Below are 72,089 nucleotides of genomic sequence, written 5' to 3'. Positions count from 1 at the left end.
CGCAGCACATGATTCAGGGGCTGAGCTCTCAGAAATGTTGACGGCTTTGTCCCAACTCCCCACCTCAGACCCCGAGGATCACCGCGTCTTCGTGCCCAAAAGGGCCACAGCAGTCTCTTGCTTCCAGTCCCCTAACGCACACAGGTTAGTTACCTTCTACGGTACCATTACCAGGTGACTCTCCCTACCTGCCAATGTCTGAAGCTGAACCCATTTTGCTCACAGCACACTCCATGGCCAGCCCTTTATAACTGTTACAAAAGCCTTCCACAAACAACACACACCTCAGCCTGCCTTCCGATTCCTACTGCTCATTGTTCAAAGGTCTAGACCTATATGAAAAAAGCCCAGTATTTCTCTCTGTATAAAATACAAGAGGGACGCCTGAGTGGCTCAGTTGGTTAAGCGTCCAACTCTCGACTTTGGTTCGCGTCATGATCTCATGGGTCGTGGGATCGAGCCCCGCGTCAGGCTTTGCGCTGACAGCACGGAGCCTGCTTGGGATTCTCGCCCTCCCTCCCTCCCCCTCTCCTCCTCCCACTCTCTCTCTCAAAATAAACTTAAAAAAAAATAAACCACTAAAATACAAGAGAGAGTTGAAGGCATCTATCACCACCCAAGTCCTCACTTCTCTAGGAAAAATACCGTCAATTCCCTCAAACATCGTGAAAGAACCAAAGACTACCAATGTCAACCTTGCCACTTCATCCACACAACCACAGCTGCTGCCACTGACCCTTCAAGCACAAAGAAAAAACAATACTCAAATATGTGAAATTTTTTACCAGGTCTAAGAACAGCACCCAATCAAAAGATTCAGAGTAACTATCTCATTACAAAAGACTGCTATAAGAAAAAACGGAAGCTCCAAAGGCTCGAGTAGATATTCACCGAAGAAGATCTAGGAATATCAAATGCACATTAACTCATTAATCATTTGGGCAATGTGAATTAAAATCAAAATGAGATACCACTGACCATCTATTAGAACGGCTAAAAAGACTGACAATGTCAAGTGCCCACAAGGGTATAGGGCAACCGGGACTCTCACACATTGCTGGTGGGAATGGTTTCTAAACACCGTTCTTTATTAAAAAGAGCCCGGAGTTCTTGGAGAAGCAGCTACTTCCAGGGCTGGAGCAAGAAAAACATAAGATGATCCAGAAGCATCCTACACTACCAGAAAGTAAGACAGGGTGTTGAAGGACGAGTAGGGACACATCTAAAGGACACAGGAGCCAATCTGAGAAAGTTTCCCAACAGCCAAACCTGGAATGATTTGAACAAAGTAAATAGCAGTAACACTGGATTCTAATCAACAGAATTAAAGGAAGATCCACAAACTCAAAATAAATGGTGGGGAAGGGAGAGCTACTCCTTATAGGAGAATTCCAAGTAGCAGATGCAAAGGAAATGAAGAAAATGGCCAAAAACCAACAGAAATACGTGTAGACAGGGTACACCAATGGGGGTTAAAATTCCATGGCCAAAGTTTGAGGAGAAACAGGGTATCTGAACATAGTCCAAAAGTATCTCCCTCAAGATATAGGACAACAGAGAAAGAATAAAATAGAAGACACAGTAATTGCACTTTGGAGAAAGCTAGCAGATCTCAACCAAGTGATCAAAGTCAAATCCAACAATATCCAAGAACATCAACATCCAAGAACAAGGCACATCCACATCACGGATCTTCTGCACTAGGCAAGAACGTGTCACTTCAGTGGGTATCCTTGCCAAAAACCAATAACCTCCGTCAAATTATAAGAAAACATCAAACTCAAATGGAGGGACACTCTACAAAACCACTAATCGGTACTACTCGCAAGTGTGAGGGCCCTGAAAAACAAAGAAAGACAGGAGAACGGGACAGATTGGAGGTAGCCAAGGAGAAATGAAAACCGAATGCAATGTGGAGCCCAGGATTAGAAAACGTTAGTTGAAAAAACACGGAATCTCGCTAAAGCCTGTAGTTTACATAACAATATCGTACCAAGTTCTTAGCTCTGAGAACCATACCCAGCTCAGAGAAGATGTTACATGACCTTAGAGGAAGCCAAGGGGCTTTGTACTAATTTTGCAACACTCCTGTGAATGCAGAAATATTTCCAAATACCAAGTTTTAAAAAACTGCGATCAGACTCTTTAGAAAGTAATGATAATATGGGGCCCTGGGCAACTCTGTCGGTTGAGCATCAAACTCCCAGTTTCGGCTCGGGTCATGATCTCACGGTTCCTGAGTTCAAGCCCACACAGAGCTCCCTGCTGACAGCACCGAGTCTGCTTGGGATTCTCTCCACCCCGTCCCCACTCATACTTTCTCTCTCAAAATAAATAAATGAACTTAAAAAAATTTTTTTAAAGTAACAACAATATCTGATTCATGCCCTACAGCCAAAGCTGAAGTCAAAGAGAAATCCCTACCCTTACATGCCTTTTATTAGTAAAAACAATGGACGTAAAAGAACTAAAACACATGCCTCCAAGAGATTAAAAAATATAAACGTGTACATGTACACCTACAAAAGGAGAAAGGAATAATAAATGTTAAGTGTCTATAAACCGGAAGAAAGAAAAAGAAAGTTAAAAGGATCACAAAGAAAAAAATACAAGTACACAATTTAAAGGCTAAGAAAGACATATTACCATTTATAGCCATGTACAGGCATGGAGAGAGAATTTTTTTAAACTGCAACAAACACTGTATATTAACTTTCTATTTTAGGAAATGGCAATAATCTAGAAAAACATAAATTATGAAAATTGACACAGAATACACAGGAAAGTCAAAAAGCTTAATAATGATAGAAGTAGAAAAAAAAAATTATTAAAGACCTACATATCAATGAGGCCTGAACTCATTTTACAAATAAATCCTTTCAAAGTTTCAAGAAATAGTTAACTCTTGGGACACCTGGGTGGCTCAGTCGGTTAAGCATCCAACTCTTCATTTTGGCTCAGGTCATAGAGCTCAGTATTCACGGGATCGAGCCCCGCATCGGGCTCTGTGCCGACAGTGCAAAGCCCACTTGGGATTCTCTCTCACTCCCTCTCTCTCTCCTCCCCTTTCCACCTATCCCCTGTGCATGCTCTCTCAAAATAAACAAACATAAAAAAAAAAAAGTTAATTTTTATGTCAATTCAGCTGTTTAGGAACATAGGAAAAGAACACTTAACGCGTTTTCCACAACGAGAACAATCCTAATCACAAAAACACGGTGTAAGTATAAAAATTAAAATGCTCCTGTTGTACAATTACTATGGCAGAGAGTCGCAATTCCTACCCTTGGGATTTTGTTCACATGTAGAGATGGAGAAATACGCCAAAGAGAACAGAGGCAAATTTTAAAAATGTCCGAGTCATTCTGTTTTCTCTGCATCTCTCTCAACTGTCAGACCACTTGCCCAGGGAGAGGCAGGCACACCCCTCGGGACGTTCGGGACACATTTCAGAAAGCCCGTGATCTTGGCGTTCCTGCCAAGGCTCGGTGCTACGCTCCCATTCGTACCAACCTGTCTTTTCTGTTCTATCGTGCCTGTCCTTACATCTCGCGTACGTGTTCTTTTAAAATGGGATTAATCAGAAAGTCTAGCCGCATCGATTTTTATAGACGTCTTCTCCTTTTCCTCATCAAAAAATCATTTGTAATTATATTGCCAGAATTTAATTTTTGAGAGTATTTCATCCTTTGTGGGCCCTCATCCTTTATAATGATTTCAGGCTTGGAATAATGGCTCCTTTTTCTGTAAAGCTTTGGAAATTGAAGACCACGGGGCTCAGACATGTCTGACTGATGCTTCCCTTTGGTGTCTGTAAGATGCCAAGCTTGCTTTCTCCAAAGCCTTCTTTCGATTCTGCGTAACCAATGATTCCATCCAAGTTGACCAAAAATTCGCAGTTTCGCTACAGTTACTTTCTGTGACTTTTCAAGAGGGGACATTCCCCAAATCTCAACTTTTTTTTTCTTAAAGAAATTTTCATGTTTCTTATTTTCACGCACAAAGAAGGCCCAAGCTGGTATCCATTTTTCGAACAGTGCTACAGCACTAAACAACTCTAATAGATTATTTGGAGTCTCACTAGGCCTCAGGAAGATGTCTTACAAAACCAACTCAGCTCAAATGCCTGTTTTCACCCTACCAGTTTCAGAGTGCCCTGCAGAGACTTCTGAGGGTAGGAGAGCCTCCCCTCCTACGGGACCCTGGAAAACATCAAGGTACTCACGGAGGAAGGGGCTTTCCAGTGAGGATTCTTAAACATGGAGGCAACTGACCAAGCTCAAAGCACTGGCAAAGTCCACCTGTGAGGTCACAGAGAGCCCAGGAGGTCAAAGGCCTTCCCTGTGAAGCCACATCCTGTCCTTGCTGGAGACCAGCTACTGTAAAACAGCAGGAAGATGCCAGAGATATGGGAACAGGTCGTCAGGAGCCCCCCCCCACCTCCCTGCCCATGGCCCCTGAGCGTCCAGAGGGAGGGTGTGGAGGGGTGACCTCCCCACCGTGTTCAGCCACTGAGCTCCACTGAATCCCGGAAGGAAATGGCAAGATTGTGCCAAGATCGTTCACTTGGATTTCTACTTTTTTTTTCTTTGCCTTCTTCCTTCTCACTGCCTGCATTCCAAAGAAGCTGCTAAGCCTTTACTGTTTTTTTTTAAAAGTGTATTTAAAGTATAAGAGGGCCGCCTGCGTGGCCCAGTCGGTTGAATGTGCGACGCAATGTCAGCTCAGGTCATAATCTTGCAGTTTGTGAGTTCGGGTCCCACGTCGAGCTCTGTGCTGACAGCTCAGAGCCTAGAGCCTGCTTGGGATTCTGTGTCTCCCTCTCTCTGCTCCCCCTCCCCCTCCCCCCCCCCCCCCCCCCCCCCCCCCCCCCGCTCTCTCTCTCAAAAATAAACGCTAAAAAAAATGTAAAAAGAAAGCATCCACAGACATTACAAAAACAAGTGAATGCCGCTGGTTTCCGGGAAAACCGCCAATTGCTGTCCTACAGCAGAACCATCTTTGACATCCCACGATATGGTGGTGCCCATTCAGCCTTCTCCAGCAGCCCTGTGTCTGTCTGTGCTGCCTCCACCATTTCTTGCCATGGAGACTTCTGCGGAGCTGAGAACAGAAGTTGTTTCAGGTCGCCAGATCCTCGTGGTTTTTAGGAGCCTCAATTCACTGAAAGGATCGAGTGTTTGGGGTTCAGAGAGAGAAGAGGTGTGGGTATATGTAAGAGACAGACAGAGACAGAGAAGTAGAGCGACACAGGGATAGAGACAGAGAGAGAGGGAGGCTGGCTTTGGAGGCCGCCAAGAAAAGGGGAGAGGTGTCCCCCAGACTGTGGTAGGTTGATTGCTTGAGCAGTGGGAACCCTTTCAGCCCTTAGGGGCACAGAAGAATGGCTGGGTAATGAACCTCGGGAGACTACAATAAGCTTCCGAGCCTCAAGGAAGCACAATACCAGCACAGTGACCAAACTTCAGATGTAAAGGATGAACATCCCAGCCTCAACGAGAGAGGAGAGAAAAGAAAGGGACCTCTTTGGTCATCTGGGCAGCTGACCACTCAGGATTATTATGTGACATGGAGGAGGACAGAGAAAAAGGAATCCCTGTTAAGAAAGAGCTTGGAAAATTATTCTAAAGGTAAAGGGAAAAAACCTACTTGCACACCTGGGCTTCACCCACTGCAAGAGAATTTAACTAGGAATCCTCTCGCAGGTTTATTCAAATGCAAATGCTTATTCAAATGAAAATCCCTCAAGGCTACGTTTCCTTCCTCACCTGCTCCAGAAAACCATCTCTAAGGACAATAGCCACAGCTCTATCTTCTACTGAACATAAACTGGGACGCAGAATGATGGAATGAATGATTAAGAAGGTAAACTCTGAGTTACCTAGATCTGCATGGTAACTCTTTTTCCATGTACTCTTTTTTTAATGCTGTTGGTATTTTGACGGGGTTGCATTAAATATATACATTGGTTTGAGTAGTAGGGACATTTTAACAATATGGGTTTTTCCAATCCATGAGCATGGGATACCTTTTCACTGGTTTATGTCATCTTCAATTTCTTTCAATGTTTTATACTTTTTAGAGAACAGATTGATCTTTTGCCTATTTGGTTAAGTTTATTCCTAGGTTTTTTATTCTTTTTGGTACAATTGCAAATGGAATGGTTTCTCTTAATTTCTCTTTCTGCTACGTAAATCTAGGAGACAGAAAGGAGCTCCGAGTGCTTGTACAAAATGAAAGACTTTACAGGCATGAGAGAGTGGGAACAAGGAAGTTATGTTAGTCACTTCCCTTTAGGCAGTGGCGGGGGTCTATCAGGCAGATGACATAACTAATGCGGATCAAACAATTCGTGACGGACTGGTTTAAGATTCCATTTCTGGAAGAGCTGAGACTGCAATGAAGTTAGCCTTGGTTTGGTGATGTGGGACTTAGCATATACGACTCCATTTGGGACCTGTTGTCTTGTTTCTAGCAATGTCCTCTGGAACAGGGGCAATTTACTCAACCTCTCTGAGCCTCAGTTTTGTCATCTTTGAGAATGAGAAGAGTATCAGAACCCTACCTCACAGGGTTGTTTTAAGAATTAAGTGAGATAGGTCAAATATTTACAGCATAGCTATTTTCCCCCCAAATAACTGTGTCTATTATTATCCAGTATTGCACTTATGATCCGTAGCACCTATTTCAATATCTCATTGCATGCTGTCATGAGAGCAGTTATCACTGTATATCATGTGTGTGTTTATTTCTTCTTTCCCACTACACTGTGAACAACTCCACGGCAAAATTTTGTTTTGTCTTTTCATCTCTAGTGCGAAATACAGCGTATTATGAATAATACTGAGTAAGTGACCTCTTACAAAAGTTGACTAATGTTGCTTTGTGTTATCAGCCCACGTACCAATCAACAAAAGGGTAAAACAGAGATTTTTCATAATTCTAAAAAATTCACAGCAAGTTTACATCCAATGAACCTATTCTTAGGAAACTATTTGCAAGAGAAGAGAATAAACCAAGACACTGAAAGATATGGAATCTACAATGAATATGACCCAGAAGAAAAGAGAATTCTTATGATAGCATCAAGCTCACATCACAACCATTTCAGGTGGACAGTGAGTTCAAGGCAGGAGTCAGGGAGGGAGAAATTGATAGAATTCTTGGGACTGAGGACTGGGAAAATTTTGAGAATAAAGGCAACTCTGGAATAGGAAATAAAGGGAGAGCCCATACGAACTTGGATGAAGAGAAAGATTCTCCTTTCAGCGGCACAGAGATTATCACACCCTACACATATTAATGGAAATGTAATCCTAGCCTATGACTTGGTTCCACAGAGATCAATCACTACATGTCTATAACCGAATAAATGCTGAGGATTAGTTCTCAACTTTTACAATCAACTCAAACCATCAGGAAAGGCAGCCCTGCTTACCTAACAAAATGTAAACAGTATAAGCCTAAGCTTTTGTGGATAAACTCTAAGAGGTAGATGGAAGGAGCATTAGTCAAGGACCGGGGGTGAAAATTACAGGTACAGAAGAAAGAGGTCTTATGGCTGCTAGACAAAGAAATGTGAATGGAAGGATGAAGTCTGAATCTGCAGGTGTGGCTAACAGATGTGCTGGCTGGTGAGAAAACTGACAAATATTTTTATCCATCAAGCAGAAAGACAACTGCCAACAATTACAGTGGATTCATGCAGAATTGGGAGCATGAACGTACTCTCTATAGGGAGTACACCCAGAAGAACAGATACATGCATACCCACAGGCACACACACCTGTTAACAAAGGAATAAACAGTCAGCCGTACAATGCGACAATTTTTTAAAAATACGGTAGGAGACAGGGGCGCCTGGGTGGCTGTCGGTTAAGCGTCTGACTCTAGATCAGCTCAGGTCGTGATCTCATGGTTTGTGAGATCGAGCCCTGAGTCGGGCTCTGCGCTCACAGCATGGAGACTGCTTGGGATTCTCTCTCTCTCTCACTGCTCCTCTCTCTCTCCCTCACACGCGTATGCTCTCTCTCAGATAAAAAAACATTTTAAAATCGTTAAAAAATAAAATAGGAGACATATACAATATTGATGGCATTATTTGCCACAGTAGAAAACTGAAAACAACCTCTAATGGGTAGAGAAATTGCTGCATAGCGACACGAGACAAGACAACGTATTACTGGGAGACAAACACATACGTACTAAAACCACTAAGAAAAGCAAGGGAATGAGAAAAAGTGGGGATGTCTGGAGGGAAAGTAGAAGGAGAATGGGAGGAACACATATGAAGCTTCAACACAGTTGCTCCTGTGCCGCTTCTGAACTTGAGACGCAAACAAGGATTCATTTTATTATAAGTATAATCGTGCACATAAATTTACATGCATTGCATTTGGGTTTTTTTGGGCTTTATCAAATATTTCTATTAAAAATAGTGTTTATGTCACACCCACGCATTTATGAGAAACTACTTTCGGAGATGGAAAGTCTGGAATGGTGTCACAAGTTTATCGTTCCATGGAAAAAACTTAGGGCATAGCTGTACTCGTTAGTGTAACCCCACTCGTGGAGCAGAGAGACGACGTATTGCAAACGTATGCTTGTAATACTCAGAAAACATTTGAAAGGACGTCCACAAAATCATTACAGGGGCCCCTGTGCAACAGGACTGAAGGATTGGGGGAAAAGGAGATTTTTCTTTTTCCTTTGATACGGCATGTTTCATACTTGTCTAAACTGAGCATTTATCAAAGGATAAAGGATAAAGGATAAAGGATAAAGCTGATCCTTTAACAACACGAGCAAGGCACTGACATGGACTCCCCCTTTCCACGCAGTTGAAAATCCACTCTTGTAACTTTTGACTCCCCCAAAACTTAACTACCAATAGCTACTGTTGACCAGAAGCCTTACCAATAACATAAACAGTCAATTAACACATCTTCTGTGGGGCACCGGGGTGGCTCAGGTGTTGAACGTCCAACTTTGCCTCAGGTCATGATCTCGTGATTCATGAGTTTGAGTGCCCCATCGGGCTCTGCGCTGGCAGCTCGGAGCCTGGAGCCTGTTTCAGATTCTGTGTCTCCCTCTCTCTCTCTGCCCCTCCCCTGCTCACACTCTGTCTCCATCTTTCTCAAAAATAAACACTAAAAAAAAATTTTTTTTATACACATACTCTGTATATGTATTATATACTGTTTTGTCACAGCAAAGTAAGCTAGGAAAAAGAAAGTGTTATTAAGAAAATCCTAAGGAAGGGACGCCTGGGTGGCTCAGTGAGTTAGGCATCTGACTCTTGATTTTAGCTCAGGTCATGATGTCATGGTTCATGGGTTTGAGCCCTGCATTGGGCTTGGGATTCTCTCTCTCCCTGTCTGCCCCTCCCCCACTCATTCATTTTTTTCTCTCTCTCTTGAAATAAACTTAAAAAAAATTTTAAAAAGAAAATCTTAAGGAAAACACATTTAAGGTACTATATTGTATTTATTCAAATAAAACCCCATATTTTTTTAAATGTTTTTAACATTTTTATTAATTTTTGAGAGACAGTGCTCGCTTTGGCAGCACATATACTAATTTTTGAGAGACAGAGCACGATAGGGTGAGGGCAGACAGAGAGGGAGACACAAAATCCCCAAGCAGGCTCCAGGCTCCGAGCTGTCAGCACAGCGCCCAATGCGGGGCTCGAACCCACGAACCGTGAGATCATGACCTGAGCCAAAACTGGACACTTAACTGACTGAGCCACCCAGGCACTCCCCCATATTTATTTTTTTAAAAAACAACCATATAGTTCAAACCCATGTTGTTCAAGGGTCTACTGTATGAAAGTGTAGGATACTAGGAAAATAGTACTATAATCATAATCAATACTTATCGAGTTCTTAGCACTGGCGCATAGTAAGCACTTAGCAGAAGTTAGCTAGTGTTCTTATTACTCAGAGGCGTGCAGCCAGGACCGTGAGACCATGCCATAGAAGATGCGTTGAAAGAAATAGGGATTTTTAATCTGACAAAGACTCCAAGACTCGATCGCTGCCTTCAGACATAAGGGCAACCCTTCAGGAACACAACGAGGTTCTCTTTGCATGTTTCTGAGGCAAAGGATTACTCCATTGGCCTGAAGCTTTACGAGAGAAGCCAACAGCCCTTCCTAAAGGAAATGAGTGGCCTCTGGTCGTGGCCCGCTCACTGCCACATTTGTCACCATTGCCCACTGTGGATTCCCAGCTCAGCCCGGAAGACCATTACTCGCTACTCAAGGATAACTCTTAAGACCTCCCAAATAGGAGATCCTGTTCTTCAAATGCAAAGGCAGCAGAGCTGACGGGGAGGAGAGCGGAAGGCCATGTGCTAGTACGTCGCATTCCAAGGTCAATGCTGACATCGTGAGTTCTGCTGGGATCCCTCCTACGCTGGGTGAGAGCTACGCTCCTGATCAAGATGTGCGAAAAGAATGGACATCGGCACAAAACCTCTCCTCGGACGTGAGGAGGATGGGGGAAATCTGAGAGTCAAAAAGAGAATTCGGGGGGGGGGGGGGGGGGGGAGCCAAAGCCAGGACTGAAAATGAGGCAGACGGACACGAGGCTGGGCAAAGTCAGGTGAAGGCTGCCACCCACGGGGCGAGACCCGGAGGGATGGACCACAGGTTGAATCCGGGATAAACTATGGAATGGACCGTAACCAGGAATGAGAAGTCTGGCATTTTGGAGTTTCTGGAGAACTCCTCCTAAATTCCCTTTCCTTTCAGCAAACACATCGAAAAAAACCGCTGCCCGCTGTGTGTGTGGTCTCCATGGCACACAGGAGTGAAGGTCACAGCCAGGACAGGGCGAGGGAAGCCCAGAGGCCACGGGTGTCCCAGGTACAAAGAGAAGAGGGACAGCCTGCCCTCTCCTGGCTTCCTGGGGACACTGCACCCTGGAGGCTCTGACACTGAGCCCCAAGCCCCGGATGGGTGCCCCAAAGCAAGGGCAACACTGTGGACAGCAAGCTTCTTGGCCAGTAGCAAACAAGATAATCAAGCTAGCAATTTTATCAGGGAAGGGAACACACAAACCCAAACCTATCTTCACAGCCAACTGGACACCTGGCCAGAAAATGATTTTGTAAAATGGCTGGAAAAACCAGGTTGGGCTCATCATCCTAATGACAGACCTCATTCATTCGCCCGTGACTGGCCTTTTGCAAAACGCTTTGATATCTGTAGTCTCATCACGTCCCTATGAGGAACTGACGTCCTCTGCTTTGCAGAGGAATGCAGTCCACAGGCATTCCAATAGGGTCCACTGCACAACCAAGGTCTCCCATCACGCCACTGTACCATCCAACCCAAAGGCCCTAGGAACAACCCAATACGTCAGGCCACGTTCAACACCATCACTCAGCCTCGTGGCGCTTCCTGCTTCGTTAAGCGCGGAAGCCCCTCCTGGACCGGACGCCAAGGTCGCAAGCCATTTACTCTGCTGGCAAGGAACCTAGGTCAGGAAGAAGAAATGCAACCAAGAGCTTTGGTATTTATGGATCATTCACGTGTGCCTGCACACGACCCACACGATCCCTTGCTTTATGGCATCACTGGAGGGTTCATAAAAGAAGCAGGCTTTTCTTCTCAGCAGAGTTGGGCGTTGCACGATTACAAGATAATAAAGGGAAGTTTGTCTGCAATTTTTCCTGGTCCCCACAAGTTAAACTTTTGACACCAAAGTCACCCTGCCGTTGGAGTTGGTGAGACAATCAGGTCAGTAGCAGATCAAGTAAAGCCTTCTTGTCTTTAGCCCTGCCAAGGTGGTGAGCCCCTTAGCACCTTGTCAAACACTAAATTTAATCCTCGTTTTATTTTCGAATCGCTTTTTAAAAATACACTAACCATTAAGCAACGGGGGAAAGGTCCTTTTAAAATGATTTATTATGTGTTAACAGCTAAAGAAAACCTAAACAATGTCTCCATAAAGACCCACGATCGCGTTTTTAATTAAGAGCCACAACTTTTAATGGAAGGCATAATACGCCCATTCATTTCGGGGTACCGGCCGAGGTTTGGTAATCCGGCAGTCAGACTCGGGGGAGAGTAACAGCTTTCGATTCACACCTCAAAGTCTTCTGTTAAAGAAAATAACAATAAAGTAAGATCCCTTTAAAACTGGAGTTTGGGAATTTCAACCCAGAGAAAGGACACATTCTGTTTCATTACAGGGGTGCTTGTTACTCTATGCCCACAATAACACACTCAGTCACCCCTAAGTTTTAATATGCAACTAGGTCATTCTAAATGTGCCCTGTGTGTGTGTGTGCGCATGTGTGCGTGTGTGACCTGGTAAATTCCTGCCCGTACTCTGGGGAAGCTGTGCCCTCTGAGAAACAAACCATTACTGTCTCTTTCTCAAACTGGTCCCTTAAATGCTTTTCCTTCTCTAGCTCTTTTATTGAAGCCCCAAATTTCCTGATCTAAGGAGAACTGAGCTATGGACATTTGCATGGCCCTGCAAGGAAATATCAATCGTAACAACCAGCATTTATTTCTGCCCACCCCACCCCCCTGCCCCCAAGTGCCAGGCTCTGCCATGGGGGCTTCTCAACATCATCTCACTCAATCCTGGCAATAATGAAGTGAATGTCTTGTTACCCCTATTTGCAAATGGGAAGCTTGGAGAGGGTGGGCTGCAGGAGGGTGGGGTGGGGTTGGACTAACGTATCAGATCCACGCCTTTTCCCCTCAAAGAGTGGTGTTAGGTCTTGTTGGGAAGGGAGGACTTAACCACGGAGAAACAGAACCCAGTGAGACGGAAGGGGTCACACAGCATTGCTAAAGAAGTTCCGAGAGGGAACACACCTGATCTGAGGTTTCGGATACAGAGGGCTTCCATCTTGACCTTTTAAGGATACTCAGAGTTTCCAAAAACGTGAGCGACAAAGGTAAATCCTGTAAGCCTGGGTTCGCCTTATCTGGTTCTCTGTGCCACCTTTAAAATTTTTTTTAGCTATTCATATGCCACCCGGGTCCCCAAGGACCACATGCTGCCTAGATACTCTATTACAATTTCTGAACATCTTCCTTAATACATATTACCTTTAAAAAAAAAAAAACTTTAGATTTTTTTTTTTTAATTTACTTACTTTGAAAAAAAGAAAGCACAAACTGGGAAGGGGCAGAGAGAGAGGGGGGAGGGAGAGGGAGGGAGGAGAGAGAAAGAGAGAGAATCCCAAGCAGGCTCCACACAACCAGCATGAAGCCACACGTGGGGCTCGAACTCACGAACCAAACTCACAAACGGTGAGATCATGACCAGCGCTGAAATCTAGAGTCGGCCACTTAACCGACTAAGCCACCCAGGTGCCCCTCCTAAAATGTACTGTTAAAGGAGACTTTACATCAGTACCATAACCTGCAAAGGAGAATCGTGTAGTCAAAAGTAAACTGCCCAAAACAACATGGGGTGAAAATAAAATCATGCTCTCCAGTCTAAAAATTCGATTTAGGAATAACATTAGGATAAAACTATAACTGAGGAAAGTCGCTAATTTGCACAAAGACAAAATCAACATGCGTACCTAATAACTCAGTCTTGGTTGGGCGGCTAATGCCAAGCCACCCCCAGGTTTTCCCGGCTTCCACGCGGCGAGGTTCTAGAAGCCTAGACACAGGGACAGCGGCCGACCACGTGCTTACTCTTGGAAAGTGAGCTCCCCCCTCTTCCCCAAGCCACTGCCCCCAGTAGAGAGCCTGCCATTCCCAAAGTGGGGGCTGAGGGGCACTCGTTGGATGTGGGGAAAATACAGCAACAGCAATTCACGGTACCAATGCTTCCCAAAATGTGTAAATAAAGTTTGGTTACACAAGGTGTAAAATACTGATGAGCTGGTATAGGGCAGGCAAAGAGGCAAAGATAATCATGTGCGTGGTGACAAGGACATTAGACAAGACGGGGTGGGAGGAGGGACAGTTAGGAACCAAGGGAACGTGCCCCAAGCGATAACACATACCTGGGGGCGCTTTCTACCGGGGGTAAGGTCAAACCGCGACCCTTACAGAACAGAAGCAGGATGTGGCCGCCCACAAGCCGGACTTAAATTGGAGGAGCCCGGCTCCAAAATTCACCAATGAAAACAGAGGACCGGCTCCAAAAACTACCAATGAGCTGCCTGCGTGGCCCGCGGATGTCAACCAGTCAGGGCGCAGCGCTTCTGACCAATCAGGATGAGGCCCTTCCAGCCTATCAGGATGAGGCTTCCTCCCCCTTCCTCCTTATTAGCATATTGGAAGAAAGCGGGAAAGTTGGTAAGCAGAGCGTCCTTTACGCGCGGAGAGGCCAAGTTTATCCTAGGTTAGTCCTGGGTCTCCTTGGAGCTTTGCGCTGTAGCCCCTAAGTAAGGCCTCGCCTGTGCCTTTGATTTTTGGGTCTGACCTCGTTGCTATCGTTGTGGGGCCCTGGAACTGGACCCTGGCAACATAGGGAGGGAGGAAGGAAGAAAAAGGTCCTGGGAGCCATTAGGGTTTTGCTTACAGTTACCACGGATCCTGGCTGTTACAACAGCTCCTGTTCTTAGATAATTTATTAGGAATTTATTTAGGATATACTGTCTTTTTTTTTTTTTCTTTTTCAGTGGCTTGTACCCAAAAGATTACTGCCTGGAATATGTCAGACCAATGACATTGAAACCAGATGTTAGAGGAGTAGCAGTTTGAGAGGCAGAGAGAGGGCTGTGCGCTGAGGATAAGAAAACATCCAGTGTCCGGGAGGTCATCCGCAGGGTTTTCCTCAGCATTCCACGAGACAGACTGAGCCAGGATGGGAATTCTAGGTTCAGTTTGCGAACCAGGGATGATTATCCAGAAAGTTCTCTACAGCCCCAGAGCAAAGGTGGCCAAAAGTGCAGATGAAGCCTTGTCCACGCATGTTCATAGCGCGGTTCACGACAGCAAAAGGCGGCAATGACCCAAGTGTCCATCACGGGAGGAATGAATAAACAAAATGCGATATATCCAAGCAGTGGAGAGTATTCTCCAGCCTTAAAGCATGAAGTGCTTCTAGATGCTATGACTGGAAGAGCCTTGAAGACATTGCTAAGAAGTCAGATACAAAAGGTCCCTTATGATATGAACTATCTGGAATAGTCAGGTCTTCAGGCGCAGAGAGCAGGTAAGGGGCTTCCAGAGGACCAGGGAGAGGGTGATGAAGACTGGAAATGGGTGCAGGTTTCTGTTTGGTTTGGTGATAAAGTTCTGGAACTAGATAGTGTTGCTGGGTCGCACAACATTGTGGGTATACTTAATGTCACTAACTTGCACACTTTGAAAGGGTTAACGGGGGGGGGGGGGGCGGGGGGGGCGGGGGGGGGGGGCGCCTGGGTGGCTCAGTCCGTTGAGCATCCCACTTCAGCTCAGGTCATGATCTTGCAGTGTGAGTTCAAGCCCTGCGTGGGGCTCTGTGCTGACAGCTCAGGGTCGAGCCTGTTTCCGATTCTGCGTCTCCCTCTCTCTCTGCCCCTCCCCCACTCATGCTCTGTCTCTGTCAAAAATAAAAGTAAACGTTAAAAAAAAGTTTTTAAAGGGTTAAGATAAATTTTATGTGTCTCGCCACAATTTTTTTTGGGGGGGAGTTTGGTTTTGTTGAGTTTTTTTTTTTAATGTAAATTCAAGGTAGTCAACGTATAGTATAGTATTGGTTTCAGGAATAGAATTTAGTGATTCATCACTTATGTTTGACACGCAGTGCTCATCCCAACAAGTGCCCTCCTTAATGCCCATTCCCCATTTACCCCATTGGTCTGACCCACCACCCCTCCTCCAGCAACCCTCAGTTCTCTGTATTTAAGAGTCTCTTATGGTTTGTCTCCCTCTCTGTTCTTTGCTTCTCTTCTCCGTTCATCGGTTTCATTCCTTAAATTTCACATGAGTGAAATCATATGATCTTTGTCTCTCTCTGACTTAATTCACTTGGCGTATTACACTCTAGTTCTATCTACATTGCTGCAAATGGCAAGATTTCTTTCTTTTTGATGGCTGAGTAATGTTCCATTGTATATATATACCACATCTTTTTTTATCCATTTATCAGTGAATGGACATTTGGGCACTTTCCATAGTTTGACTATTGTCAGTAGCCCCAATGTTTTTTAAATACTAAAAATAATAATAATAAAAATAGAAAGGAGAACTAAAGTTAGCTATGGCTGAGCTGGAAAGCCCTCTGGAACATGTATGCTATCAGCAGAGGCCACGGTGAAGGGGAATTGGGCTCACCTGCTCTCTAGATAACCAGACAAATCTATTTAGTACTACAACTAGCCCTTGTTTAAGAAGGTAATCGACTGGGAGCACCTGGGTGGCTCAGTCAGTGGAGTGTCTGACTCTGGATTTTGGCTCAGGTCCTGATCCCAGGGTCGTAGGATGGAGTCCCTTGTTGGGTTCCAGGCTAAGCGTGGAGCCTGGTTAAGATTCTCTCACTCTTTCTCTCTCTAAAAAAAAAATTTTTAAGTTACGTCATACTGGTGGAGGAGTGAGCTCTGAAAGAATCCGATTTGGGTTCAAATCTTCGCCCTGCCTTTTTTGTGGTATTTGACCTTTGGCAAGATACACTCTTTTGGCCTCCGTTTCCTCATCTGTAAAAATGAGATAACATACTACCCACCAAGGGGCTTAGGTGATGAGTAGGTGAGATGAGGTGTATAAAATGCCTAGCATTACCAAAAAAAAAAAATTTTTTTTAAGGGTCTCAATTGAGGACAAGATGAATAAAATTTTCAAATCAGTAGTAGCCTTGAGAGACTGAATATACCAATGGACAATGGCCAGAGTGTCTATAAAAATAGATCTCTGACCCACAACCTGCAGCACCCAGCCCAGAAAACCAGTGACCACCCCCAGGAAGGCAGCCTGCTCTATGTTGGACATGAAGGAAGTCAGACTACCTCTAGAAACCATCCAGGAAGCCAAATGATAACTCCGGTCACAATCAGCCCCAAATGCCCAAGACTTGATTAATGACTGACAGCTTCCCTTTCTGCCACCTCTTCCAATTTAAGACCAAGAAAGAAAACCAAATATGCTTCCCCAGCTAATCACTGAGGATGCCCTGCTCACCTCCAGCTTCTCCACGCCAACAGCGTCCATCGGGGCACACCCGAGCCTTCCCCTTGGTCCCTCGTAAAGCTCTCCCCTCCTCCTCCCCCCCCCCCCCCGCCTGCCTCTGGGTCTCCGCCAAAACACGGGTGCTGGAGGATGACTTCCTTGCAAGAGCGAGCTCTGAATAAATGGTCTTTGCTTTCCTCATTTGGTTGGTCCTCACTGCCGTGGTTAGCTTCACGAAGACGTGGGATGTTCTTAGATACCTGAAGGCCATCGGCGTCCTCGCCAGGGACCTCACCCCTCAGCCTCAGTTTTATAAGTAAATCCTTGTTTTCAGCACATTCCCCCACGCCTCCCCCACTCTTCAAAAGTAAAGGGTGGATTTCCAGCCCAAGTCCCACAGTGCCTTCTTGAGAACCCTCTAAAGTAAAAATAGAGAAGTTCAGAAAGCATGACGACTTTAACAGTTAAGAGAACAGGAGGGGATCTGCCTTTCTCTGACTTCTTTCACTTAACATAATAGTCTAAAGCTCCATCCGCACCGTTGCATATGGTGAGATTTCATTCTTTTTTTTACAGCTGAGTAATATTCCATTGTGGGTGTGCATGAATGTATACCACTTTATCCATTCATCAGTCGATGGACACGGGCTTTTCATAGTTTGGCTACTATAGATAATGCTGCTATAAGCATCAGGGTGCATGCATCCCTTCGAATCAGTATTTTGTATTTTTTTTTTTTTAGTTTATTTTGAGAGAGAGAGACAGAGACAACGCAAGTGGGGAAGGCACAGAGAGAGAAGGAGAGAACAAGAGAGAGAATCCCAAGCAGGGTCTGCGCTCAAACTCCTGAGCCGTGAGATCATGACCTGAGCTGAAACCAAGAGTTGGGTGCTTAACTGACCGAGCCACCCAGGCGCCCCAGTATTTTTGTATTCTTTGGGTAGAATTATACCTGGTAGTACAATTAATGCTGGGTCATAGGGTAGTTCTATTTTTGACTTTTTGAGGAATCTCCACGCTGTTTTCCAGAGTGGCTGCCCCAGTTTGCATTCCCACCAACAGTGCAAGAGGGTTCCCCTTTCTCCACATCCTCGCCAACATCTGTTGTTTCCTGAGTTGTTCATTTTAGCCATTCTGACAGGTGTGAGGTGGTATCTCATCATGGTTTTGATTTGTGTTTCCCTGATGATGAGTGGTGGTGAGCATCTTTTCATGTGTCTGTTAGCCCTCTGTATTTCCCCTTTGGAAAAAAGGTGTATTCATGTTTTTTGCCCATTTTTTAACTGGATCATTTGGGATATTAAGTTTTAGAAGTTCTTTATATATTTTGGATACTCTTTATCAGACACTCATGTGGAATTTAAGACACAAAACAGACAAACATAGGAAAATAGAGAGGCAGACCAGAAAACACAGTCTTAACTATAGAGAACTATAGAAAACGGAGAAGGTGGAGGGGAGGTGGGCGGGGGAGGGGAATGAGCTAAATGGGTGATGGGCATTAGAGCACTTGTTGGGATGAGCACTGGGTGTTGTAAGTGATAAATCCCTAAATTCTACAGCTGAAACTAATATTACCCAGTATGTTAACCGTACTGGAATTTATATAAAATCTTGAAAAGAGGGGCAGGTAAACAAAAGAACAGGAAGGGAAAACCACGAGTTTCAACGAATTTCCAGAAGATGTAGGAGAGGTTTAAGAGTGTTGACAGGTGGACGTGGCAGCGAGGGGCAGCAGTGAGGGATTAGAAAGAAGGGGGGCTCCCTAAGTGGGGAAGGGTCATATAAAATGTGAAACCAGGAACCGGGGAGGGGGGTGGCGAGAGGTTCATGCTTGGAGGGTCTGTTGGCACCAGCAGGCCCCAAACCCCACATGCAGAGGGTCTTTGGGAAGCTCATGTTTATCCCCTGGGCAAAACAAATCCTGAACATCTCTTTTTCTAAAGAAACCAAAAGTCCTTGTCAAAAATATTAAATGTAGTCGAAAGCGTCTTTAGAAACACCGGTGTTTAAAATTCCTTTAAGCACCCAAAATCTGCCTCCCTGCCCTGTCAGGGGATGCTAGAATTGAAAATCCCTCAAAAGGGGATTGGATTTTAAGCAAACCCATGTGCATTGTCGGAAATCAGCTCTGTGTGAGTTGGCCTGTTATCCTCAGTCTGGGTCTAAGCTGTTGCTACTTCAAATTCAGGCCAGTCCAGGTATCTGACACAATTTTATACATATATATATGGATATAATTTGTTTATTTTGAGAGAGAGAGACAGCATGAGTGGGGGAGGGGCAGAGAGAAAGGAAGAGAGAGAATCCCCAGCAGGCTCCGCACTGTCCGCGTGGAACCCAATGCGGGGCTCGAACCCACAAAACCGTGAGACTGTGACCTGAGCCGAAACCAAGAGCTGGACGCTGCACCGACTGAGCCACCCAGGCGCCCCGAGGCGTCTTGACACAGTTGGGAGGCTGCCGGCCAGAAGTGGATTTTCATGAAGCCTCAGGAGGGTTCTAGGGAGAATTGAGGGGAATTGTGTCCAGGAGACCGTGTGACCCGGTGACAAGGACTTCCAGATGAGAGGACAGAAGTCACTGTGAGTACAGTTCAGTCACTGCTGTTTCCAGTCCGGACTCACGTTTTTATTTTTTTTTTTTTAATTTTTTTTCAATGTTTTTTTATTTATTTTTTTGGGGGGACAGAGAGAGACAGAGCATGAACAGGGGAGGGGCAGAGAGAGAGGGAGACACAGAATCGGAAACAGGCTCCAGGCTCCGAGCCATCAGCCCAGAGCCTGACGCGGGGCTCGAACTCACAAACCGTGAGATCGTGACCTGAGCTGAAGTCGGACGCTCAACCAACTGCGCCACCCAGGCGCCCCCGGACTCACGTCTTTAGAGAGAAACTGAAATGTTCAGGCTCTATTTTCACCGAAAACTCCCAACAACCGTGGTGTGGCAGCGGCTGTGGGATCCAGGGGAACCCACGGGGAGCACCCAGCCGAGGAAGCAGTGCTGGGAAGATGCAGAACAGCAGAAGGAAGCAAGCATCTGGGGGATGTCTCCCGGTGCCTGGAGGAGCCCTGATGAGCGCACCCTACAGACCCCCAGGAATAGCTTCCAATGCTACAGATGGGGGCAAAACCCCGCACACAGAGGTTATGACTCAAACTATGTGACACGTGAAACAAAATGGAGTTGCTGACGTCAAGGAGTTTTAAAAGGGAGCCAGGAGGCCATTCAGGAGGTGGGTCTGATGCGTGTCTTCGCCAGGTGGAACCATGAACTTCTGAAACTGGGCCAAACCTAGAACATTCCAAGGACTCCACAGGACCATCTGCAGCTTGGTGCAGTGACAGACTTTGGCTTAGTGATCGTTTTAGCACCTGTTAACCAAGAAGGCCACTAGGCTGCAAAGTGACCAGGAGCATGCATTTGGGGTCCGAGGGAGTGCGGCCCAGGAGACCCAGGGAAATAGAATGCATGCTCCAGACGAGCAGGCTTACAGAGGCCAAAACCACAAGGTCGCAGAAGTTGTTTAGAAGGAATTATGACTGGTGCTGACAGAGTTAAGCGGAGTATCTGATACACGATTGGCCGTTTAGCTAACGGGTGTGGTGTTCTCTCTACTTAGACCCAAAGCAGAAGGATATGTTCCAGGAGGTGGACCGGGTGCAACTGACAAGTTGCAGTTGACAAAAGGCCACGGCGTTCAAAAGCTGAAGCAGGAGACATGCACGAGCCTCCTTCCTCAGGGTCCTCCCCCACCCTGTTCTGGATGGTTCTCCCAATGCACTTCGGAATCTTCCTTCACATAACCAATCGTGTTTAGCCAAGATTAGTCTTCTGCCACCAACCAATCAAAATTATCTGTGAACACGTAAACAGGCATTCCCTTTTGTTTATAAAAACCCTTCACTTGGGTCGCTACCCAAATCTGTGCCCGCCAAACACGTGCCTTCGCCTTGTTTCACTTCCGCCTCTTTTTCCATCTGCCACGAATAGCAAACATCGATCGATATTGCATGTAAAGAACAGACGGAAAACCTGCCCAAGGCAATTTCCAGCAAAATTATCTATAATCAGGGCACTTGGCTGGCTCGGTAGGCGGAGCACGCGACTCTTGATCTCAGAGTTGTGAGTTCAAACCCCATGTTGGGTGTAGAGGTTATTTATTTTTTTTTTTTTAATTTTTTGGGAGCACCTGAGCGGCTCAGTCAGTTAAGTGGCCGACTTCGGCTCAAGTCATGATCTCGCAGTTTGTGAATTCAAGCCCCGCATTGGGCTTTTTGCTGTCAGCGGAGCCTGCTTCAGATTCTGTGTCTCCCTCTCTCTCTCTGCCACTCCCTGCCCGCCCCCCACCAGCTCGCTCTCTCAAAAATAAAACATTAAAATATTTTTTAAAGATTAAAAATGTATTTTTAATCTTTAAAAAATTTATAATCATGCAAAAAGAATTTTAATAGCCCCAAGGAGTTTTCTTGTTATTGAAGTGGTTAGTTCTGTTAAGAAGATAACTTTGAAGGGGCACCTGGCGGGCTCCGTGTGAAGCATGTAATTCTTGATCTCGGGGGTGTGAATTCGAGCCTCACGCGGAGTGTAGACATTACTTAAAAATTTGTTGTTTTAGGGGCGCCTGGGTGGCGCAGTCGGTTAAGTGTCCGACTTCAGCCAGGTCACGATCTCACGGTCTGTGAGTTCGAGCCCCGCGTCGGGCTCTGGGCTGATGGCTCAGAGCCTGGAGCCTGTTTCCGATTCTGTGTCTCCCTCTCTCTCTGCCCCTCCCCCGTTCATGCTCTGTCTCTCTCTGTCCCAAAAATAAATAAACGTTGAAAAAAAAAAAATTAAAAAAAAAAAAAAATTTGTTGTTTTTTTAAGCTTCTATTTATTTCTTTTTGAGGGCGAGCGCAAACACGGGAGGAGCAGGGAAAGGGGTACAGAGGATCCGAAGTGGGCTCTGGGCAGGCAGCAGAGAGCCTGACGTGGGGCTCGAACTCATGAACTTGCGAGATCACAACCTGAGCTAAAGGCAGATGCTTAACCGACTGAGCCACCCAGATGCCCCCTAAAAGAACTTTGCAGAATTTAAGTCTGTGAACCCTGTAAATCTATTCCAAATACAAGAAAATGTTACATGCTTTTGCAAAATAAATATTTGCTGCTTGTTTGTTAAAGATAATCTTCATGCCTTCATTGCCTTCTCATCTCTATAACCCCCTCCTAAAGTGGGCAGTCAGGTGTCCTGGTGAAGAATCAGGATGAGAAGCCCATTTCTGCAGAGTGAACTTGGAGCTTTCGGTTTTTGTTTTTGTTTTGTCATCAGGGCCTCATTTGTAAAATGAAGGTAAAAATACTCCCTTCATCAAAGGGTTGTTAAGAGGAATAAATGAATTAGTACAAGGTAACACTTAGCTCTGGGTGCACCTAAATGGTCAATAAATGTTACCAACATTCTTAGCATCAGAGAAGTCACCACTGATAAGTAGTTTAGGGGTGATCCAGCCCCTTTATTTATTTTTTTAATGTTTATTTAATTTTGAGAGACAGAGCCAGAGCAGGAGTGTGGGCGGGGCAGAGAGAGAGAGATGGAGACACAGAATCCGAAGCGGGCTTCAGGCTCCGAGCTGTCAGCACAGAGCCTGGATGTGGGGCTCGAACCTGCCCATCTCAAGATCATGACCCAAAGTGAAGTCAGAGGCTTAACTGACTGAGCCACCCAGGCGCCCCTTTGTGTATATTTTTTTGAAAGAGAGGGAGACCCAGAATCTGAAGCCGAATCCAGGCTCGCAGCTGTCAGCACAGAGCCCAACGCGGGGCTCAAACTCACCAACCTGGAGATCACATGTAACCTGAGCCGAAGTCGTACTGCTTAACTGAGCCACCCGGGTGCCCCAATAGTGCCATTTCCTGGAGACCCCGATTAAAGCACTGAAGAGATGCTTTAATGAAGATGCCTACCCGACATCACATGCCTCACCCAGAAGCTAAGTGAACACCTGTAATTTGTTAACAATAATTAATGTAACTACCTAAGTTTATAATTTACTCTTTTCAAAAATTAGAGCAAACCCCAGATTATGCTGGTATGAATACTGGTGGTTTTCTGCTGTGCTTTTTCCAGCTGGAGAAAAGGGGAAGCATTACAGCTAACCCGACAAGTTTCTTCCGTCCTTCCTTCAGTCCATCTGCCTGTCCGTCCATCCTTCCTCTCTTTCTTCCCTTTCCCTTTGCATCCTCTCTCCACATAGGAACAAGAGTGATCTTAAAATGTAAATCAGATTGGAACACTCCCTCTGTTTAAAATTCTGCAGCGGCTTCCCATTTACTTAGAATAACAGTTCTTTTTCTTTTCTTTTTTTTTTTTAAGTTTATTTATTTATTTTGGGAGAGCAAGTGAACAGGGGTGGGGCAGAGAGAGAAAGGGAGAGAATCCCACCCAGGCTCCACACTGCCAGCACAAAGCCCCATGCGCGGTTCGAACCCACAAAGCCGTGAGATCCTGACCTGAGCTGAAACCAAGCATCAGACGCTTAACCAACTGAGCCACCCGGTTCCGCCCTTCACAATGTCCCTGCCTTTTGGGGCTCCCCTTTGTCTACTCTCTCTCTCCAGTGGTATCCCTGCCCACTGTCCACCCGCCCAGCAAGCTCAGCCCCACTGCTTGCTCACTTCCTGAACTCAACTCCCTTTCCCACCTGTGGAAATAAACGAAGAACAATCAAATAAGAAGCAAAGGCTATTTATTCAGTGCTCACGCCTGCAGACGGCTACTTGCTTTACATGAAGCTCTCTTTCTCCATCATTCAAGACTTGTTCTTTTTCATCCTTCTCATCTCAGACTACACGTTACCTTCTCAGACCTCCTCAGGCCACCCTATCCAAACTACACCCTTTATTTTCCTCTCCACCTTGTCCCCATACCGTTACCATTTTCTCTGTGAGACATGCCAACATTTGTAGTTCTGTCCGTTGTTTATTTCCTTGATATTTTACCCTGATTAGAATTGAAAATGTGCCAGATGACGGGACACCTGGGTGGCTCAGTCGGTTAAGCGGCCCACTTTGGCTCAGGTCACGATCTCACAGTTCATGGGTTCGAGCCCCGCCATTGGGCTCTGTGCTGACAGCTCAGAGCCTGGAGCCTCCTTCAGATTCTGTGTCTCCCTCTCACTCTCTGCCCCTCCTCCACTTGTGCTCTGTCTCTCTCTCAAAAATAAACAAGTATTAAAACAAATTAAAACAACAACAACAATGAAGTATGCCAGATCAGAAAATATGCCACCCCAACATACACCAATTTGGTATATGGATCAGGTTGAGGTGAAGGCAGTCTGAATCAACAGCTGTAGGAAGGGTTCCTACCTTCTTAAACGTAGTCCCTGTGGGGCCTGAGAAACTTACGAAAGACAAACAGAAAATGTTATTAAACATTTGTTATGGAACACATAATGTTTATTAATATTTCCCTGCAGGAATTTACAGGAAACGAATTCAATGAAGTGGTTATGCTCAGGGACTCATACCCTTTTTTTTCCCGACATTTTTGTATTTATATTTATTATACTGGGTTATTGGTTTGTGTTTTTGTTTTTGTTTTTTTTAATGTTTATTTCTGAGAGAGAAGGGGTGCAGGTAGGGACAGAGAGAATGGGAGAAAGAGAATCCCAAGCCGGCTCCATGGTGACAGTGCAGAGCCTGACTTGAGGCTCAAACTCACGAACGGTGAGATCATGCCCTGAGCCAAAATCAAGAGTTGGCTGCTTAACCAACTTAGCCACCTAGGGTGCCCCGGGTTGTTGGTTCTTGACGTGTCAACAGGAAATAAGATGCTTGATCATGTCCTGGTAAGATAGCTATGAGCTAAGCTGATAGTTCGAGCTGAAGGAGTTATATTGACATCGTTACCGAAACCCAAGTTGGGCTGTTCACCACTCAAAAGCCAATACTGGAGAGACGAGCCAAGTGTTAGTGGGAAAGGAAAAGTTGCAGCAACCTGGGGAGATGGCAAACTGATATCCAGACACTCTCTCTGAGGTTCTGAGTTAGGAGGTTTTTTTCTTTTTAGTGTTTATTTTTGAGAGAGAGAGAGAGAGAGAGAGAGACAGGATTCGAAACGGGCTCCGCACTGACAGCAACAAGCCCGACACAGGGCTCGAACTCATGAACAGCAAGATCATGACCTGGGTCAACATCAGACACTTAACTGACTGAGCCACCCAGGCGCCCTAGGAGCAAGGTTTCTAAAGGGGAAATTCATGGCGGGAGGTCACATGCATATAGATGAAAGGGTCAGCGAAACTTAAAATTACTCAGGAGGAAAGTTGAGCTTACGTATTGAGCAAACACATGTGTAACTTATACCCCGTGTTCACTTTGGGATGGAGACTGAACACCTGAACGAGGCAAAATCCAGTCCCTGATGTCAGGAGGCTACCTTAGGAAAAGGAGGAAGGGGCCAAGTGCATGCTCCAAGAGCTGGTGTGATTTGGCTGGGGTCTTGAGCTCCTTATCTCTGTTAAGGAATGCAGAGCCCTGCTTTTTCAAAGGCTGGAACCAAATCATTTGACCTTGAGTCCAGGCTTCTGCAGAGACAGCAGATTTGCTAGTGGGGTCTGAAAAAACCACAATAGCTGATTAGGGAGAAACAGTTATCTGACAAATAAGCTTTAATGTTTGTTAGCATTTATTTATTTTTGAGACAGAGACAGAGTGTGAGTGGGGGAGGGGCAGAGAGCGAGGGAGACACAGAATCCGAAGCAGGCTCCAGGCCCTGAGCTGTTAGCACAGAGCCCAACGCAGGGTTCAGACTCACGATTTGTGAGATTGTGACCTGAGCCGAAGTCAGACACTTAACTGAGCCACCCAGGCACCCCTAACAAATAAGCTTTAAGTGTTTTGCTAGTTTCAACTGCATTAACTCTAGGGGGCCTGGTTTCAATTCCCCCTGAGTTGTGATCATTCCTCAGTCTTGAGGAATCAGGATGATGACCAACCGCTCTGGCTATTTCCTTATCTCCTAGTGTAAATTTTGGGTAAAGAGCCCTTCTTGCAAATCTTAGGTGTAAGCAAACTTCCTTTGATGATTAACATTCCTGTGTGCAGGGCTAAGCAGAAGTTTCTAACCTATAGGTCACAGTAGCAAGGGAAATAGAAGCAATACTGAGTTAAACACACTGAGTTTCTTCCCTACTACATTATCAGCTAGCTAGCATTCGGGAGGAATAAGGCTTCGGGGATCTTTCACCAGAGGCTAAGAAGATGCATAGAGAGGGAGTTGGGGTGGTAACTTCTTCTTCTTCTTCTTCTTTTTTTTTTTTTTAATGTTTATTTAATTTTGAGAGAGAGAGAGTACCAGCGAGAGAGGGGCAGAGAGGGAGACACAGAATCGAAGCAGGGTCCAGGCTCTGAGCTGTCAGCACAGAGCCTGAAGCAGGGCTCGAACCCTCGAACCATGAGATCATGACCTGAGCCAAAGTTGGATGCTCAACCAACTGAGCCACCCAGGTGCCCCTAGGATGGTACCTCTTACCATACCAGGAAACGGAGGAAAGGATGCCACTGACATCAGAATGACCATCTCAAGGTACAAAAGGGCACCTGAGGTAAAGAGGTCCCCCTCTACAGCTCACATGCTCAGACTGCTGACATCCGGGTTTCCAGTTTATCACTACTGTTGCTCAAAAGCTCACTGACTGAAATAATAACTGGTCCAGGATTCCTCTTTATTCTTTCACTTGGGAAGCAAGGAATTGGCATGACTGGAGACGGAATATCTTCTGGGCAGTAAAGGGCTAGAGAATCTCATCCTGGACCTCCTCCGCGAGACTTCCCGCTGGACCGTCCTTACCTGCTTTGATGTGTCCTCTTGCCAGGATACTGTTAGGCGTTCCATGGTGCCTCCCAAAATTCATGTGTTGAAATCTCAACTCCCAGTGCCTTGGAATGTGACCTAATTGGGAATAGGACCTCTATATAGGTACAGAAGTGAATATGAGACCGTCAGGTTGAGTCCTAATCCAAAACAACTTGTGTCCTTATAAGGGGAAATTTGGAAGCAGATATGCACACGGGAAGAAGACCAGGGGTGCCTGGAGACAGAGACTGGGGCGATGCTTCTAAAATCCAGAGAACACCAAAGATTGCCAACCAACCACCAGAAGCTGTGACAGAAGCAAGGAAGAGATTCATCCTCATAGTGCTTGGAAGGAACCGGCCCCCCTGACACCTTGATCTTAAACTTCGAGCCTCCAGAACCGTGAGGCAACGAGACAGCCCATTTCTGTTCTTCAAGGCTCCCGCTATGTGGCACTTTCCGACAGCAGCCCTAGCCCACCTAATACAGATACCGAAGCGTGGCCATGGGGTCTCTGAGCCACCAGAGCACAGCCTGGCACCTGGCAAATATCCGCAGAGGTTTTATGAATGAATGAATGAATGAATGAATGAATGAATGAATCGCTTAGAGAATGGAGGTCCTTTTCCGACCGCCACAGAATGCCTATAAGTAATTTGTGGAGGATATATGATGTCGCCTCCTTTCCTTTGAGAGACGATCTCTTTCCTACCCACTGTGCTCCCAACAGGATGGCAGTCGTGGTACCCACTGCCCTCCCACAGGGACAACTGTGTGACCCAGGTGGGTCAGTCAGGGAACCACTGGCTCTAGGGATTCATTGAGAGCTGGGCCTGTGTCTCAACCTGAGCCAGACCGGTACCCGCTAAGATTTATTTCTCTGCTAGAGCTCAGCAACAGGGTCTGGTTCTTGTCTTGAGGATCTTAATGTGGGAAGGACGGGCAGTCGGTAGCCACCCAGTCTGTAGCCACAGCCATATCCACCCCTAAGACAAGGCAACTGGCCAGTGCACACTGGGAAGCGTTGTCCGGGGAGAGAGGGCAGGGGAGAGACGGAGGGAAGATAGATAGAACACTGGGGGCCTCTGGTCTCCGTGGGGCCCAGCCCAGATCAGCCACTGCTTCCTGCTGGTAAAAGTCAACAAATCCCCTTTTCCGCTTAGACTAATTTACGTTCCTGTCACTTGCAGGCAAAAGTGAATCCTGGGAAATTCAATATCAGGACTTTTAAGAGCAATTGTTCAATAGGCTGTACCTATCTATGACTATACCTCTCAGTACATCCCCTCAGAGAAACCCAGTTTACCTAAGCTTGCTAACTTCTTTTCTTTCCTTCCAAGTATTTTCATTCCACATGTGGTTCAAATGACACAGAAGCAACCCCTGGTCCAGTGCCTCGTACTTTTTTCCTACCTTTACTGTCATTTAACTAACTGTCATTCATGGAGATTCATGCAGATTTGTGGCTGGTGCTAAATGGTTCCAGAAAATGGAAGAAAACCCACTGCCACCCTTCTGTGCCATTCTTCCCATGGAATACCAGCACCTCTTCCAAATATACATGGAAGAATATTGATTTGAAGATGTCCACATGTCTCAAAAGTGGCCCTGTTCAAGGAGGACCCACCCACCCCCACTCAGGGCCATCTCAAGAGATAGGGTATGTTGGGGGCACCTGGGTGGCTCAGTTGTTAAGCGTCCGACTTCAGCCCAGGTCATGATCTTGCAGTTCATGGGTTCAAGCCCGGCGTTGGGCTCTGTGCTGACAGCTCAGAGTCTGGAACCTGCTTCAGATTCTGTGTCCCTCTCTCTCTGCCGTCTTCCCCTCAAGTTTTGTCTCCTCCCCCTCCCTCTTTCCTTCCCTCCGTCCCTCCCCCCCTCTCAAAAATAAATAAACATTATGGGGCACTTGGGTGGCTCAGTCGGTTAAGCATCTGACTTCGGCACATGTCATGATCTCCTGGTCCATGAGTTTGAGCCCCGCGTTGGGCTCTGTGCTGACAGTTCAGAGCCTGGAGCCTGCTTCGGATTCTGTGTCTCCCTCTCTCTCTGCCCCTCCCTTGCTCATGCTCTCTCTCTCTCTCTATCTCTCTCTCTCTCTCTCTCTCTCTCAAAAATAAACATTAATTTAAAAAAAAACATTAAGGGGCGCCTGGGTGGCTCAGTCGGTTGGGCGTCCGACTTCAGCTCAGGTCACGATCTCATGGTCTGTGAGTTCGAGCCCCGCGTCGGGCTCTGGGCTGATGGCTCAGAGCCTGGACCCTGCTTCGGATTCTGTGTCTCCCTCTCTCTCTGCCCCTCCCCTGCTCATGCACTCACTCTCTCTCTCTCTCTCTCTCTCTCTCTCTCTCAAAAATAAACATTAATTAAAAAAAAAAAACATTAAAGAGAGGATATGTTGGTATTCTGTGCCCCTATCTCCTGGTCAACCAGGGAAGTTCTTCTCTGAATTACTTTATATATTGGAATATAGTTACTTAATATGAAATATATTATATTAAAAGAGACTGCTGCAAAAAAAAATTGCTTAAGACCGTTTAGGACAGTAGATCCCAAGTAAATATTTATTGCATTAATAAACCAATGGTAGGCACTCAAGAACTGAGGTTGGCATCCCCAGCCCAACATCTGCCCATGCGCCAGCAGGCCACTGTGGCAATAGGTGTGACACATGTAGGGATAGAGCAGGGGCTCTGCGCGGTGGTGGCCCAGAGCATGGCGTGCCCAGGGAATCCCAGCTCTGCTAGGGACTCGTTATATGACCTGGGACAACTTAACGCGGGTATCTTGGCTTCCTCAGCTGTCAAATGCGGGATAGAAGTCGCACCTCCTCGTGAGATCATTGTAAAAACACTGAACTCCTCTAAACATAGCAAGTGTTGGCACAGTACCAGGCACACACAGAACCTGGGGGAAATCCAGAACGTCCAGGGAGGTGGTGGCCAGCCTCTCCTCCTCCACCAAAAGCCACCCCCCCTCCCCCCCCCACACACAGAATGTGCTGGAAGGAGGACAGTATAAGACCAGGGCGCTGGGAAAACCAGAGGGAATGTCCATCACATACACATCTGCGATTGTATAGTGTGGGACAGGGTGACTTATTCTTCTGCACACATTTTCCATTAAAAAAGGGGGGAGGGGGGAAGAAAAAAGAAAGAAAAGCTCCGGCCCCATCCAGAGCATCTGTCCCCTGGGTTTTGTGCAGAGAATGGCTAGCAATGACTAATCTAATATCAGAGGTAGCCTGACAGCCAAGGACTTAATTTATGAAGTGTTTAGTACATTCCTGACAAAAATCGGCTCCAAAATATGGACGCGCGTTCATTCATACCTTATGGTTCCCAGCTGCAGGCCTGCAGCCCTAAACACTGCTCCTTGAGAGGCTGGTGGAGGCCGTGAGTGGATTTCTAGGAGCAGCTCTTTCTTCAGACGGGCCAGAGAGCGAGGCTCCCGCCATCGCCCAGGGCTCGGAAGACTGGGGGACACAGCAGCCCCCTGGCTGGGGCAGGAGGAAGCCTGAGGATTGGGTCTCGCCTCTGGGAAGGGGCTCTGAGGCTCACATTCTCTGGAATTCAGCAGCTGACAGTGGAGGGCAAGGGGTCCAGAGGTGATTTATTTCTTCCCCAGTTCGTAGATACAAATGCAAAGACTAGGAATTCACGGGGCGAATTTGTGTAACAAAAGGTGTCAACTCTTTCACCGGAAGGGGGGGGGAGGAAAAAAAGGTCTGGAAGGCAATTTGGGATGGAGCCTTCTACCGGCTGGGGAAGAGGCGGATTTAGTGGGGAAACGCTAGCTTGAGTTTTACCCAAGTGAAAATAACCGTGGAATGTCTGGGGAACGAATGAGTAGATGAATGGATCGTACAAGTTGTTCTTTGCAGGGAGAATGAAGTGTGAAAAGCGTACTCGCCTGGGTTCGGATGAGAATGTATGGATTCTAGGCTTGTGGGTGATGGGTCCCTGTTTCGTGACTTGGGTCAAATTATTTGCTTCCCTAAAGCTCTATTCCCTTCACTACAGAATAGAGCAGTGTATCCTTGTGACATCAAAGGGTGGCTGCTGCTGAGCTCAAACAAGGTAATGTGTGTGGAAGCACACGGTCAAGGAGAAAGCCAAGTCCAACCATGAAGGGGGAGGGGGGGGATGGGATGTAGGAAAACGGCGCCATCCTGTGGCCGTGGGAAGTTCTGTGCCAGCTGATTGCAGAGACAGAAGGGCTCAGGGCACAGAAAACACTGCAAACGCTGATCACTCGGGCCAGGGGGACTCAGGCCAGGTTCAAATAACGGTGGGCCCTGGACCGAGTTTAAGGAGATGTAAATGAATAGTTTTAATAATGAAATGCAGTCTGGCACAGAGCAAGTGGGCATCTGAAGTATAAAAACTGCGGATAGATGGAAAGTTTGTCGGGTTGTTATTAAATTCCCCCTTTGTTTTTTATCTAGGTGTTTTGGGAGTTTTGTTTTGTTTTGTTTTCCTGACTCCTGATGAAGTACTCTTGTGTCCTATTCCCGCCCCCCCCCCTCCGCCCCTGCAGAGGTCTTGGTGGTATTTGAGAATTTATGCAAGGATACAAGAAGCATTTAAAACAAGAAAGAAATGGGGTGCTTGGGTGGCTCCGTCAGTTAAGCGTCTGACTTTGGCTCAGGTCATGATCTCACAGTTTGTGGGTTTGAGCCCCACATCGGGCTCTGTGCTGACAGCTTGGAGCCTGGAGCCTGCTTCAGATTCTGTGTCTCCCTCTCTCTGTGCCCCTCTCTCGCTTGTGCTGTCTCTCAAAAATAAATAAAAATGTTTAAAGAAATTTTTTTTTAAAGAACATAAAAGAAAAAAGAAAGAAAATGTCTTAGTTTGGATTCCACCTACATAGAGCCTGAGACAAGGATTTGGGTGTAAGTTATCTGAGAGGTGATTCCAAGAGGCTCCATGAGGATGTGGGGGGAGTGTGACTGGGAAGGAAGAAAAGCCAAATACTTGATTGAGTGTGTGGCCATGGTGAGTAACCATGTCTCTATCCTCTTGGGGACCTTGGGGACCTTTTATAAGCTGTGCAAAAGGTCCCTCAGAATTGTCCCTTCAAGAGGCAAGAAGGCTGGGCTGCCTAGCTCCTAGAGCAATTTGTCCCTGCTTCAGTGACTGTCCTAAGAGTTCACTCCCTGGTGCTTCTGCTCAGCTCCAGCGCAGGCTAAGAACACTCCAGATAAAACCCAAAGGCAGACAGAGGTGTGGTTACTTGCAGAGCGGGTTCAGGTCTCTGGGCAGGGCGGCAACAGTCTATCACACAAAGAAAAGAATCTGGGGGGAATAGTCTTAAAGTATCAGTGGCCTGGAGAACCTTATACCAACAGCTGAGCCCATCCGCGATTTCAATGGTTCTTCTCTAGGACGTGGAATTTTGAACTAGGAGCTGTGGTTTGAAATACCCAATAGGTGAGGCTTTCCCCACTTTCAGCCAAGGATATCCTGTATCAGAATCACCTGGAAGGTACCTATGAAGAAGCAATATTCCTGGGCCCACCCCAGTCTTAACCCAAACAGGATGTGGGAGATGAGGCGCATACATTCACAACAAACACTCCAAGTGATCCTGAAAGCCACGACTTTACCATCTTTAGTCAGCTCCCCCTAAACCTCCAGGGGCTCAGCAGTCACCTGGAGTGTCCTCACAGCCGTGGAAGATGGTGTTTGTCCAGAGGCACAACCTCTGTCTGGGACCTAACCCTCTCCAGGAAGCCGGCCAAGGAAGCCACATCCTCCCGGTGGCCCAGGGCACCTTCCACCAGACAGGTGATGATGCCCAGAAACTCTGTTCACATAGCACCTTCTGACTTAGCACATCCCTCTCAGGGTCTGCCTTCCACCTCTGCGGACCTCGGTCCCTACTCTGCCCCATCCATGGTCTGCTTCCTTTATCCATCTACCCTGGCTTGGCAGGGAAGAGTCCATAGAGATACCCACCCACCCCCCCCCCCCCAGTGGGGAAGGACTTACACCATGTGAAGCAAACACCTGTGATTGGAGGCACTTCAGAGCCCAGAACTCTTTGGGGTTAAAGTCCACCCTCTGGGGCGCCTGGGTGGCTCAGTCAGTTGAGCGGCCGACTTCGGCTCAGGTCATGATCTCGAAGTCCATGAGTTCGAGCCCCGTGTCAGGCTCTGTGCTGACAGCTCGGAGCCTGGAGCCTGTTTCAAATTCTGTGTCTTCCTCTCTCTCTGCCCCTCCCCCATTCATGCTCTGTCTCTCTCTCAAAAATAAATAAACGTTAAAAAAATAATAATAATAAAGTCTACCCTCCTGTTCAACAGGTGCTAAATAAATGCTTGGAGAATAAATGCATGAGTCCCTCTGCATTTTCTGTCTTATTCTCTCTTCCTCCTCCTCTCCCCACACTCTCTACCTCACCTCCCCCATTTCTATAGCATCCTGTTTGGGGACTCCCCCTTTCTCTCTCTTATTCTTTGTATAGCTCTACTATAGAATTTGATGATCAATTGGTGTGTTAGTCTCATTCAACGTAATTTTATCTTTCCTTAATTTACAAAGTATACAAGACATTTACAAAGACATTCACAAAGTACATAAGACATTTTATTTATCTGGAACCAGTCTACTTTGGGGTCTTAGTTCCAGAAGTGTTTTCTTTTTAATACATGAAATTCTCAATATATTTTCCCCCAGTCACTGGACATTAGTAGGAAAAAAACGTTTCTGATTCTGCTACTATGTGAACACACACACACACACACACACACACACACACACACACATCAAAATGTGTCAAGGTAGTACCAATCTGGGTTTCAGGTTAAGAAACATGAACTCTTGGTCTACCAACCTGTTTTCGTTTTCATCGTTCACTCCAATTTCACGTTTAACTGAAGATGATTAAGTCAAGAGATCAGATCGAAGGGATTTTTGTCCCAACCCAGAAGAAACTGATGTTGGTTTTAAATTATGTGGGAAGGCAGTGCGGTGGGGGCGTACATAAGGATGAAGCTTTATTCCACATTACAAGCTTAATCTCCTCTGATAGGGACCCCGCACCACGAGGGGAGAATTATCCTTTACTCACGAGATACCGCTGGCCTGGAGTTTGATTTAAGAATGGAACATCATTTTAGAACCGTCTGTTTACAGCCCTTTTTACATAAAAGCCCATAAATTAAGAAGGAGGAAAAGAGGGATCCGGGTGGGGGCGCAAAGGGTGAGTCGCTATGTCTAAAAGGATCAAGGCCTGAGTCTTGGATGATTTACAGCTCGTAAAACAAGAAAAGAACAGAGCAGGGAGGGCTTCAGAAGCCTTGCGGCCCGAGGCCTGGGATGTGAGGCAGCTCGGAGTGAAACCAAGGGACTCTTCAGACTACACAGGATTCTTCCAAGTCCATCCTCCTGTTCCAGGGTGAGATCAGCGGGTGCGCCTATTTTAGAGATGGGGAAAACTGAGGGTTGAGAAACTACCTGCCGGAGGTCTCCTTGGCATACATTTACGGGCTAAATCTACAACTTAAAACCACCATTGCTTTAGCAGCTAGGTTATAAGAGGCGGTAAAAGGAACTCCTAGAAGCCGGGAGAGGAAGATGGGGGGCCCTAGGAGGTGATGTGGCCACTTTGAAAGGGGAGGTGAATTTCCCCGGAACAGCTGGAACACCCCGCCCGCCTTTCCCCCCTCCCCCACCCATGCTTCCTCCCCTCCATGCAGAGGTGGCGGTGGGGAGATGGGGAAGAGGGGTTTTCCTGGACATGCAGGCTTTATCTATTTATTTTTATTATTTTTTTTAATGTTTATTTATTTGAGAGAAGAGAGCCCAAGCAGGGAAGGGGCTGGGAGAGAGGAGGACAGAGGATCCGAAGCAGGCTACGTGCTGACAGCAGCCAGCCGGATGCGGGGCTGGAACTCACAACTGTGAGATCATGACCTGAGCCCAAGTCAGACGCTCAACCGACTGAGCCACCCGGGTTGCCCCTGGACAAGCAGGCTTTAAACGTCTATGACACGAGGCCAGAGAACAGGGGACAGATTCATGGCCTGAAGCTTGTCTCTTCTCAATGATCGGGGGAAAAGGAAGGGGCGTTTTAGTGTCGGTGCAATTGCCCTCATTTTAATGCCAGCCCCTATCATTTCAGCCCTCAAACCACCCCCCCCCCACCCCGAGAACACACACCCGTGCAAGCTCACACTCAGCCATTCACACATCCCGGACACTTTTTTTTTTTAAGTCTATTTATTTTGAGAGAGAGACAGCGTGAGTAGGGGAGGGGCAGAGAGAGAATCCCAAGCAGGCTCCGCACAGTCAGCACAGAGCCCAATGTGGGGCTCCAACTCACGGAACTGTGAAATCATGACCTAAGCCGGAACCGAGGGTCAGACGCTCAACTGACTAAGCCACCCAGGCGCCCCAACACTTCCAGGACATTTAAAAGAGGGAAGCGGGGAGACGTAAAATGGCAGTACGGAACTGAGTGTGAGGCCACACTGCCCTCCACGACACTTTGCACGAAGTAGGAAAAGTCACCCTGGGCAGGATCCTGGCTTTGTGGGCGGTACTTTCCAGAGGCCTCTTCCTCTAGGTGAACACAGTCCATGGCAGAGAGCATCAGGTGTCAAGAATAGTGTGGGATGGGGGGCGCCTGGGTGGCTCAGTCAGTTGAGCATCCAACTGTCGATTTTGGCCCAGGACACCATCCCAGGGTTGGAGGTTTGAGTCCTGTGTCGGGCTCCATGCTGGGTATGAGCCTGCTTGGGATTCTCTCTCTCTCTCTCTCTCTCTCTCTCTCTCTCTCTCTCTCTCTCTCTCTCAAATAAAAATAAAAAGAAGAAGAAGAAGAATAGCGTGGGATGAATTTTAACTCACTCCTCTGCCAGCACCTTATGGGATGTGACCTCACACCTTCGTCTAAAGACTTGAGCATAATCCAGTTAACGTGGCCTTGTTCTGCTCAACTTCTTTCTGTCTGTCTGTTTCCCAAAGGGCCTGGCTATAACTCGGTCTGAGTATATCCTTGCCTAAAGGCAAGACCGCCCTTGAGCCATCATTCTTAGCATGGCCTAGACCCTCACCGCATGCAGCCGTTGTGGGGGGGGGGGGGGTACCACTAAGAAGGAGAGGGGGTTTTCTAACGTTGGAAAGGCATCCTATTTCTGTCTTGCTTCGCTGTGAAATCCTCCAGTGTTTCTCGGGGATGGAAGTTAAGGTCCACACATGTACATGTGTGTCCACACTAATGGAGAAGTGAATCATTTCCCTTCTTCGTTCAGCAAATCTGTACTGAATCCCTGATACGTAAGCCGTGGGTGGTGATAGGCACTGTGGAAGGAGTCAAAGAGCACTTTATCTGTGACCCTAGAGCTGACCTCAGGCTTCGTGTGATCCTGGTATGGAGCAGGGAGAGTTCCCATATCCTAAGCCCCAGGGCACCGCCTTTCCTGGCATGAACCCCAAACTTGAAATCCAAGGAGTCCCCAGAGCCCCAAGATCCAGGACGGTGGTTCCCTAGGGCAGCTCTGGACTTGATGAAGACTTCTTTGCCAGCCCCCATTTCCCATCCCGTTAATAACATCCCTGGCGTGAGGTCAAGGACGTGGGGGCAGGGTGGAGGAACCCCACAGCTGTGGGAGGATGTGGGAAGGTTTTCTATGAAGCATCAAAACCTTTCCCAAGCCAGAAATAACGCTGTTTTAGGGGCCTTTGCTCTGATGTGGTGACGTGGCTCTGCCTTAGGACAGGGAGAAGCTGTTATTTTCCCCCAAAATTAAATTTAGAGGCATCTCAGGAGCTTCATCCTTCCCCTCCCCCTTGAGGAAAGCTGGGTTTTGTTCAGATCGAATGCACGATGGGAGGGACACCCACGGAGACGCCGGGAATGCTCCTGGTCCCGGTTCAGAAGCCACGTGGCCGGTGCTCCAGCTTCTGAATCACCTTGGGTTGCCTTGGTCCCTGCTCAGCAACCTGAGCCACTCGCCGCCTCCTACCAAGAATCTTGCAAACATTCCAACCCCAATGCTTCAGGAGTCTGTGATTACCTAGTATTTGTGAAACCGACATAGGGTCTTTTGTGCGCACAAAGAGAAACAGACAGAGCCCTTGGATCTACAATTCCTAGGCATTTATCCTAAAGAGAGAATCTAACACGTGTGCAAAGCTGTAGGTATAAGAATGTCCACCGCGGTGTTATTTATGGCAGCAAAGAATTGGGAAACCTCAGGACCCAGCAATAAAAGGCTGGTTAACTCAGCATTTCCCAAAATGTGTTCTGTGATATGAATGGGTATGACTGGGGGCGGGGGAGAAGAAGAAGGTTTTGACATTCCCTGGTCACAAATTTTAAAGAAATACCACCTTAAATAAAGAAAAAAAGTCACAAAGATTTCTCTAATGTAGACTTTCACTGGCCTTTTAGGCAGCATATATTAAGGACTCAATAAAATCTGGTAAATGGTTGAGCAGAAAATATTTATAGTCAGGGGGAAAAAGCTGTTTGCTTCATTTTTTTTTTTTTTTTTTAAGTCATGGAACATTGTGCCTCTCAGTATGGTTTTCATTTATAGAACCTAAAAAGTAGAGGGTATATGTTTATTTCTGTTTTTATTTATTTCCAGCATTTTTTTCCAGGAAAAGATTTGACGTGGGTGAGCAGGATTACACCGTAGAAAGTTCCTAGAGGTCCAGGGACCCTGCCTCAGGCGCTCTTCAGATTCAAGACTCTAGGCCTGGAGAAGAGGTAAGCAGCAGAATATATTGTCTGTGTCCCTGTCCAAAAGTCCCTTCTGTTTCCTATAAAAATGATCTGTTCAGAATGGAAATAAATGTATTTGTTTGGAATCCCAGATCTCAGAATCTTCAATCAGCGCCTACTGACGCTGCAACTTTTCACAGGCGGTACGTGCATCCTAACAAGACGAGGGATATTTATGTTATTTATGACTATAAGCCTTCCTTCCTAGGCTCTTCTCCAGAATCGTGTTCTGGTGAGCCGGGCTGGACCACATGTGAGTTAGAAAGACCTCTTTGTGTTCCTGGCCCAAGACTTAAGTCTAAAAGTAAACATAACATATGGCAGAATCAAGAGTTTATAAACATCTTAACAGGCTGGAGCAAAAGACCCCAAGCAAAAAATGTTGTTGGCCACAGTAATGCCGGTTAACATTTATTGAGTGCTTTGGGTATACCAGCATCGTTCCAAGTGGCTTCGTGTGGATTGATTCATGATTCTTACACCAATGCCACCAGGTGAGCACCATAGTTCTTCCCTATTTGACACCTCGGGAACACTAAAACAGAGAGGTGAACACACAAGTGCACACAGCTAATGATAGAACTACGGGGCGCCTGTTGGCTCAGTGGGTTGAGCTTCCGACTTCAACTCAGGTCATAATCTCACCCTTTCTGAGTTTGAGCCCCACATCGGGCTCACTGCTGACAGTGCAGAGCCCACTTCAGGTCCTTTGTCCTCCCTGTTTCTCTGCCCCTCCCCTGCTCTCACACACACACACACACACACACACACACACACACTCTCTCTCTCTCTCTCTCTCTCTCTCTCTCTCTCTCAAAAATAAACATTTAAAAAACATTAATGATAGAACTAAGATTTGCACCCGGCTCTCTGTCTGCAGAATCCACGCACTTACCGGGCGCATGATGCCATCTCTTAACTGACTCTTGATTAATAATCTTAAAAAGCATTTACTAGAAATGTTGTGAATTCATGGTACAAACTGATGAATCTTTATAAAGTGAACACACCTGAGTAGCTATCACCCAGTTCACAAAAGAGAACATTAGCTAGAGTCTAGAAACCTGCCTGAGTATTGCTTTCTGATAATCCCTATTTTGACCATTATTGCCACAAATTACTTTCGCCTGTTTTTGAACTTTATGTATGTGGGATCATAAAGTATATGCTCTTTTTGGTCTGGCTTTCTTCCGCTCATGATCATATCTGTGAGGTTCATCCACGTTTCTCTTCATTTCTGTCTCGAGGAGACAAAATGTTCTTGTACAACCCATGAGCCAAGAAGGATTTTTATATTTTTAGGGGCTGTAAAAGATTTCTTTATTTTATTTTATTTTATTTTATTTTATTTTATTTTATTTTATTTTATTTTATTTTATTTTATTTTATTTTATTTTTTTTAATGTTTATTTATTTTTGAGAGAGAGAGAAAGACAGAACACAAGCAGGGGAGGGGCAGAGAGAGAGGGAGACACAGAATCCAAAGCAGGCTCCGGGCTCCAAGCTGTCAGCACAGAGCCCGATGCAGAGCTCAAGCCCACAAACCGCGAGATCATGACCTGAACTGAAGTCAGACGCTTAACTGACTGAGCTATCCAGGCTCCCCTGGAAAAGATTTCTAAAGAATAGTATTTGGTGATATGCAAATTATATGAAATTCATATTTCAGTGTTCGTAAGTAAAGTTCTAGAAACATAGCCAGGCTCATTCATTTATGGGTTGTCTGGACTTCCTTTTACACTGTAACAGCAGAGATAAGTAGTTATGACAGAAACAATAAAGCCTAATATGTTTACTATCTGACCCTGTACAGAAAAAGTTTATCGAACTTTGCTGCAGAATATTTGTGTCCCCCGAATTCCTGTGTTGAAATCCTAATGCCCAATGTGATGCTATTAGGAGGGGGGTGCCTTTGGGAAGTGATGAGGTCATGAGGGTTGAGACTTGTGATGGGATTAGTGCCTTTATAAAAGAGGCCCCGTTAGAGCTCCCTCATCCTTCCCACCCTGTGAGGTTAGAGTGAAAATATAGACAACTAGGAAGTGAGCCCTCACCAAAGACCAAATCTTCTAGCCCCATGTTCCTGGACTCCCCAGCCTCCAGAACCATAATAAATGAAGCTCTGTTTATAAGCCACCTGTCTGTGGTATTTTGTTATAGCAGCCTGAGTGTACCAAGACACCTGCTATATAGTGTTGCAAGGTATGAATGAATGATCATTTATTATCTCTTCAAGCATTGATAGGCATCTGGAGTGTTTCCAATTGGGGGCTATAATAATTGGTGATGTCATGTACTACACTCTTGTACATGTCTTTTGATATATACATGTACACATTTCTATCGCTTTACCTAAATGTGGACATGCTAGGTAAGTGAATAGTTATATGTTCAATTTTATTAGGTACCATCAGTTTTCCAGAGTGAGTGCCCCAATCTACACTGTCATCAGTAACGTATGTGACGACTTTATTATAAATCAGGTGGTTTATAATCAATCATGTGAATCTGTCTCTGAACACTCCATTCCATTTCATTGATCAATGTGCCTATCCTTACATTAGCAAACCACAGTCTTAATCACTATAACCTTTATAGTGTTGTAAAGTTTAAGGATCTCTATTCTTTTCCGACCTTGGCTGTTCTCAGGCCTTTGCATTTCCACAAAAACTTTAGAATCAGCTTGTCAATTTCCACACAAATAAGACCTGCTGGGATTTTGGTGGGGGTTGCATTAACTATATAGATCAGTTTGAGGGCGCCTGAGTGGCTCAGTCAGTTAAGTGTCCAACTTCAGCCCAGATCCTGATCTCACAGTTCATGAGTTTGAGCTCGGCATCAGGCTCTCTGCTGTCAGTGTGGGGCCTACTTCGGATCCTCTGTCCCCCTCTCTCTCTGCACCTCCCCCCCCCGCTTCTGAACCTACTCTTCCTCTGCACCTCCCCACTCATGCTGTCTGTCTCTCTCTCTCTCTCCTCTCTCAAAAATAAATAAAATAAAATAAATAAATAAATAAATAAATAAATAAATAAATAAATGTATAGATAGATCAGTCGGTTTCAAGAAAACAAGATATGGTAACTGCATTGAATCTTCCAATCCATGAACATGGTATTTCCTTCCACTTACTGTCAGTAATTGTGTGTAGACTTCAATGTAGAAATCTTGAATATTTTTCTTTGGGCATTCCTTAGGTATCTGATGTTTTGACAGTCCTTTGAGCCACGTTTCTTCTTGAATTCTCCAAATTCCAGACCTCTCTGATCATCCCTATCTAGACCTTTTGCACCATAAATTAGTTTTGCCTGTTTTTGAACTTTTAATAAGTAACAGTATGGATGACACTCACAGATAACAGTGGTGAGTGGAAGAAAGCCAGATCAAAAAGAACATATACTTTGTGTTTCCATTTATATAAAGTTCAAAGCAGCTCTCCTCACTGGCCCTTGACAACCTCTAGAACATCCTTCTCTACAACTTAGCAGTCCACCTCTTCTGAAATGTCCTCCTTGCTTTTCCCACCTTCTAGGATTCTTATTACATTTGGAATCCAGAAAAAAAAAAAAAATCCATCTTCTAGTTGAAATTGTCACAGACCTCTCCAATGCTTCAGTACTGCCCCATGGCCCTCAACTCGTGGTACTTATTATTTGTGTTCCTTATTTACTAGTCAATGATTCTCTGCTATTTGGCCTCTTTTGGGAATAATTCACCACCCAACTTTTGATATTTTGTCTCCCCCAAAGTGCCCATTCACTGAGGATAAACATAAATTCTCTTTCCCTTTTAGTATTCTTTGAGTATCTCCAGAGTAATGCGTTCGGAAGGAACATAACACTAGCTCCTTATTTGATTGAATCCTAAATTCATTTCCCTGTACATGGTTTCACTGGAGATTGATGCGAACCAGTTATTCATTTCCTATTCTTTCTGTAGTTGATTCATGCATGATACACATAATAATTCATGGGTTTAGAATCGTTTAATGCTTTAAAGCTAAACTTTTCAGTGAATTAAGAGAATCATTTTTTGTTGTCTTCTTTCTTTCTTGTTGATGAAAGGCATAGGCAGCTAGTTTAAAAAGAGATTTTTAAAAAACTACTTTATCATTTAGCCTTTTTTTTATAGCTTCTAAAGTCCTGCTGAATGATGCCATGAAGTTATACAAGATGCAAATCCGTTATCCATAATTTTCAGTTGTTGACATGCAGGGCCCCCCCTGTGTGTATTAATAAATCAGTTTTCAAAATGCCAAGCAGCATTTTTTTTTTTTTTGGCTTACAAATGACAATAGTGGCCTGTATGACCCAAATAATTTGTTTCCTCAATTGGAAAATCCTTAGATGTAGCCAAGCTGAAGCAGAAACACAGACAGAAGGAAGAGGGAAATGGCCAGATTACGACTGGAACCCATTTTACTCCCGCATTGGCTTCCATGAATTGGGATTAGGACAAATGATGAGGGGGGAAAAATTGGAAAGATTGAGCTTTTGACAAAGGGGATTTTGTGGAGAGTCTATCCACAGATCATTTGGGGCTTATGTTTTGTTTAAAAAAAAAAAAAAATCACACCACAACAACCAGCCTGATCCTTCAAAATGCTCCCAGCAGCTGGCTCCTAGAGATAAGGCAGAGGTATTTCACAGTCTAATACTAATCATATTTGAGCATTTCAAGTTAGATTGGACTATACTTTTTTTCTCTCTCTCATAATATTTACTTTTAAGTTCAAAGCAAAAACTTGTTATATATATGAAAGATCCTCTCAAGTCTAAAATACAAAACAGAGAGAGAAGCAAGGGTGCAGCACAAGGCAGGGGGTAGGAGTCAGAGAAGGCTCGCGTCTCTCTCCAGCAGAACCTGGTCGTTCATGTTGGGATTCTTATAAATACCCAGGCTCCCCCAGCTGATACCCGCATGAGTGGCTTCACCCAGGGCTGCCAGACCTCTGGGGTGGGGAAATAAAAGGCAAAGACTAGTAGTGTCCTAGGATGTTCTAGGATGTCACAAAGGGGAAGACCCAAGGGGGACGAGACACATTGTGAATCATGGTGATCAGCTTTATTTCTTTGCCCTCCAGCTCACACGCTCCCTTCAGTAAGTAATCCTGTAAGCGTACATACTCTGTACATCATTTCCTCCGACCATCACTGGGAAAGAAACTGTAGTCTATGCTGGAAAGGCTCATTACAATTAGTTTCCTCGTCTCGAAACTGTGTCTTCCCAGTCTTGTTCATGTTATGGGTATCATATGTTTTCCTTCCTGTGCATTAGGCTGGGTATAAGTCAATGGCTTCAAGCTAAAAAGAAATTTCCCTCCTTAAATTACGGAAATCAGAGGATGAAAAAAACCCTCATCGGCTAATCCACTTTACTGCCACACAGATAAAACTTAATGCCTCTATACCTTCATCCATGGTTTTTCCTTTGGAGTTCTAAAGAGCTTTAACTCCTATTTCTGCTTATTGAGCTCCTGGTTGTTATTCAAGAACCATACCAATCACTATTTTAGTGAAAATTTCCCTCCTAAATTCCTAGGAACAGAACTGTCTTTCTCCATTGTTCTTTCAGCCTTCTTCATATACCACAATTGTGATACGTGGCAAATAATACAATAATTATAAATCAATTCAATGTCTACTCCTACCAGATGGTTAGCACCCGGGAGGAGAACTTTTTTCAGGGACATCTATGCCCCCATAACTTCTAGCTATGGATGGCGCACGGTGGCTACACATTACAACACTGGAAAAGTGGATGGGTGTTGGATGGATGGGTTGTTGCTTAGATGGAATTAGAGGAAGATTGGTTTTATTGGTTTTCCATTGTTGGCAGGAAATAGAGCGTGATTCCATTTTTTCAGTGTTTGCTGATGGTGTTCAAGCAATACCCCCACACTGTTCCTTTTCTGCCCCACACATGGTCGCCCTGATAAAAATGCCTGGGTGCTCTATCCTTTGGGACTGATGAGAAGATCAAACCATGCACAGGCAACTTCACCTGTCTCTACCCCTAACCACCAGTGAATCTCCACACCAGTCCCCTTTCCCTGCTTCCTCAAGTCATTTTTGGACTTGCTTGGGAATTACTCTGAAAACTCCATTACCTGAGTAACAAACTCTCTGTGTCCTTTTGGTATATGAGACATCGTTAGTCTTGACATCTGAACCAAATTTTGATGGGGATCCACCTTGTCTCTTTGGCTATAACCCGCTGTCACAAATTACCACCAAGTGAATGACTTAAAACACAGATTTATTACTGTAGAGTTCTGTGGGTCAGAGGTCCAACATGGGTCTCACTGATTCAAAATCAAGGCATCAGCAGAGACACATCCCTTTCTGGAGGCTATGGGAGAAAATCCATTTACTTGCCTTTCCCAATTTCTAGAGTTGGCCCCGATTCCTTGGCTCTCAGACCTTCCTCCACCTTCAAAGACATCAGTAGAGCATTTCTCTGACCCTGCCTCCATCACCACACCTCTCTCCCTCTGACCACAGCTGGGGAAGGCTTTTTACTTTTGAAGACTCATCTGATTAGGGTGGACTCACCCTAATGATCCAGGATAATCTTCTAATTTCAAGGTCTGTACCCTTAATTAATCATATCTGCAAAGTTCATCTTGTCATGTAACAACTGGTTCTGGAGTTTATGGTATGGACATCTTGAGGGTGGGGGTATGCATTACTCTGCTTGCCCAGAGTAAGCTAAAAGATACACATCCAAATACTTGTCAGTCATTTGCTCCAGCTATGAGGTTGACCTTTACAAAAATAAAGCAAAATTGAGACTGGGAGAATCCGGGTCAACAACAACAAAAGCTCAAAGAAACAGAACCAATGGTGTGGCTATATAGAAAGAGATTTATTATGAGGAATTATCAGGCTCGTGAGATTATGGAGGCTGAGAAGTCCCGCAATCTGTTGTCTGCAAGCTGGAGACCCAGGAAAGCTGGCGGTGTAATTCAGACCAAGTCCAAGGGGCTGGGGAACCAAGGGAGCTCGTGCTAGAAATCCCAGTCTGAGGGCAGGAGATGATTGATCTCCTAGCTTATCAGTCTGACAGAAAAAGAGAATTCAGCTTTTTCTCCGCCTCTTTTCAGGCCCTCAGTGGATCGTTCAGTGCCCACCCACATTGGGAAGGGCAATCTTCTTTACTCAGTCTGCCAACTCAAATGCTAATCTCTCCTGGAAACACCTTCACGGACACTTCCAGAAATAATGTTTAGCCAAATATTGGGGCCCACCATGAGCCAGTCAAGTTGACACTAAAATTTAAACCATCACGGGTAACATGATGGAGTTGGGTTTTTATGACTGTGTTACTTTTATGAGCCTCTGTTTCCTGTGACCGACATGTCGTGTGAGAGCATTGGAGGGGTTGCGGCCCAGTCTCGCTTGGAAAATTGTTGAGTAATGTTCACGTCAAAGGTGCTGCTGGCTTTGGGGTCAACGCGGGCAGCCATGCACGTCTGGTCCATGGGATTCCTACTCGGTGGCAAGCACGGTGTTAGGCAGGTAAATAAGCATCGATTGGCTCTGTTCACCTCAGCGGATCCAAGAGATAAGACATTCTAACATGCCAACTTTACGAACGAAGACACAGATTAGAGAAGTTAATTAAGTAAATTGCCCAAGATTACTCATTTACTAAGTGACAGTTCTGGGATCCGAACCAAGCCCCCTGACTCCAAGGATGATGCTTTTCCCCACATGGCCACAACATCAGAAGACGTTTCGTGCCCTCCACGGTGCTGGAGAGTGATGAGTGGGGTCTGAGCTCCAAGTCTCAGATGGGGTGTGTTGCCAAGTGGACCTCACAGGGAGACAGGACGTCAAGGTTCTGCCCCATGCTCTGTCACTTCTATTTGTAAGATCTTGGGTTTCATGCTGCATTAATTTTCTGGAGATGAGGCCCTGGGACCTTCACACACCATTGATTTCAAAGCAGAAGGCCGTGTTAGCCAGAATGTTTTAGTTCCTTACCACTCTAGGATTCACCTTCCAGAATAAGATCTCTGCTGTGTACTGAAGGCCCTAAATAGTGTCCTATTTTTTTATTATTATTTTGTTTAATGTTTATTTTATTTTTGAGAAAGAGAGACAGAGCGCCAGCAGGGATGGGGGCAAAGAGAGAGGGAGACACGGAATCCGAAGAAACAGCCTCCAGGTTCTGAGATGTCAGTACAGAGCTTGACGTGGGCCTCGAATTCATGGACCATGAGATCATAACCTGAGCTGCAGTTGGTGCTTAACCAACCTGGGCCACCGAGGTGCCCCAATAGTGTCCTTTTAATTGTGCAATCTCTACTTGTAGAACCTACCAAAAGAAAGAAAGAAAGAAAGAAAGAAAGAAAGAAAGAAAGAAAGAGAAAGAAAGAAAAGAAAATTGGTTCAGAACAAATCCTTGCAGACCTGCAGGGACTCACTCTCTGGTTCAGTAACAGCCAGGAGGTCAACATGCTGTGTAAGAAAGAGCACCGAGCAGTAAGCCGAAACACCTCCTCTCTATCACTCAGTAGCTGTGTGCCCTTTAGCAAATCTCTTAGACTCTCTGTGCCTTTGTTGCCTCATCTGTAATATGGGGATAATATTTGCTGTACCTCTTTTTAATATAAAATATAGTACCATCATCAGTGTGGTCAGAAGTCCACCCAGCCTAGAGACCTGCTGAGAGTCTCAGAAGAGAGAAGAACAAGAACAGAGTGAAAAGTGGGGAGACCACACAAGTTCAAAGAAAGTTAATATCGCCTTTGTTTTTACCTAAAGACAGCAGTTTCTTCAGTTCCTCATTCTTTTTTTTTTTTTAATGTTTATTTTTGAGACAGAGAGAGAGACAGAGTGTGAAGGGGGGAAGGACAGAGAGAGAGAGAGAGGGAGACACAGAATCCGAAGCAGGCTCCAGGCTCTGAGCTGTCAGCACAGAGCCTGACGCGGGGCTCGAACCCATGAACTGTGAGATCATGACCTGAACCGAAGTTGGAGGCTTGCTTAACCAACTGAGCCACCAGGCACCCCCTTTAGTTCCTCATTCTGTCCCCAGTCTTTTCCCAGTGAAAGCTATATTTATTTTTGTTTTGTTTCAGTAAATGTCATGACAATGAATATCACCATGGCACAATTGTTACCATTCCCTACCCTGGTGGCCTTGTGAAACCCTCCAAAATGTTCAAACCGTAAGGAGCTATAAAAATGTAAGTCATAGGGGCGCCTGGGTGGCCCAGTCGGTTGAGCATCTGACTTCAGCTCAGGTCATGACCTCGGGGTTCGTGAGTTCGAGCCCCACGTCGGGCTCACTGCTCTCAGCCCAGAGCCCACTTCAGATCCTCTGTCCCCCTCTTTCTCTGCCCCTCCCCTGCTCATGCTCTCTCTTTCAAAAATGAATCAACATTTATAAAAAAAAATCTGAGTCATGGCCGTTATTATGATGGTGATTGCTATTGTTTTCATGATTATCACCACCTTCGTTACCATTATTAGACGCAGAACAACACTGATAGAGTAGAAAGAGGGCTGAGCCAGACACCAAGAAGCCAAGCCCAGCAATGATTGATTGGCGGATCGTGGGCACATCAGCTGACCTCTCTCTGCCAAGTGTTCTCCACCTCCAAGTGGGGAGTCGGACCACATGACGTCTCGTGGTCCCTTTGAGGTCCAGAATTTTAATCCTCAGCATCGAATCATTACTTTTGGCACATGAGGTGGCCCACCTCAAGCGCCGGTTCTCCATCTTGTGGCCTGAATGCCTTTTCCGCCCTGGTTATTTTTAGCTCTGGTGGTCTTTTTGATGGGTTTGCATCCGCAGAGGCACATCCTCATGGCGGCTGCTGAGCCCGGGCCCCGATGCCTGGTTCAAAGAACACGTCGAGCACGTGCAGATCTCCATAACCACCTTGCTGTTGCCCTGAACGCTTGCCTCCAGAAGGGCCGACAAGGTCCCTCCCAGAGAGTGTGTCCAGAGAACGTCAGCATAATAGGCAAACAAGGGATGGGGGGTGGTTCGAGTTCTGCGCTCTCTGGTACAGCTTAGATTTCCATCCTGCCCCTCCATGAAGCCCTGGGCCAAGGCTGAAGAATGAGTGGAATGATCCCACCTCACTGACCTCCTCCTCCTCCGTCTCATGTAATCTCTCAATAGCCCTGGGCAGGTTTATAAACGTGTAGGTGTCATAAAAGTGAATGAGAGACGGAGGGTGCTGGGGGAGAGAGAGAAAGAAGAAAACAGACAACCCGCCTCCACTGTTCCTGGCCACGGCCACCAGACCCGGGCTTTGAGCCCATTTGAAGGGCTCAGTTCCATTTTTCGGGGTTTTCACTGTGTTGCCCACACACACAACGAGCCTAAAATCTGCCTTCAAACTCAGCATAAGTGAAAATGGCCTATAGGGTAGAGCCCTGTGGTTCGCCATTAGAGACGATCTCTCGGGTTGATGCTAATCTTTGCTTTTCATCTTTTGGAGCCAGGCGCTCAGGAAGGTACAATTAGTCTTAATTATATTGTTAATCGATAGCTTTCTGTCTACATGGAGAGACTTGGTACACATAGCTAAAATACCTCACTCAAATTCATCGAGTTAGTTAAAATGTCAGTTAAGAAACCCGAGGTGGGGCACCTACCTGGGTGGCTCAGTCGGTTAAGCGTCCAACTCCTGATTTCGATTCAGGTCATGATCTCACGGTTCGTGGGTTCGAGCCCCTCATAGGGCTCTGTGCTGACAGTGCAGAGCCTGCTGGAGATTCTCTCCCTCTCTGCCGTCTCTCTCTCTCTCTCTCTCTCTCTCTCTCTCAGAATAAATAAAATTTAAAAAAAAAAAAAAAAGAAATACTAGGAATTGGGTGAAGGTGGTCAAGATGTATACACATCCAGTTATAAATAAATAAGTTCTGGGCATGTAATGTACGACACGATAGCCATAGTTACCGATATTGCATATTTGGAAGTTTCTAGGATAGCAGATCTTGAAAGGGCTCATCCTAAGGGCGATAAAATTGGTTAACTGTGAAGTGATGATGTTAAGTAAACTCACCATAGTGATCATTTCCCAATATACTCATATCAAATCATTATGTTGCATGCCTTAGACAATGTTAAGGGCACCTGTGTGGCTCAGTCGTTGAAGCGTCCAACTTTGGCTCGGGTTTGATCTCATGGTTAATGTGTTCGAGCCCCACATCGGGCTCTCTGCTGTCAGCACAGAGCCTGCTTTGGAGCCTCTGCCCCCCCTCTCTGTGCCCCTCTCCTACTTGCACTCTCTCTCTCTTAAAAAAACAATAAACATTTACCAAAGCAACAACAACAAAAAAACAACAACCAAAAAACCTCACACAATGTTATATGTCAATTGTATCTCAATTAAATGGGAGGGAAGGACTGAAAATAAATAAATAAATAAATAAATAAATAAATAAATAAATAAATAAATGCAAATGTAAAAAAAAAAAAAAAACCTCCCAAAGATACACTAGAATTACAATACTTCCTTGATTGAACTAGTCTAGCTAATCCCATCCAAAAAAGGAATGTGTCCAGCCTGGGATCATACTCATAAAGAATGTGGTTTGGGAGTGCCTGGGTGGTTCAGTGGGTTAAGCGTCTGACTTCGGCTCAGGTCATGATCTCACAGTTCATGGGTTCGAGCCCCGCGTCGGGCTCTGTGCTGACAGCCTGGAGCCTGGAGCCTGGAGCCTGCTTCGGATTCTGTGTCTCCCTCTCTCTCTCTGCCCCTCCCCTGTTTACGTGCACCCACTCTCTCTGTCTCCCTCAAAAATAAATAAACATTAAAAAATTAAAAAAAAAAGAATGCTGTTTTACATGTATTGGATTTATGTATATGTCATTTCCATTCGTAAGACTCACCACACCATCAAAAGCACGGTTTGGCAAGCCTGATCCAAAGCTGAAGGGGCGGGGGGACCCTCAGGGTAACAGCCCGGCCCTGCACATGTTGAGACCCTAATTGCTACCTGCTCCCGTGTCTGCTTACTGTTTGAAGCTGTCCCTTTTTGAAAGTCCGGGGCTCCCCCTGCCTCCTCTACTTGTCTACTTTTCACCCCGTGTCCCACAAGCCCTCAGCGTGCCCTGGTGGTAGTTCTGTTCCAAACACATCACTGGGACTTTCAGAAGAACAGGCTTAAGTTTCAGCAGAGGATTCATTTCCAGCTCTCACTAGGCTCTGAATCAAGAATCCGGTATATAAGAACTGAGGATTAGTGCCATTCGAGCTAGGGGATGGGGCGATAACCATGGAATTTTTCAAGAGGCTGATTCGGCATGAAACGCTTTGTGCAGATGTAAACGCTGATCGAATTCACATGGTAATGATCCGACTGGCCACTTCTGTTTGCTTGAATCTTCTCAGGGTGCCTCCGGTTCCAGGCAGGGAGACAGGACCGCCTGCCTGCCGCTTGGCACATGAGAAGCCTCGCTCCCTGGACGGCTCCGGGTACAGCCCACTTCTCAGTGATGTTAACCAGAGTTGGCTGCTGGGATCTTAGAGGATCAAAAGGAATTTAAAGAAATTGTACATGAGCCCAGAAGAAAGCCCATCAAATCACTTCCTTGTGTCTGTGGGTTCCACCCACTAATAGCCTGCCAGACCCAAATACCTGAGAAGAAAACAGGGTACAGAGAGGAGAAAGAAGGGGAAACTGACCCCAGAGGACAAATGAATCAACCGCCAAATTCTGGATTCACCGGCAAGTAATAGAGGCCAAGGGGGTATCTCCTTCCTGTGTATATCGTTCGTGTATGAGTGGAGGGACAAAGTTATATAATCTTCTCGTATTGCACTAACTAGTAATCCTCACCAGTGTTTTTAGAAGTCCACCAGCCTAGAAACCCGCTCCAGAGTGAGGTTCTGGGAGGAGAGAAAGACAAGGTGGAAAGAGAAAAACAGAGAGACTGAGAAGAAAACAGGGTACCGAGAGGAGAAAGCAGGGGAAACTGACCCCAGAGGACAAATGAATCAACCGCCGGATTCATTTTGTCTCCAGTCTTCTCTTTTGTTTTGCTCCAGGAACTACCATGGCAATGACTGTTAATACCAAGACACAATGGTTTCCCTTCTTTACTCTGCGGACCTCATTAAGTCATCCAAGAAAAGCTCTCGTTTCTGGACTTTGAGCAAATCGACTCCGCTCACAAAGCCCGCCTCTTGGCAATTCCGCTTCCCTGGAGAAGAACACACTTCCAAGTGAGTTGAGCAATCATCTCCAGTGTGCCTCTGTGCCTTTGCGTGACTTATTCCTACCGATCCCGTGTTTGTTCTCTCTTACCCACCCGGTCTCCCAACACCCATGTCAGCTCCCGCCCTCTCGACAGCCCGCCTCCTTCCCATCCCACAAGGGGCTGGCAAGTCCCCGGCTTCCCTTTACAAGCCTGTCTCTATGGTCTCATAACATGTGTGTATTGTTTCAGTAGAATGATCCTTCACATCCGGTTTTCTCAGCTATGCACGACACAAGGGCAAGACCCCCAACTGATTCACCTTCTGATTACTAGCAACCAGTAAATGATGGTTGAATGAATGATCTTTCACTGGAGGAAGGCCAGTCCCATTCTCTGTCCCATCACAAACGCTGCCCCTGATTCTTTGCTTTCAGTGAGGACAGGTAGTCCATACAGAATGGATGGGGAAAATCATGGTAAACGCAACAGCACTATAATATGTGCATGAGTTCGAGCCCTGCATCGGGCTCTGTGCTGATAGCTCGGAGCCTGGAGGCTGCTTTGGATTCTGTGTCTCCCTCTCTCTCTGACCCTCCCCCGTTCATGCTCTGTCTCTCTCTGTCCCAAAAATAAACATTAAAAAAAAATTTTTTTTTTTAATTTTGAAAAAAGAGCTTCACTGCAGGCTCAACCAATGATTGGTAAAGGAGTCGATTGAATGACGGAATAAATGAATGAAAGCAATATGATTGGTTAAAAAAATAATAAAATAAAATACAGTACAATATGATCGAGAGCAAGTTTACAAGATGTTGGGGCAATTTCCCATAACGGCTTCGTGTCGTATGTGCTGAATGGGGTACAGATGCTTAATAAACGTTAGTTATCATCACCATCATCATCATCATCATCATCATCATCAACATCATCACGAAGAGTGCCTGGTATTTCTATTTAGCAACGAATCTATTGCTGTTACAGCCTGATGCCCACCATTATGGTTAATATGTGAGGTTCTAGGAGTTCCAGCCAACAGCAATCAGACAACAATAGCCATTGTATGTGCCAGGTACTGGGCTATGTGCTTTACAGGCAAAGTTTTGCTTAATCCTCAGAAGATCCCTGTAAAGTAGGTATCATTATCCCTTTTTATAACCAAGGAATCTGAGCCTCAGAAATTGGGGTAAATTGCAGAAGATTTGAGCAACTAGGTGGTACAGTCGGGATTTACCCCAGGTCTGTCTGTTGCTCTACAAGAAGAAAAAGAAGGAAACAGTCTAAATATTGACATACATTTCTTGCGAAGAAATGACTATCTCTTTGCAAAGCCCAAGATCTCCGACCCACATAAAATAACATAAGATAGCAAGTAAAGGCTAATTATAAAATAAATGCTCAAACATTTTGCCTTGTCTAGAGACCCCCAATATTTGGTTCATAGTAAAGTGCTGTCTAAAGATCTCCTTCACAACAATGATAAAAGGATTAAAATATCACATCATGTGCCCCGGTCCAGAAGATGTGATTTCTCGTGTGGCTCCCAGCCCAAATCATCCTGCCCTAGAAGCCACAGCCCCTTTGTTATCTTGAGGACAAAAATTTAACCATATTTTTGGCCAAGTGGGAATGAAACTTGTGAGTAATATTCAGGGTCTATATCAAGAAAACAACTGGGGCGCCTGCGCGGCTCAGTCAGTTGAGCATCTGACTTCGGCTCAGGTCATGATCTCACAGTCTGTGAGTTCGTGCCCCGCGTCGGGCTCTGTGCTGACAGCTCAGAGCCTGGAGCCTGCTGCGGGTTCTGTGTCTCCCTCTCTCTCTCTGCCCCTCCCCTGCTCATGCTCTGTCTCTCTCTGTCTCAAAAATAAATAAAAACATTTAAAATAATTAAAAGAAAAAAGAAAACAACTGAAAAACTTTACTAAGAGACATTCAAAATGAAAATACATTAAAAGATGTACCTTATTTCCAGGGGCACCTGGGTGGCTCAGTCAGTTAAGTGTCCGACTTCAGCTCAGGTCATGATTTCAGGGTTCATGAGTTCGAGCCTCATATCAGTCTCTCTGCTGTCAGGGCAGACAATCCCTTTGGATTTTCTGTCTCCCTGTCTCTCTGACCCTCCCTCACTCTGTCTCTATCTCTGTATCAAAAATAAATAAACATTTAAAAAAAGATGGACCCTTTGGGGCGCCTGGGTGGCGCAGTCGGTTGAGCGTCCGACTTCAGCCAGGTCACGATCTCGCGGTCTGTGAGTTCGAGCCCCGCGTCGGGCTCTGGGCTGATGGCTCAGAGCCTGGAGCCTGTTTCCGGTTCTGTGTCTCCCTCTCTCTCTGCCCCTCCCCCGTTCATGCTCTGTCTCTCTCTGTCCCAAAAATAAATAAACGTTGAAAAAAAAAAAAAAAGATGGACCCTATTTATGGATGAGAAGATTTAATATGGATAAAATGTCAATTTTTCACAACTTTAGATTTACCTTGATGATGCCAGTAAAACTCTGACAGGCCTATTTTCTGAAACTTCACAGATTGTTTTAACATTTATATGTGAGAATACGCACAGCAGAAAAGCCAAAAATATTATGGAAAAGAGTTACAAGAAGGGTTTACCACACAAATATTAACATGTAATATACAGGATAATAATTAAAGCAATATGTTACTGGCACCAAATTAGGAAGACAGAGTAATAGAATAAGAAGTATAGGGGCACCTGGGTGGCTCAGTCGGTTGAGCGATTGACTTCAGCTCAGGTCATGATCTCATGGTTCATGAGTTCAAGCCCTGCGTCAGGCTCTGTGCTGACAGCTCAGAGCCTGGAGCCTGCTTCGGATTCTGTGTCTCCCTCTCTGTCTGTGTCTCCCTTCCCCACTCATGCTCTGTTTCTTTCTCTCTCAAAAATAAATAAACGTTAAAAAAAAAAAACCTATAAAACGCGGTACACGTTTCTATATAATTTTTAGCAAGGCAGAGCTAAAGTGTTTTATCAAGGGCAGAAATCTAAAAGGAAAAAAAAAAACAGAGATTCAACCACATGCAATTTTACACTGTTTGTAAGTACAGGAAAAAAAATCAAAAACCGAACGACAAACCCAAACAAGCTTTTGTAAGTTATGTGGTAGAAGCTTAATTCCTCCACATGTAAAGATCTTGCATGAATCAATTAGAAACAGATACACATGCCAGGTAAAACCTTGGCAAAAGCAAGTCACAAAAGAAATACAAACAGTTGTCAAAGCTGCCAGAAATCCCAGAATTGCATTGCAAAACATCTTTGAGAGGATACTGCTTCAGGGCTCAAAGGGGTAAGAATTTTCTAAACTGTCTGTTCGGCTTGAGTAATGCCCTGCTTGTGAGGGGTATAAAGTTTTTCAGGCTTTCTGGATGTTAATTTTGCTACAGACATGAAAAAGACCTGAAAAGAAGAGTAACTTGCTCTGGAAATATCAGGAAGGAAGTAACCATACATGCAAATAAGCATTTAGCATTTAGAAGGTTCACTGAATCAGGGCACGTGGGTGGCTGTTGGTTAGGCATCCAACTCTTTTTTTTTTTTTTTTTTTTTTTTAATATTTTTTTTTTCAACATTTATTTATTTTTGGGACAGAGAGAGACAGAGCATGAACGGGGGAGGGGCAGAGAGAGAGGGAGACACAGAATCGGAAACAGGCTCCAGGCTCTGAGCCACCAGCCCAGAGCCTGACGCGGGGCTCGAACTCACGGACCGCGAGATCGTGACCTGGCTGAAGTCGGACGCTTAACCGACTGCGCCACCCAGGCGCCCCTAGGCATCCAACTCTTGATTTGGGCTCAGGTCATGATCTCATAGTTCCAGAAAGACAGTGCGTTGACAGCCCTGGGGGCTGCTTAGGATTCTCTCTCTCCCTCTCTGTCTCTCAGCCCCTCCCCTACGCGCACACACACATACACACACACTATGTCTCTCTAAATAAACAAACATTAAAAAAAAAAAAGCTTAAAAAAAAAAGTTCACCAAATCATTGTTATGGTCATGACAAACTGGCAATAGTTTGAATCTCGAACTTCAGAGAAATGGCTTTATGTATTTATTTATGGGAAAATGGTTGTAATTAATTAAAAAAAATTTTTTAACATTTATTTGTTTTTAAGAGAGAGCTGGGGCGCCTGGGTGGCACAGTCGGTTAAGCGTCCGACTTCAGCCAGGTCACGATCTCACGGTCCGTGAGTTTGAGCCCCACGTCGGGCTCTGGGCTGATGGCTCAGAGCCTGGAGCCTGCTTCCGATTCTGTGTCTCCCTCTCTCTGCCCCTCCCCCGTTCATGCTCTGTCTCTCTCCCAAAAATAAATAAACGTTGAAAAAAAAAATTAAAAAAAAAAAAAAAAGAGAAGAGAGAGTGAGCAGGGGAGTTGCAGGGAGAGAGGGAGACAGAATTCAAAGCAGATTCTGGGCTCTGAGCTGTCAGCCCAGAGCCTGACGCAGGGCTCAAACTCGCTGACCTCAAGATCATGACCTGAGCCGAAGTCGGACACTCAACCAACTGAGCCACCCAGGAGCCCCGGAAAAATGTTTTGTTTTGTTTTGTTTTGTTTTGTTTAACATTTATTTATAGTTGAGAGACAGAGCATGAGCAGCGGAGGGGCAGAGAGAGAGGGAGACACAGAATCGGAAGCAGGCTCCAGGCTCTGAGCTGTCAGCACAGAGTCTGATGTGGGGCTCAATCCCATGAACTGCAAGATCGTGACCTGAGCCCAACTCAGAAGCTTAACTGACTGAGCCACCCAGGCACCCCTGGAAAAATGGTTTTGTTTTTTTTTTTTTAATTTTTTTTTCAACGTTTATTTATTTTTGCGACAGAGAGAGACAGAGCATGAATGGGGGAGGGGCAGAGAGAGAGGGAGACACAGAATCGGAAACAGTCTCCAGGCTCTGAGCCATCAGCCCAGAGCCCGACGCGGGGCTCGAACTCCCGGACCGCGAGATCGTGACCTGGCTGAAGTCGGACGCTTAACCGACTGCGCCACCCAGGCGCCCCGGAAAAATGGTTTTAAAAAGTGGTTGTACACACACACGATGAAAGACTGTGCAAATAGATGGATGAATAAAGAAGGTGCAGTGTATGTACATTTCTATATAATATATAAGTGTTCATGTTGGTGAAAATATATATTTAAATATATACATGGAATTATTTTTATATGTTATCTATAGTGGAATATTACTCAGTCCTAAAAAAGAAGGAGATCTTGTCATTGGTGACAACATGGGTGGATCCAGAGGGCATGACGCTAAGTGAAATCAATCAGAGAAAGACGATTCCCACGTGGTTTCACTTACATATAGAATGTGAACAACACAACAAAAGTGGAAACGGATCCATAAATACAGAGAACAAACTGGTGGTTGCCAGAAGGGCGGTGGGCAAAATGAGCGAAAGGGAGAGGGAAGGCTTGCGGTTATGGAATGAATAAGTATGTCTGGGAGAACATGGTCAATGGTGTTGCAAATTGCATCGTATGGTGACAGGTGGTGGGTACGCTTGTGGTAAGCAGAGCATAACGTTAGAGCTGTCCAATCACTATTTGTACACCTGCAACTAATGTGACCTTGTGTGTCAACTGTGTGTTCATCTTACTTTTTAGTTGTTTTTTTTTTTAATGTTTATTTATTTCTGAGAGAGAGAGACCCAGAGCGCAAGCAGGGAGGGGCAGAGAGAGAGGGAGACACAGAATCCAAAGCAGGCTCCAGGCTCCGAGCTGTCAGCACAGAGCCCAATGCGGAGCTTAAACTCACAAATCGTGCTATCAGGACCTGAGCCGAAGTCCGACGCTTAACCGACTGAGCCACCCATTTGCCCCTGGAATTTGCTCCGATTGTTATCTATCTATGGATATGTCCAATCATAATACTGGAAAGACGCATACCCAAATGGAAGCAGCAGTCATCCCTGAGATTATAGGTGTCTTCTTCGTTTAAATAAATTTGAATGAGTTTTAATATCGGAAGGGGAGTTCTTTGACAACTGAGGAGTGCAAAGTGCTGTGAACTGCTTTGAAAACACGGTTGGCATGAGGGAGGAGTGGTGATGTGGGTCCCTGGTGGGTGTGCCTGGCCATCTAGACTGAGACATACTTAATTGGGGGTCCTGTGTTTTCCCCAAGGGCCCCTCCAGATGTCCCTGCCCCATATCCCTGCTCACCGGGGACCACCTCCCCAGAGTCATGGCCCTGGGCTTTGGTCAATGCTACTTGGCCAACAACAGTTTCCTTAACGGATGGGCGGAGAGTAAAGAAAACGTGTGTGTGAGTGATGGGGAAGGAGGGCTGGAGTTAATAGACGCCACGCCGTCATGGTGGGATCAGTGGCCCTACTCCCATTCGGCTTGGCTTATCTCATCTGCTGTCAGAGCTTTTCATCACGTCGTGTGTGCCCCAATCCGGGCAGATTTGCTACTCATTATGGCTCCCAGCCCAGCTCTCCGTCCCAGGAGGCAGGCCCAGGCAGGCCTCCAGGATGAAAAATTATTTGAGCTGCTGGGCGTTCGGTGTTCTTAAGAACCCCTCTGGAGTTGAGTGCGAGTGAAGGAGTCGGGGCCAGAACAGTTCTGCCAGATGCCCGTACCTGGGGCTCCCCCCACAACTCTTGAGGGCCGTCACATAACACCCCTTTTGTCTTCACGGAGCTCTGCTTCTCCCCGAGACCAGCGCGGAATAATCGGGCATGAATATAAGCCTCTCCTCTCTGCTGGCTGTTCATTTATCAGTCCCAGGACTCGACTCTGCTGAGTCCAGCCAGCCCGCCGCACCCTTCCCACCGTATCGAGAATGGACACATCAAAAGAAAATCCGTCCGGCCCCCAGAAATTAAAGTTGTTGTCTGATTGCCCAGGGAGCACAGAGCCCCTGTAGACACCAGGGCCTGTATTTGTGGATATTTGAGAGCAAATAGCAATGATCCCTTCTATCTGTGGACTGACTATAAAGCACTCTCACGTACCTCTGGATATCCCAATGACCCTGGGAAAGAGATAGAGGGGCCCCGATTTTAGCTCTCCCCCCCCCCCCCCCGCCATGGCCCTGCTGCTCCATTCAGCTGACAGCAGAAATGTCCTAAGGGACCCAAGCCTGTCCACACCCAAGAACATACAAGGGGGATGCTGAAAGGTTGGTCACCCTCTAGCACTGGGCTCAAAATTTGGCCTCGCTGCTTACTGATTATGTGACCTTAAGAATTTCCCAGCTTCTGTAAATATCAGTTGCCCCAGCTATAAAATATGGATGCGGAATGGGGGGGGGGGGACAGGGAGGTGGGAGCGCATGGGTGACTCAGTCGGTTAAGCATCCAACTCTTGATTCCGGCTCAAGTCACGATCTCACAGTCCGCGGGTTCGGCCCCGCATCAGGCTCAGCACTGGCGGTGCGGAGCCTGCTTGAGATTCTCTCGCTCCTGTCTCTCTCTCTCTCTCTCTCTCTCTCTCTCTCTCTGCCCTTCCCCCGCTTGCTCTCTCTTTCAAAATAAATAAATAAACTTAAAATAAATAAGTAAGTAGGTAAATAAATAAATAAGATGTGGATAAGAAAATCGTTGCCCTCGCGGAGCTGTGAAAATCAATCACGTTACACCCTACCTGGTCTATGGTAGCACTCCACAAAGGGAAGCTCTGATCATCAGTCTGGCTTTTACAGATACCTAGGAGAAGAAGCCCCTGGAAAATGGCCCGTCTTCCAGAACAGGCACAGGATCTCTGTACCTTGAACCCCCAAGTCGCTTGCATAAAAGATGGATAAACCCCCCCATAAGAGAAGGACTGGAGTTTGGCCAACGATGAAGGAAATGGTGGGGAAGTTTTTTGTAGGGTCCCCGTCGAGATGGATGGACTGGCCTGAGATCAAGGCTGAGGCCCCGGGATGGGAATGGGACCCAGCGTGCTCAGCGGGGTGTGGGATGCGCAGCGACTGCCCCATCGTAGGGTGCCCTTGGACGGTACCGGCTCTCACTGGGCTCTTGCAGTGAGCCACTCCCTCATCTCTCGGCCTCTGCATGGTGCCCCAAGAACAAGCCTTCAAAACACTCAGTCCCCAAGCTCAGGATTCCTCTTCTTTAATGCAAGCCACTGTTTGCGAAGGCATCCGTCTAGCTGATCCACATCACCCCCCAATGAGACATCAGTGTTCCGGGGAACTGCCGGCAGCTTGGAGCTCCTGCAGCCTGCGGGGCCCTACCAAAGGCTTTTGTCTCTGACCCAGACCCATCCATCTCCGACTCAGGTCTTCTGCCAACATCTGGGAAACAGTGATAGGTTAGCCTAGTAGCTGACGAGTAGGATAAACTCCCAGCACCTTTGTAGTTCTTGGCACGGAAACATTGCCTCTGAAACAAAACTTAGCGTTCTGTCGTGTTCTGTCTTGAGTGGTTTGCTAATCGTGGGATACTGTACTAGGACAAGACCAACAGACTGCCTCCAAGCCCATAGCCTCTCCCAAATGAAGGTGTCCCGTGAGATAGGCCAGGAGAACTATCCCCGCACTTAGTGACAGCTAATTGGACCCGGAGCTGGCCCTTGGAACTGAATTCAGCCAATTCATGAGCTGGCCAGCAGTCTGGGAAGAAGATAGACACAAAAAGATGAGCTGGGTCCCGTTCACTGCAGCGGGAAACAGGCAGTTAGCAGGGATAGCTGAGCGGAGATATAATTGTAGCAATGACTGAAGCCATAGGAAAGCAGCCTCTAGGAGTGACCAAAACCTATAGGGTAGATAAAGGATATGAAGAATCAGGGGAAGGAATAAACCAGTTAGCAACTAGAGAGGAAGTAGTAGACATGTGCCCGCTGAATTTCAGCTCGTGGTAGAATACAGAGCAAAGACTCACAAGCTCCAGCTAAGGAAGTCTACTGAGGCATCTTAGACGCCCGTGACTTCCTGCTCTTTTGGAAGCCTCCTTGACTGGGGTTCCATGCTTGTGTCCACTTTTGATAAGCCCCCACTACTTGAGGTGACTGAATTCCCCCATAGAACAGTCATGTTTGTACCCATCCCCTTGCATGGTCATTGTTTGCCCAGTAGAGGCATAGTTTGAGGAAAGCTGGGCTGACGCATTTAGGGGCGATCCCTTGGGATTAGTGCATCTTCCAACTGACACTTGCCTGCATGCCTATCCTGAGGCTCCATTGACAGGGGTCCCCCAAGGAACTAGCACACCCTATAAGCCTTCTAGCCTTTTGTATTGGTGGTAAGCCCTGGACAATCCTTAGATGCAAAGTAATATGGCGCCCATTTAAAGTGAAAGAAGCATAATATATCTTTGTGAAAACTGGTTTTCTAAAATTCTTTAAAGTTTATTCATTTATTTATTTATTTAGCAAGAGCGAGCAAGCAGGGGAAGTTCAGAGAGAGAGGGAGAGAGAATCCCAAGCAGGCTCTGCACCATCATCCCAGAGCGAGATGCGGGGCTCGAACTCACAAATCGTGAGACCGTGACCTGAGCCAAAACCAAGAGTTGGACGCTTGACCGACTGAGCCACCCAGGTGCCCCTTTGCAAAAATTGTTTTAAGCCAGTGTTAGAATAGAAATGTGGAAATCATTTCATTAAAATTCTAAGACCTTTCAATACTTGTTTTTCAAGTTAACGTAAATTTGTACGTGTGTGTATACAATTCTATAAGTAAAGATTTGTGTAGACAACGCTACAGGAATGATATAGGATAATTGTGTCCTCTCACAAAACTCTTTCATGCTGCCCCTCTTAGCAAGTTAGACCCTCACCTCAACCCTACCCATTGGCAACAACTGGTCTTTCATCACGTACTTTTGGCTTTTTTGGAATATCATGTAAATAGAATTATATAGCATGTCATTTTTTGAGATTGGCTTCTTTCACTCACCATGAGGCCTTTTAGTTTTATGTATTTATTTATTTTTAATGTTTATTTATTTTGAGAAAGACAGAGAGCAAGCAGGAGAGGGGCAGAAAGAGAGGGAGAGAGGGGGAGAGAGAGAGAGGGTGAGAGAGAATCCCAAGCAGGCTCCATGTTATCAGCACAGAGCCCGATGTGGGGCTTGATCCCATGAACTGTGAGATCATGACTGAGCAGAAATCAAGTCAGATGCTCACCTGACTGAGCCACCCAGGCACCCCATCATGAGGCCTTTTAAATCCACTCATGCCATTGGGCATAGCGACAGCCTGTTCCTTTTACTGCTGGGTAGAATTATTGATGAATGTTCCATGGTTTGTTAATCCATCCATCTTTCAAGGACAACCTTCCAGGTGCCCCCTGGGCACCTGTTTTCCGCCATCTACGCTGTCCGATCAACTCAAGGAAAAGATTGCCTCGGAGTGTCTGATTTTGGGGGCCACGCTGCCTCCTCCATGGAACTTTCTCTGTGGTGTTCCTTTGCCCAGACACTGTTATTTCCATAGTGCGGGACCATATACTGTACGTACTATTGCACCTTATGACTGTTTCTTCTTGATTCTATGTGCGTTCCTGTGTACGGGAACCCTATGATGGCTTCTTCTATTTTCGTGTTACTTCTCACTTGCAGATTTAAAAAAAAAAAAAAAGGACAGTACTGACCCCAAATATTAGCAGCATATGACACATGGGTTCAGAGCTGCGACAATATTAACTGACTTTTTCTGTTCACGTTCTCTTCTCCCTCATTCCCAAGCTTCTGTCCTACATTTAGCCTCGTACATGACAAACCACATCAGCACGGTCTGGTCCAAACCACACGTCACTCCAGGGGAAATTAATAACAGTCTGAAGAAAAATAATAGCATGGCTGAGCAAATAGCTGAGTTTAAAAATAAGTTTTAAGTCATTCCAATTGAGAAAGTCAGTAAACCCGCAGGTGAAATCAGACCCAGGAGGAGTCGGCGAGGAATCAGAGCAAATGATTTTGAGATCATTTTCTAGAAATGGGAACAAATGTTCCGGGTCAATCATAGTCCAACTCCGTCCATAATGCAGGTAGCATCTGTTGAATATGAAATCCGCCTTTCAATCACCAAAGAGCACAGTAAACATTTCAGGGCTGATGCCATCCCAGGTTGAGATTTCCATTATTTTCCGGACAGCTCGACCCTTACGAGCTAAGCCGTTTGCGAGACATGCAGTGTTCTCTTATCTCAATGTCTCCAAAGCCATAAATTTCTCCATGAAGCCCATTCACTCCCACAAATGAGTTGTCAGGAGGCTTGACAGAGTGTGGGGCAAAGTCAAACTTTAATGGACTGACGCATAATTACAAAACAAAACAAAAACAGTTATACGCATTAAACACACCCACAGATTGACAAGGAACAAGCAAAACTCTTCTCCCAAACCCAAACCAGCTCACCAGCATTTTAATTAGGGTTGAATACTTGGGATTAGTATCAGATTTCTCCTTGCAAGGGATCTAGCTTCTGGAGGAGTGAGTCTGTGGTTTACAGAGTGTCCTTCCCACCCTTCCCCCCAACCCCAGAAAACCCTCCTTATTTTCATTCACATTATGACAAGGCGGATGGTGAGTAATGTTCCATTCAAAAGCAATGATTGAGACAATCAGTGCGTCTGGAGACAAACTACCTGAGTTCAAATCCTAGCTCTGCTACTAACTAGCTAGGTAAACGTGGAGAAGTTACTTACTCTCTCTGGGCCTCAGTTTCCTCAGCCCTACAATAGGGATAATTCTATTTGCCTCATAGGATTGTGGTGAGGTAAGTGAGTTATTCATGTAAGTCACGTAGCTCGGTACCTTCGGTAACTGTTAGCTACGTATCGCCCAGAACTTTCTTTCCTGGTCTTACCATCTTGCATTCAGGTACACCTATGTCTCAAGAGACCACAAAGAACCATGTTCCACTTAAACAAAGTGTCTCATTGATTTCCCTGCCTGCCCCGTGAAGGCTCAAGGACCCGCATCCCCTAGTAAGAACCCCAATGTATAGCAAGAAAAGAACACCGTAGGCGAACGGCAGCCTACTGGGTTTGATGATGTTGGTTTTCTCCAAGATGGCTTCAGAAGTGCCATGGCTGGTTTTCCGTCCTGGCCCCCTCCGGAAACATTCTTCGTCCCGCTGGCCGGATACCAGTGTGCTACAACCCCATTTAACCTGACCTTATGCACACTCTATTTTTTAATTAACCTTGGATCAGCAAAGCAATATCTGTTCTCCAAATACAGTCATATTTTATGCAAGCGGTGACAAGCTAATTAAGTTAATTATTGTAACACCTCTCTGTATAATGAAACTAAGGTTGGATGATTCCAGCTGCTTCTCCTTAAAGTGCATCCCAGCGATGATTAAAAAATAATTAATATTTCACCAAAGACAGGAACAAGAAGTTAATTAAAAGACAGAGGCGCAGTCTTAATGAAACATATCCGATTGTGTTCACCACCGCACTCCACAGCCAAATCCCTCCTCAGAAAGCAGACGAACACCGGTGAACATCAGGCCTTTACTTGAGAGCATGTAGAGATCATTAACATCTCCCACTTGCCCCATCCAGCAAGCATTCTAGAAATTTCTCTTTGCCTTTTAACGAGATAAAGGCCAACTCTTGTATTTACTTGGGCAAAGTGGGTTGGCCGAAATGAAGTCCAAATTTGAACCAGTAATATGACATTTGGGGGGGGGGAGGAGCTACTTTGTCAAAACTGTCACTTCTCTGATAGTATCACAGATGCCCCCAGTGGGTCTCACCTCCATGGGAAAGCTCTCATTAGCACCATTTACATCTAGCTGATTGTCCTAGCTTTAAAAGGGAGAGGTTGAATTAAATGTCGTGGTTGAACTCTGACTCCAGCTCCTGGAAATGCTGTCCTTCATGGATCTAAGCTGTCACATGAGAGAGTTTTTGTAAGGTTAAAATGAGGTAGGACGGGTATTATTAAACCTATTTTAGGGGCACCTGAGGGGCTCAGTCGATTAAGCGTCCGACTTCAGCTCAGGTCATGATCTCGCAGTTCATGAGTTCGAGCCCCGCGTGGAGCTCTGTGCTGACAGCTCAGAGCCTGAAGCCTGCTTCAGATTCTGTGTCTCCCTCTCTCTCTGTCCCTCCCCCACTCACACTCTGTCTCTCTCTCTGTCTCTCTCTCTCTCAAAAAATAAATAAACACTAAAAAAATTTTTTTAAATCCCAACATATATTTTCAACTTAGGACAGCAATCAAAATACGACGAAAAACATTCTTATATATCACATTGCATACTCGAGAATTTGATTTTATGTCAAAATAAGTACTTTTCTGTCTTATAAGAAATTTTGGCTGTAGCAAAATTATATTAAAGTATCTTTGTCTCGGGGTGCCTGGTGGTTCAGTCGGTTAAGCGTCTGACTTTGGCTCAGGCCATGATCTCACAGCTCGTCGGTTCAAGCCCCATGTCAGGCTCCGAGCTGACAGCTCGGAGCCTGAAGCCTGCTTCGGATTCTGTGTCTCCCTCTCTCTCTGCCCCTATCCTGCTCTCTCTCTCTCTCTCTCTCTCTCTCTCTCAAAAATAAATATTAAAACAAAAACAAAACACAACCTAATTTATAGATGTGAAATCTCCTACTCTTACAACTTTTCCAGGATTTTGTCGAAGTGACGGTTTCCTCTGAACCTCCAAGTTCACACTGAACTCCAGGTATCCTGATGCTTCATCCAGTGCCTAACCTGCGGTGCCCAAAGCGGTGTATCCAACAAAGTCCCCAGGTTCTTTTCCTAGAAGGAAATCCCTCTGTAGATCTGGTCACAGGAGTTGCGAGCCACCCCTGCAGGTAAAGCATCACAGTTATGGGGGGCGGGGGTGGGGGGAGAGGGAGGAGAATGTCTGCCTGCTTGGCTTAGTTTTGTTTTCCTCTTGCGGGCCGCTCCCCAGCCAAAGGGGAAGCCACTCTAGGAAGGGCCACATCCCTGAGAAGCAACTTAATGTAGTCAATCCAGATGGGACTTTGCTCCAGTAACATACCCTGTGGCGCTCATCATTAACACCTCATTTGCAGCAAAGTTTTCATGGTCTTCCTCTCAGGAAGCAATTACACACACAGGCACCCCTCCTCGCCTCGAAATTGTATCCTGGCTTGGGTGGCCCGGTGTGGCCGGGGCACTGAGCAAAACCTGGTGGGAGGGGGTCCCTTTCTCATTTATTTGGAACGGGGGGATTTCAGGGCTGGTGTCACGTGAAAGCGAAGACATTTTAGAAAGGCCTTCGGTGCCTGGAGAGGGACGGGTGAGAAGGGACGGGGTGGGAGGGGGTGGGGGGGGAGGCTGTGAGGTGGGGGAAGCCCAGAGATCTAACTGGGAGTCTATAAATCCCGGGCTGAGCCCGGGAGGGTTGGGATGCAAAATAGGATGGCATCCGTAAGGGGCTTTCTGCTGCTGTCTCCTAGGGCCGCTTTCCTAGAGAGTCTGTGCTATAAAAGGACCATGAACACAGAGGAACAGGCCTGCAGGCTGCCCTAGGTGCTGAGAAATCACACGCACTTGTCCTGGGGAAGGAAGCGTGCATAGAAAAGAATCTCATGGAGTGCCTGGGTGGCTCCCTCAGTTAAGCCTCTGACTCCGGCTCAGGTCACGACCTCACGGTCCGTGGGTTCGAGCCCCGCATCGGGCTCTGTGCTGACAGCGCGGAGCCCGGAGCCTGCTTCGGATTCTGTGTCTCCCTCTCTCCCTGCCCCTCCCCCGCTTGTGCCCGCTCTCAGAAATAAATAAATAAACATTAAACAAGCAAACAGACACACAAACAAACAAGAGGGAAAAAGAATCTCATGTTTGTTTAGAGCCAAGACCGGGCGGGCATCTCCTCGTTGCCTTCCCCACGTGGCGACTTTCCGGTGGTCACAGCCGAGAACCTGGAACGTCTCACTTCTCGTTTATGACACTTCCAGGTGGCTGCTGTCTCATCCGAGCTGCCTACAAATGACACAGACGGCTATTATCATCATCCCCATTTTGCAGATGAAGGAACTGAGGCCCCGAGAAGGGAAGTGGCTTACGGCTAATGTTGCATGGAGTGGTTCAAGCATCTCGCTGGAGCCCTAACCTGCAGACGCCCCTCTCCCTTCAGTCACTAACCCCTTCCCCTCAAGCCCCCAGAACGCTGCACCCTCGGAGGCAGAATTCAAGACGTTTAGATGCTTCTGGAACCAACACTGCTGCGTAGATTTATGCCATTTATTGGAGGTTAAGATAACTGGATCTATTGGGAGGGAAATTATGGGGACTTGAGAATACACTTTGCCTTCCTTTCTAAAAGAAACCCAAGCCCTCTCTATTCCCCCTAAGCTGCCCCATATGTCAGCTCTCCCCTTTGTGACATTTTAGACTTCCCCTCCCTGCGGTACACGGGAGGGTCCCAATGGTAAGAGTCAATTCAGTAAGCATGTGCCAAGTAGGAGAGACTTTAGGGAAGAGCTTGGGTTCTGGGGTCAAACCCCTGGGGTTCGGAACCCAGCTTCTCCATGCAGTACATGGAATTTTTTTTATTTTAAAAAAAATTTTTTTTTCAATGTTTTTATTTATTTTTGGGACAGAGAGAGACAGAGCATGAACGGGCGACGGGCAGAGAGAGAGGGAGACACAGAATCGGAAACAGGCTCCAGGCTCCGAGCCATCAGCCCAGAGCCTGACGCGGGGCTCGAACTCACGGACCGCGAGATCGTGACCTGGCTGAAGTCAGACGCTTAACCGACTGCGCCACCCAGGCGCCCCAGTACATGGGATTTTGAGCAAGCTACCTCACCTCCCTGGTCCTCAGTGTCCTCATTTGTCAAAGGTAGGTGGTGATGGTACCTGCCTCCAAGGGTCGTGGTGAACAGGGGGCCCCGGGCGGATAGATGAGATTAGCACATCATCTGGCACAGAGTGAGAGCTCAGTGTTGGCTCTTACTATTCAATCTCCACAACAGCATTTGAGTTTTGTAATGTTTACTTATTTATTATTTGAGAGAGAGAACAAGGGGTGGGAGGGGCAGAGAGAGAGGGAGACACGGAATCCGAAGCAGGCTCCAGGCTCCGAGCCATCAGCACAGAGCCCGATGCAGGGCTCGCTTTGAGAACCACGGGTGTGGAGAAAAGAACAGGGTCCGGGAACCCCGAACTTCAGGCTGCCCTTTCGTAGACACATGTGTAGTGATGCACCTGAGCTCACGTTTCTTCTTTGGGGAACGTGGTGGAGGCATGAACGGAAGGAGGGTGCGTGGCTGAGTGGTTCGCTTATAGGAAAGTCGGACCTCGCTGTTGGGCCAGGCTGGCCCACATACTTGGCCAACCGGGCACGATGTAGCAGAAGCTATGAGGAGACACTGGTCCCAGTTGGGAGGGAGGCCGCAAGGACAAGGTTAAATCTGAGCAGGGTCCTAAAGAGTTGAAAGTCATAGTGATGATAACATAAGTGCTTTGAGCCCTTGAGGAACAAACCCTGGGATATTGAATAAGGGCGTGATTATATCAGCTTTGACCCTTCTGGACCTTGAAACAAAGAGTCATGGCAGGGGCACCTGGGTGGCTCAGTCAGTTAAGTGTCCAACTGTGGATATCTGCTCAGGTCATGATACCACAATGAGATTGAGCCCCACATCGGGCTCCGTGCTGAGCCTGCTTAAAATTCTCTCTCTCTTTCTCCCTCCCTCCTTCTGCCCCTCCACCACTCTCTCTCTCTTTCTCTCAAAATACATTTAAAAAAATAAATTAAATTAAATCAAATTAAAGAGTGATGGCAGGTGGCCAAGAGGCACCCAATTCTCCCCACCCACCATCTACATTATAAAGGCTTCCACCTTCGGTGGCTGCAGGCGACATTGAGATGGGATTTATAGTCTCTGCAGCAAAACACCAGAAACCGTCGTGTCAGCCGAAAGCATTAAAACCACGAGTCACTTCTGTCACCCAAGCTGGTTTGCCGTTGGCACCGTGGTCCATTCGTCTCACTCACTCGTTGCTACAATTCAACACTTCACTCGCTTGCCGTTTGCAAATGTTGATGTAAAATGTGGCAGACGTTTCCCGAACAGACCAAAAATCTGACAACCGGCTCCCAGGAGAGTCATTTGACATTGCTCAACGTCCTTGCCCACAACAGAATCCAGGGTCCCACATTCACACCGACTTTCGGTGGTTACAATCCTCCCCTTCATGGACGTTTGCCTGGATCTCGAAGCCACAGAATATGAAGCGATTTGACATCTGGCAGCTCCTGTCAAAAAAATAAGTAAATAAATAAGTAAAAAGCAAAGTTGCAAGCCGGAAGCACGGGGTGGAAAAGGAGCGGGGGGGGGGGGGGTGGGTTCAGACACACAAGAGAAGGAACCGGGGTGTTGGCTGCATAAATTCTCAGCTTCCAGAGGGAGCCAAGTGAGCGCACAGCCTAGAGGTGGCGGGGGGGGGGGGGGGGGGGGGGGGGGGGGGGGGGGGGGCGGGGGGAGGGGGTGGTTCCTGACCCTGGACTGGAGGAGCCATCCGTCTCACCCCTGGAAGGAGCCCAGACATGAAGGGAAGAAATAACCAGCCTCCGTTTTCCCGCAGGTCTTTTGTTTATAGGCATGGTCAGTTTCCCCAAGGATACTTCCCAAAGTGCAGATAAGCGAGAGGCTCTCGGAATGCCTGTCATTTCCAAAATCCTGGATCCCTGTCTGTTTCCTTCACAGCGACCATAAACCAGATGTCTGCAGGCGGCTACTGGCAGGCTCCTCTGTGTTTCCAGACCCTTCTGGGGCCCTTCCTTCCGCCATCATGGCCCGTCTCCGGTATAACTTCTCCTTCGGTCCTCGGGAAAAGTGAGGCACCTAGGTAAGAACGTTCTGCCTGGTCTGTCCTTGTCTCCTCTCCTTGCCTGTGAACCGCACAACCCACTACATAAAGCAGGAGGCACCAAGCAAAAGCATGCGTGATAGATGCAGGGTTTCCCAAACCCTGACATGCACAGGCATCACTTGGGGCTGTTGTTAAAACACGGATTCTGAGTCGCTGCGTTTGGGGTGGGGCCTGAGCTTCTGCTTTGTGGACGAGCCCTCAGGTGATGCTGATGCTGCTGGTCTGGACACCGTACTTTGAATAACACAGTTATGGAAGACGGGAGGAAATATTGAAAGCAGAGCGGGAGTGCCCCATTATTCTGAGTCACTGGGACGTGGGGGATGGGAGGTGGTGGAGTTAAATTGTATGAATCTCATCTTAGGGATGGTTTAACGCAAATAGATTCTACTTGTGCTCTGACTGTCCGTGAAATCACGTTCAACCTTCAACATTCAACGTGGGGGTTCCGACGCTACTTTGTGGCATTCTTTGAATCTACGGGCAGGAGAAAGGCATAATAGGAAATGACTTCTTCACCTGGTGTGGTGGGGTAGAAAGCCCCCAGCTGGTCTTGGGATCAGAAGACTTGGCGTCAATGTCAGCTTGGACCCATTGCTAGTGGGCACTCTAGCAACGCCTTGTCCTGAATTGCATTTTAATACACCACCCCGTTTTATCATCCTTCTTACGCGGATAATAACGGTGCTTACAGCCAAAGAAGATGTATTACCATTACAGCATTCCCATAAAACATGAAGTGATCAAACATCCCGGCTCATTTTCTTAAATATCGTACCAGTGAGATTTACACACGTCTGCTTCCTTCAAGCTCGGCCAGCTTTCAAGATGCATTGTCTCCAGGGCGCGGCCCTTCATAAAAATGGGCTCTTTGGCCCCACGTGAGTTCCTCTCTCATGTCAAGCCCTTAAGGAAATAATTTCGGAAAGCGTCCTGGCCCACACATCTGAGGGTCCCTCTTTGCTTGTGGGAGATGGTCGCATTCTTGGAAATGTTTCGGGAGGACACCACAAAGGGGAACTTGAGGGAGTTAATGTTGGGGACTGGCCCATCTGAAAGAGAAGCCTGGGGGCGCCTGGGTGGCTCGGTCGGTTAAGCATCCAACCTCAGCTCAGGTCACGATCTCGCGGTCCGTGAGTTCGAGCCCCGCGTCGGGCTCTGTGCTGACCGCTCAGAGCCTGGAGCCTGTTTCAGATTCTGTGTCTCCCTCTCTCTCGGCCCCTCCCCTGTTCATGCTCTGTCTCTCTCTGTCTCAAAAATAAATAAACGTTAAAAAAATTTTTTTTGAAAGAGAAGCCTGTCTTCCTGAGGCCGAATTCTGCGCCCAATTTGTATTGCATTGGGATGAGCCATGTTACAGTCCTAAGTCTGTATATTACACAATTACAGAGATGTGATTTTCATTACTAAAGTGCTAGTTGTTATTGTGTTGGCCACGGAGACTCACTCCCCGCAGAGGTTCCTCGAACAGCAGTGCTGCAGTGGCCACTGATGCTGTTACTGTGACCTGAGTTTCCAGATCTCAGGGCCACGTTGGTCCTGTGGGTATAGAATCCTGCTGGGGCTCACCGGAAGTCCTCGTAGGCCCCCTAGATTGTTTCTGATTGGGCTCAGCTTCCGGGGGGGGGGGGGGAACTGGACTCCTACAAAGCCCAGCCCAAGGAAACAGAATTCTCCCTCCCAGTCATCATTAACCCTTTTCTCAGCAGGCAGCAATTTGCAAATTTAAACCATATGGGTGACAGTCTTTGCAAGAGGCAGGAAAATGCAATTTTATGGGCTCCACATGGAAAATGAATAAGGGTGTGTTTCATGCATCGGTCGTGTGTTTCAGGAAATCTGTATTGAGTATTAGGTGAAGTTGGAATTAAGCTGGAGGTTCAGACCCAGTGGGGGAAGAGGTCTTCACCCATCCCTGGGTAAAGATGACCGACCCCACTGACCATCCTAACAGCCCTTGGGACCGGGATGTTGCCGGGTCAGACTGGGTCGGTCGCAAATCAAAACTTTGCTTGATAATATCAACTTAATCACTCAGCAACTACATATTGTGTGCATTCAGTGCAGAAGGGTCAACGGGCTTCGGACAGGGTTAAGCCCCAGAATTTCAGGACAAGGTCAGAGAACGTCACCTTCTCAAACTGCAGGTAATGACGAATAGCACCGCATCGGTGCAATCCGCCACCTGCAGGGCTAAGCCGCCTTTCAGCATCGCCCCTTGCGGATGAGACTGGGGTGTGTTCCCGAAATCTCCACCGAGAATGGAGACCTGTGAGGTCTTCATAGCTGTTCAAAGAGTGAACTTTAAGGGCTATAAGGCAGCTCTTTTTGTGAAGCGCTCAGAAATCAGGGCAGGAGCCGCCCTAGCCACGCCCCTGGCAGATAAGCATCTCAAAATCAAAAAGGGCAATTGATCGACCTTGAAGGAAATAACACCCAGAAACAACAAAGGCCCTTTGATGAACTTTGCACTTGGCAAGCCAACTCTCCCTAAGGACTGACAGCAGTCACCAGACCCCCCCTCCCCCCCCCCCCCCCCCCCCCCCCCCCCCCCCCGCTCAGCACGGTGCCCACAACGAACTAATAAATTAAAATTCCAGTGGGTGAAACTCGCCTGAATCTGAAGAACAAACCCACACTAATTAAGTCTGAATGTCCCTGGGTAGTTATATAAAACTGAAACCTGAACCCGCGAGGGCCATATTAAAAATCATTCATTCATTCATTCGATGATACGTTCCATGAACTTATATAACAGTGTGGCATTTCTGTCCTGCGTATTCTCTTAGGTATTGGAAATGTCCAGTAAATCTCAATGTTCCTACCTTCCCCCCCCTTTTGAAGTTTTATTTATTTAAATAATCACTACACCCAATGCCGGGGCTCGAACTCACAACCCGGGGATTAAGAGTCACATGCTTTTCCAACTAAGTCAGCAAGGCACCCCAGCAATGCTCCTTCTCTGAAGAAGCCTCAAGTAGATTACAGTGTTTTATTTATTTATTTTTATTTATTTATTTTTTTTAACGTTTACTTATTTTTGAGACAGAGAGAGACAGAGCATTTTCTAGAATGACTCACAGGACCAAAAACAGCCTTGATAGAAGTTTATTATCAACGATGTAAATGAATAGCCAGAGGAAAGGCACGTACAGTGGAGGGGGGTTGTGGGGGTGGGGACGGGTCCCTATGGCATTGATAAATGGGCCACTCCCACTCTCCCAGTACCTGGATGTGGTTACCAACCTAGCAACTCCCCAAACTTCATTATTCTGAGGGTTTGTTTTTTTGTTTTTGTTTTTGTTTTTTTTTAAACCAAGCATGATTGTTGAAATAATTTTCCATTGATGGGGCGCCTGGCTGGCTCAGTCAGTTAAGCATCTGACTTCAGCTCAGGTCATGATCTCGCAGTTCATGAGTTCGAGCCCCGCGTGGAGCTCTGTGCTGACAGCTCAGAGCCTCTGCTTTGGAGTCTGTGCCTCCCTCTCTCTCTGCCCCTCCCCCG

General features: G+C 46.3%; 2 long non-coding RNA genes across 5 annotated transcripts in view; one reads left to right on the top strand and one right to left on the bottom strand.

Moving 5' to 3' along the window:
• Positions 1 to 4,215, bottom strand: part of LOC111557824 — a 5,321-nt gene extending 1,106 nt beyond the window's left edge. Inside the window, exon 1 of the long non-coding RNA XR_006589346.1 lies at positions 3,514 to 4,215. This is a non-coding gene — a long non-coding RNA (uncharacterized LOC111557824). The remainder of the gene's footprint in view (positions 1 to 3,513) is intronic.
• Positions 4,216 to 14,250: 10,035 nt separating this feature from the next.
• Positions 14,251 to 69,725, top strand: LOC123381962. Of its 4 annotated transcripts, XR_006589627.1 has the most exons (6): positions 14,251 to 14,330; positions 14,611 to 15,146; positions 37,519 to 37,640; positions 64,364 to 64,551; positions 68,419 to 68,560; positions 68,949 to 69,725. It is a non-coding gene; the product is annotated as an uncharacterized LOC123381962 (long non-coding RNA). The 4 variants fall into 4 exon arrangements; XR_006589626.1 differs by having other exon boundaries at positions 37,532 to 37,640; positions 68,419 to 69,725; XR_006589625.1 differs by having other exon boundaries at positions 68,419 to 69,725.
• Positions 69,726 to 72,089: the final 2,364 nt, after the last annotated feature.

Source organism: Felis catus, chromosome E1 (genome assembly GCF_018350175.1).
Source record: "Felis catus isolate Fca126 chromosome E1, F.catus_Fca126_mat1.0, whole genome shotgun sequence".
In the NCBI taxonomy this organism is placed as follows: Eukaryota; Metazoa; Chordata; class Mammalia; order Carnivora; family Felidae; genus Felis; species Felis catus.
The sequence above is the reverse complement of the archived record's forward strand: the minus strand, read 5'-3'. Positions and strand labels throughout refer to the sequence as shown.